This window comes from Coregonus lavaretus (genome assembly GCF_964263955.1).
Source record: "Coregonus lavaretus genome assembly, chromosome: 4".
Lineage (NCBI taxonomy): Eukaryota > Metazoa > Chordata > Actinopteri > Salmoniformes > Salmonidae > Coregonus > Coregonus lavaretus.
Window position 1 is genome coordinate 47,267,450 of NC_139991.1, and position 69,660 is coordinate 47,337,109.

General features: G+C 44.8%; 2 protein-coding genes across 4 annotated transcripts; one reads left to right on the plus strand and one right to left on the minus strand.

Annotated features, from left to right (window-relative positions):
• Window positions 1–2,812: 2,812 nt before the first annotated feature.
• On the minus strand, window positions 2,813–48,469 carry LOC311127962 (putative flavin-containing monoamine oxidase A). 3 transcript variants are annotated; one of them, XM_084159866.1, is made up of 12 exons: window positions 48,186–48,469; window positions 47,928–48,015; window positions 46,093–46,273; window positions 43,317–43,431; window positions 42,610–42,767; window positions 41,986–42,075; window positions 39,251–39,335; window positions 26,919–27,019; window positions 23,199–23,357; window positions 21,419–21,505; window positions 13,242–13,342; window positions 2,813–3,328 (listed from the first exon to the last, which is right to left on the minus strand). In XM_084159866.1, the coding sequence occupies exons 1-12, from the start codon at window positions 48,301–48,303 to the stop codon at window positions 2,995–2,997; spliced, it is 1,617 nt and encodes a 538-aa protein (XP_084015992.1). In that variant the 5' UTR covers window positions 48,304–48,469; the 3' UTR covers window positions 2,813–2,994. The 3 variants fall into 3 exon arrangements, with proteins under 3 accessions (XP_084015992.1, XP_084015994.1, XP_084015993.1); XM_084159868.1 differs by lacking the exon at window positions 41,986–42,075; XM_084159867.1 differs by lacking the exon at window positions 21,419–21,505.
• Window positions 48,470–50,628: 2,159 nt separating this feature from the next.
• vsig8a (V-set and immunoglobulin domain containing 8a) lies at window positions 50,629–59,308 on the plus strand. The gene is made up of 8 exons (XM_084159125.1): window positions 50,629–50,723; window positions 51,669–51,727; window positions 52,395–52,564; window positions 52,776–52,980; window positions 57,303–57,455; window positions 57,595–57,717; window positions 57,841–57,985; window positions 58,689–59,308. Exons 1-8 carry the CDS (start codon window positions 50,668–50,670, stop codon window positions 58,885–58,887), a joined length of 1,110 nt encoding a protein of 369 aa, XP_084015251.1. The 5' UTR covers window positions 50,629–50,667; the 3' UTR covers window positions 58,888–59,308.
• The last annotated feature ends 10,352 nt before the right edge of the window (window positions 59,309–69,660 follow it).

Below are 69,660 nucleotides of genomic sequence, written 5' to 3' on the forward strand. Positions count from 1 at the left end.
CCTGCCGCCCCACTAAGCTACCTGCCACCCAGTCACAATAAAGACACAGGCGTCCTTACTAACTCAGATGACGGAGAGCAAGGAAACCACTCAGGGATTTCACATTGAGGCCAATGGTGACTTTAAAACTGTTACAACATTGTAGTTACTCCACAATAATAATCGAATTGACAGAGTGAAAAGAAAGAAGCCTTTACATAATACAAAATATTCCAAAACATGCATGCTGTTTGCAACAAGGCACTAAAGTAATACTGAAAAATATGTGGCAAAGCAATTAACTTTTTGTCCTGAATGAAAAGTGTTATGTTGGGGGCAAATCCAATACAACACATTACAGAGTACCACTCTCCATATTTTCAAGCCAATACAACTCATTGCTGAGTACCACTCTTTATATTTTCAAGCATAGTGGTGACTGCATTATGGTATGGGTATGCTTGTAATCGTTAAGGACTGGGGAGTTTTTCAGGATAAAACATTTATGCAATGGAACAGCAGAGGCAAAATCTTACAGGAAAACCTGGTTCAGTCTGCTTTCCACCAAACACTGGGAGATTAATTCACCTTTCAGCAGGATAATAACCTAAAACACAAGGCCAAATCTACACTGGAGTGGCTTACCAAGAAGACAGTGAATGTTCCCGAGTGGCCGAGTTACAGTTTTGACTTAAATCTGCTTGAAAATCTATGGCAAGACGTGAAAATGGTTGTCTAGCAATGATCAATAACCAATTTGACTGAGCTTGAAGTATTTTTAAAAGGATAATGGGAAAATATTGCACAATCCAGGTGTGGAAAGCTGTTAGAGATTTACGCAGAAAGACTCACAGCTGTAATCACCGCCAAAGGTGATTCTAACATGTATTGACTCAGGGGGTTGAATACTGATGTAATGAAGATATACAGTGGGGGGAAAAAGTATTTAGTCAGCCACCAATTGTGCAAGTTCTCCCACTTAAAAAGATGAGAGAGGCCTGTAATTTTTATCATAGGTACACGTCAACTATGACAGACAAAATGAGAATTTTTTTTCCAGAAAATCACATTGTAGGATTTTTTATGAATTTATTTGCAAATTATGGTGGAAAATAAGTATTTGGTCAATAACAAAAGTTATATACCCTTTGTTGGCAATGACACAGGTCAAACGTTTTCTGTAAGTCTTCACAAGGTTTTCACACACTGTTGCTGGTATTTTGGCCCATTCCTCCATGCAGATCTCCTCTAGAGCAGTGATGTTTTGGGGCTGTCGCTGGGCAACACGGACTTTCAACTCCCTCCAAAGATTTTCTATGGGGTTGAGATCTGGAGACTGGCTAGGCCACTCCAGGACCTTGAAATGCTTCATACGAAGCCACTCCTTCGTTGCCCGGGCGGTGTGTTTGGGATCATTGTCATGCTGAAAGACCCAGCCACGTTTCATCTTCAATGCCCTTGCTGATGGAAGGAGGTTTTCACTCAAAATCTTACGATACATGGCCCCATTCATTCTTTCCTTTACACGGATCAGTCGTCCTGGTCCCTTTGCAGAAAAACAGCCCCAAAGAATGATGTTTCCACCCCCATGCTTCACAGTAGGTATGGTGTTCTTTGGATGCAACTCAGCATTCTTTGTCCTCCAAACACGACGAGTTGAGTTTTTACCAAAAAGTTATATTTTGGTTTCATCTGACCATATGACATTCTCCCAATCCTCTTCTGGATCATCCAAATGCACTCTAGCAAACTTCAGACGGGCCTGGACCTGTACTGGCTTAAGCAGGATTTGAGTCCCTGGCGGCGTAGTGTGTTACTGATGGTAGGCTTTGTTACTTTGGTCCCAGCTCTCTGCAGGTCATTCACTAGGTCCCACCGTGTGGTTCTGGGATTTTTGCTCACCGTTCTTGTGATCATTTTGACCCCACGGGGTGAGATCTTGCGTGGAGCCCCAGATCGAGGGAGATTATCAGTGGTCTTGTATGTCTTCCATTTCCTAATAATTGCTCCCACTGTTGATTTCTTCAAACCAAGCTGCTTACCTATTGCAGATTCAGTCTTCCCAGCCTGGTGCAGGTCTACAATTTTGTTTCTGGTGTCCTTTGACAGCTCTTTGGTCATGGCCATAGTGGAGTTTGGAGTGTGACTGTTTGAGGTTGTGGACAGGTGTCTTTTATACTGATAACAAGTTCAAACAGGTGCCATTAATACAGGTAACGAGTGGAGGACAGAGGAGCCTCTTAAAGAAGAAGTTACAGGTCTGTGAGAGCCAGAAATCTTGCTTGTTTGTAGGTGACCAAATACTTATTTTCCACCATAATTTGCAAATAAATTCATTAAAAATCCTACAATGTGATTTTCTGGATTTTTTCCCCTCAATTTGTCTGTCATAGTTGACGTGTACGTATGATGAAAATTACAGGGCTCTCTCATCTTTTTAAGTGGGAGAACTTGCACAATTGGTGGCTGACTAAATACTTTTTTCCCCCAGTGTATTAGTGTTTTACATATATTTTTTAGAAATGTTGTAATTTTTCTTCCAATTTCACATTACAGAGTATTTTGTGTAGATCGTTGACAAAAAAATGACAATTAAATCAATTTTAATCCCACTTTGTAACACAACAAAATGTGGAAAAAGTCAAGGGATATGAACACTTTCTGACTGCCCTGAATGGCTTAATACGACTGTAGGGAATGTTCATATATAAAAACCTTTACATATAATTTCATTTACTTACAGTACAATGCAGTCAAAACTAAAAGTTGTTTTTCTGTATAGTCCCCCCCCACCCCCCCCACCCCACCACCACCACCACCACCAACACCACCATATTATACCCATTATACCGTACAAGCAATACATTTCTTTAAATGAAAAATGTCCACTCGACAAACAGAGTGTTTACCGTACTGTATGTCACAGATAATTCAATCGTATTAAACATCTTTACATATCTGTGAACGGTGGCATTTCCCTCTCAAGTGGATGTTTTGTCAACACAACAGCATTTTTTACTGCCACAAAGCAAACCTCCGCAGCACTACCTGCCGAGCCTGTCCAATCCAGTCTCGGTGGAGCTGTGGCTGAGCCAATAGTACAGCAGTGGCCATGAGCGTTATGATGATCAGAGCCCTACGGAGATGGGATGTGGAAGGTATGGGTTGGCATGGTCCAGACTCATGGTTCTGGTTCTGGGCAGCCTGCACAGCCTCCTGCTCCTCTTGTGTCAGGCTGAAAGGGCACAGCTTGGCTAGGACCTCCAGGGCTGCCCTCTGACCTGACTGAATTGCCCCATCCATGTAGCCACACCACTGGGTGGCCGTCTCCGTGCCGGCCCAGTGGATCCTGAGAAGGAGAGTTCATTTTATTTGTTTATTTGGATCCCCATTGGCTTTTGCAGAAGCAGCAGCTATTCTTCCTGGGATCCACAAAAAAACACAAAACATGACAAGTAACAAAACACTGATACACTCACAGACGAGGACCGTCACACAAATGTAAAATACAACAATATACAAACAATACAACAAAAAAATGAAATAACAATACAAACACTACAACCCCCAAAAAATCATGTGTGTGTTAGAGTGTGTCTGTGTGTGTGTGTGTCCCCTCACAGTCCCTGCTGTTCCATTAGATTTTGTTGAATCTTTTTTGCTGTTGCTTGAGTAATTGGAGCTGGAAAGGAGTTCCATGTGTTGCCGTGAATTCGTTATGGACTTGGGGACTGTGAAGAGACCCCTAGTGGCATGTCTTGTGGGGTACAGTATGTATGTGTGTCTGAGATTAATGTTATTTGATTATGTAGACAATCTGGAATTTTCATCACAGTAATATTTGTCATAAAAACTAGAAGAGAAGCAGTTAATCTCTCGTCAACCCTCAATCAGGAAATACTGGCATGCAGTTAAAGCCATGTTGCTCTGTTTTGAGCCAGCTGCAGCTTTTCTAGGTTTTTCTTTGCTGCACTTGACCATATTACCAGACAGTAATCAAGATGGGACAAGACCAGAGCCTGAACAACTAGTACAGTTGATTTATTTAAATTTTTATAACAGACAATTTGACGAACTGACTTGTTGGAAAGGTGGCATCCTATGATGGTGCCACGTTGAAAGTCACTGAGCTCTTCAGTAAGGCCATTCTACTGCCAACGTTTGGCTATGGAGATTGCATGGCTGTGTGCTCGATTTCATACACCTGTCAGCAACGGGTGTGGCTGAAATAGCCAAATCCACTAATTTGAAGGGGTGTCCACATACTTTTGTATATATAGTGTAGCTACAATGCTAATAGTTGTGGATGTATTTAAGACCAGTTTATTATTAATCACCCATTCTGATACTGACTGTAACTCCTGATTTAGAATTGCAGTGAGCTCACTGGCTTTGGGTGCTGACATGTAGAGTATGGAATCATCCGCATTCACAGTTATCACTCCCTGCCAGCTGTCTTCACACTGAAATGTTTATCATGCTTATTTCATTGCCTGTCAATGCTAAATAGGAACAGATTTCAATGATGAGAGTACAATGTATTTGCTTCCTGACAAGCAGGGGTGATTATCTATGACATCAGAGTGAAAGATTATGAGAAATGACACCTGCACTAATAATTTGCTCCAAACAGGACAACATGAGTAGAGGCGCCGGAGAAGATGGCTGCCGTTTTACAGCCCTCTAACCAATTGTACTATTATGTGTGTTTTTCCGCGTTATTTGTAATTTATTGTGTACATAATGTTTCTGCCATTGTCTCTTATAACCAAAAAGAGCTTCTGGATATCAGGACAGCGATTACTCACCTCGTATTGGACGACTATTTTTTCTTCAACGAGGCGGCCACGAAGGATATCCTACAGACACCCGACAAGGCCCAAATCCCCGTCATTCGCATGAGAAAGAGACGGAGATATCGTGGACGTAGGTCGGGGTGCCTTGTAAGGATCCGACGGCGAGCAAGTAAACTGCCTCTCCCATCAATTCTATTAGCCAATCTTCAATCATTTGAGAATAAATTGGATGACCTAAGATTATGGTTATCCTACCAACGGGACAATCAAACTGTAATATCTTATGTTTCACCGAGTCGTGGCTGAACGACGACATGGACAACATACAGCTAGCGGGCTTTACGCTACATCGGCAGGATAGAACAGCTGACTCCGGTAAGACAAGGGGTGGCAGTCTGTGTATATTTGTAAACAACAGCTGGTGCACAAAATCAAATACTAAGGAAGTCTCAAGGTTTTTCTCGCCTGAGGTAGAGTATCTTATGATAAGCTGTAGACCACACTATTTACCAAGAGAGTTTTCATCTATATTTTTCATAGCTGTCTATTTACCACCACAAACCAATGCTGGCATTAAGATTGCACTGAATGAGCTGTATAAGGCCATAAGTCAACAGGAAAACGCTCATCCAGAGGCAGCGCTCCTAGTGGCCGGGGACTTTAATGAAAGGAAACTTAAATCCGTTCTACCTGATTTCTACCAGCATGTTAAATGTGCAACCAGAGGAAAAAAAACTCTAGACCACCTTTACTCCACACACAGAGACGCATACAAAGCTCTCCCTCGCCCTCCATTTGGCAAATCTGACCATAACGCTATCCTCCTGATTCCTGCTTATAAGCAAAAACTAAAGCAGGAAGCACCAGTGACTCGGTTAATAAAAAAAGTGGTCAGATGACGCAGATACTAACCTACAGGACTGTTTTGCTAGCACAGACTGGAACATGTTCCGGGATTCTTCAGATAGCATTGAGGAGTACATCACATCAGTCACTGGCTTCATCAATAAGTGCATCGATGATGTCGTCCCCACAGTGACCGTACGTACATACCCCAACCAGAAGCCATGGATTACAGGAAACATCCGCACTGAGCTAAAGGGTAGAGCTGCCGATTTCAAGGAGCGGGACTCTAACCCGGACGCTTATAAGAAATCCCGCTATGCCCTCCGACGAACCATCAAACAGGCAAAGAGTCAATACAGGACTAAGATTGAATCGGACTACACCGGCTCTGACGCTCGTCAGATGTGGCAGGGCTTGAAAACTATTACAGACTACAAAGGGAAGCACAGCCGCGAGCTGCCCAGTGACACAAGACTTCCAGACGAGCTAAACCACTTCTATGCTCGCTTCGAGGCAAGCAATATTGAAGCATGCATGAGAGCACCAGCTGTTCCAGATGACTATGTGATCACGCTCTCCGTAGCCGATGTGAGTAAGACTTTTAAGCAGGTCAACATTCACAAGGCCGCAGGGCCAGACGGATTACCAGGACGTGTACTCCGAGCATGTGCTGACCAACTGGCAAGTGTCTTCACTAACATTTTCAACATGTCCCTGACTGAGTCTGTAATACCAACATGTTTCAAGCAGACCACCATAGTCCCCGTGCCCAAGGACACTAAGATAACCTGCCTAAATGACTACCGACCCGTAGCACTGACGTCTGTAGCCATGAAGTGCTTTGAAAGGCTGGTCATGGCTCACATCAACACCATTATCCCAGAAACCCTAGACCCACTCCAATTTGCATACCGCCCCAACAGATCCACAGATGATGCAATCTCTATTGCACTCCACACTGCCCTTTCCCACCTGGACAAGAGGAACACCTACGTGAGAATGCTATTCATTGACTACAGCTCAGCATTCAACACCATAGTGCCCTCAAAGCTCATCACTAAGCTAAGGATCCTGGGACTAAACACCTCCCTCTGCAACTGGATCCTGGACTTCCTGACGGGCCACCCCCAGGTGGTAAGGGTAGGTAACAACACATCTGCCACACTGATCCTCAACACGGGGGCCCCTCAGGGGTGCGTGCTCAGTCCCCTCCTGTACTCCCTGTTCACCCATGACTGCATGGCCAGGCAAGACTCCAACACCATCATTAAGTTTGCCGACACAACAGTGGTAAGCCTGATCACCGACAACGATGAGACAGCCTATAGGGAGGAGGTCAGAGACCTGGCCGTGTGGTGCCAGGATAACAAATCAAATCAAATCAAATTGTATTGGCCACATGTGCTGAATACAACAGGTGCAGACATTACAGTGAAATGCTTACTTACAGCCCTTAACCAACAGTGCATTTATTTTTAACAAAAAATAAAAAATAAAACAACAACAAAAAAAGTGTTGAGAAAAAAAGAGCAGAAGTAAAATAAAATAACAGTAGGGAGGCTATATATACAGGGGGGTACCGGTGCAGAGTCCATGTGCGGGGCACCGGATAGTTGAGGTAGTTGAAGTAATATGTACATGTGGGTAGAGCTAAAGTGACTATGCATAAATAATTAACAGAGTAGCAGCAGCGTAAAAGGATGGGGTGGGGGGGGCAGTGCAAATAATATAATAATTTAATATGCCATTTAGCAGATGCTTTTATCCAAAGCGACTTACAGTCATGCGTGCATACATGTTTTTTTTGTGTATGGGGTCCCGGGGATCGAACCCACTACCTTGGCGTTACAAGCGCCGTGCTCTACCAGCTGAGCTACAGAGGACCACAGTAGTCCGGGTAGCCATGATTAGCTGTTCAGGAGTCTTATGGCTTGGGGGTAGAAGCTGTTGAGAAGTCTTTTGGACCTAGACTTGGCACTCCGGTACCGCTTGCCGTGCGGTAGCAGAGAGAACAGTCTATGACTAGGGTGGCTGGAGTCTTTGACAATTTTGAGGGCCTTCCTCTGACACCGCCTGGTATAGAGGTCCTGGATGGCAGGAAGCTTGGCCCCAGTGATGTACTGGGCCGTACGCACTACCCTCTGTAGTGCCTTGCGGTCGGAGGCCAAGCAGTTGCCATACCAGGCAGTGATGCAACCAGTCAGGATGCTCTTGATGGTGCAGCTGTAGAATTTTTTGAGGATCTGAGGACCCATGCCAAATCTTTTCAGTGTCCTGAGGGGGAATAGGCTTTGTTGTGCCCTCTTCACGACTGTCTTGGTGTGTTTGGACCAAAACTCTACAGCTGCACCATCGAGAGCATCCTGACTGGTTGCATCACCGCCTGGTATGGCAACTGTTCGGCCTCCAACCGCAAGGCACTACAGAGGGTAGTGCGTACGGCCCAGTACATCACTGGGGCCAAGCTTCCTGCCATCCAGGACCTCTATACCAGGCGGTGTCAGAGGAAGGCCCTCAAAATTGTCAAAGACTCCAGCCACCCTAGTCATAGACTGTTCTCTCTGCTACCGCACGGCAAGCGGTACCAGAGTGCCAAGTCTAGGTCCAAAAGACTTCTCAACAGCTTCTACCCCCAAGCCATAACACTCCTGAACAGCTAATTATGGCTACCCGGACTATTTGCACTGCCCCCCCACCCCATCTTTTTACGCTGCTGCTACTCTGTTAATAATTTACGCATAGTCACTTTAACTCTACCCACATGTACATATTACTTCAACTACCTCAACTAGCCGGTGCCCCCGCACATTGACTCTGCACCGGTACCTCCCTGTATATATAGCCTCCCTACTGTTATTTTATTTTACTTCTGCTCTTTTTTTCTCAACACTTTTTTGTTGTTGTTTTATTTTACTTTTTTATAAAAAATAAATGCACTGTTGGTTAAGGGCTGTAAATAAGAATGTCACTGTAATGTCTGCACCTGTTGTATTCGGCGCATGTGGCCAATACAATTTGATTTCATTTGATTTGAACATGGGTTCTTTACTTCTGATTGAGATATTAACACTTCACAAACAAAGGCATTTGGGAGTGTTTTTTTTTCTAAGCTCTAGAAGAAATGGAGTGTTGCAATATTAAACCCTTGTCAATTAAAGGGCACCTTACTCCAAACCTTTGCTAATAGAGAGTCTGTAGTAGAACACTCCGATCTAAAATGTAATTAGGTACTATTACACGACTCTGAAGAAAAAACACAAGACTTGCAGCTTTTTCACTGACTCTCAACATCTATAAATAAAAACAATGTCCAGATGTTCTAGCAGATATATTTTTTTGAAGGATTGTTTTTGGGATGAATGTGTTATTTCTCATGGTTAAAAGAGGCTGTTTTCTGTGCACAGTGTTTACTCTGCATGCATTATGGATGCGTAGGCTTACCTATGCCTACCTATGCCTGAACCCCTTGGGTCACTTTACCCACAGTGCCTTTCACCAACTGTATGGGTCTCTCTCTCTCTCTCTCTCTCTCTCTCTCTCTCTCTCTCTCTCTCTCTCTCTCTCTCTCTCTCTCTCTCTCTCTCTCTCTCTCTCTCTCTCTCTCTCTCTCTCTCTCTCTCTCTCTCTCTCTCTCTCTCTCTCTCTCTCTCTCTCTCTCTCCTCTCCTGTCTCTGCTGCAGGCGTTCTGGCGTGAGAAGGGTTTCTCGGGAGAGATAGTGGCACACAGTTATAATGAAGGGTAGAACAAGAGTTTGTCCAGCACAATAACAAACACCCACTGGTTAGGGTCTTACATTATTTAAAATCTCCCCTAATTATGCAGTGATCTTATAGCACCTTATGGGTCTGGATGAGAGATATGGGAGGTTTGGGTAATCCACAGATTCTGTTGGGTTCTATATGGGCATTCCTGCTTGCATATATGTGCTGGATGAATGCCAAGGTCAGATCATCTCCTTGAGGTTCCATTTCACATTATGGATAACGCTGCTGCAGCCCAGTGGTGACCTTACGTAATGAGCTTCCCATGGTCCCCACGGACTTAATGCCATTATAGAAATGCATTACCTGCTTGAACGTCTCAGTCTTCCTTTAGCCATCTCTCTCTCTCGCTTTAATTTTTCTTCATCCCTCTTTTTCTCTCTCCATCCCTTTCTCTCTCTGTCTTTTCCTTTCCCACATGAAAAAACACTATAGTATACTTAAGCAATAAGGCACGAGGCGGTTTATAATAGTAATAATTCTATAATAGCAATAATAGCAATAAGGCACCTCGGAGGTTTGTGGTATATGGCCAATATACCATGGCTAAGGGCTGTTCTTTTGCATAACACAAAGCGGAGTTGTGTTAGGCTTTGAAACAACATCCACAACAACCATGTTTTACACTGTTTCAATCTGCTGTTGAACTTCTTTCTTCAAATTGATCATCACAGTGAGGTGAGTTATAAAAGTACAATAAGCCTACTGTTTTGATGATAAGTGTTTGATGTGATTTTGAATTGCATTTGTATTGATGTCAGAGTGGTTATAGGGACAATAGAGCCCTAAGCACTAGGCGATTAGGACCTGATGGTAGTTAGCAAGTTCAGTACTACCAAAGCATGTCTAGAGTGCATAAAAGGAGGTTACCGCAACTCAACGGTCATATGGAATTGTACTGCGGTCATGACTCATGACTGCCATGTGGCAGTAATACAGTCACCACAACAGCCCTAGAAAGAAAAAGTGTATAATATAGTCTAAATACTATCTATAGTACAAATACTATAGTGTTCACTGTAGCGTTTTTGCAAACTTTACTCTAGTATTCACTGCAGTGTTTACTGTAGTATAGTGTAGTATTTACAGTTAACTATTGTATAAATACTGTAGTAAAAGAAAACTAGTATATAATATAGTAATCAATGTAGTGCTTTTGCCGATTGTAGTATACTGTAATATTTACTATAGTGTTTTTGTTTATTATGTTTGAAGTGGAGTCTTTTTCCTTGAGTGGAGAAATATTTTCCATAGCCTGTAGTCAGGTAGGTAGGTAGGTAGGTACAGTATGTAGGTAGGTAGGTCAGATAGTTCAGCGCTTCTGCTCTTTTCCATAACCTGTATGGAACACAATATACAGTGCATTCGGAAAGTACTCAGACCCCTTGACTTTTTCCATATTTTGTTACTTTACAGCCTTATTCTAAAATTGATTAAATTAAACATATGCCTAACTAATCTACACACAATACCCCATAATGACAAAGCAAAAACAGGTTTTTAGAATGTTTTTGGAAATGTATAAAAAACAAACAAAAAAATACCTTACTTACATAAGTATTCAGATTGTTTGCTATGAGACTTGAAATTGAACTCAGGTGCATCCTGTTTCCATTGATCATCCTTGAGATGTTTCTACAACTTGATTGGAGTCCACCTGTGGTAAATTCAATTGATTGGACATGTTTTGGAAAGGCACAAACCTGTCTATATAAGGTCTCACAGTTGACAGTGCATGTCAGAGAAAGAAACAAGCCATTGACGTCGAGGAATTGTCCGTAGAGCTCAGAGACAGAATTGTGTTGAGGCACAGATCTGGGGAAGGGTACCAAAAAATGTCTACAGCATTGAAGGTCCCCAAGAACACAATGGCCTCCATCATTCTTAAATGGAAGAAGTTTGGAACTAACAACACTCTTCTTAGAGCTGGCCGCCCAGCTAAACTGAGCAATCGGGGGAGAAGGGCCTTGGTCAGGGAGGTGACCAAGAACCCGATGGTCACTCTGACAGAGCTCCAGAGTTCCTCTGTGGTGATGGGAGAATCTTCCAAAAGGACAACCATCTCTGCAGCACTCCACCAATCAGGCCTTTATGGTAGAGAGTGGCCAGACGGAAGCCACTCCTCAGTAAAAGACACATGACAGCCTGCTTGGAGTTTGCCAAAAGGCACCTAAAGGACTCTCAGACCATGAGAAACAAGATTCTCTGGTCTGATGAAACCAAGATTGAACTCTTTGGCCTGAATGCCAAGCGTCACGTCTGGAGGAAACCTGGCACCATCCCTACGATGATGCATGGTGGTGGCAGCATCATGCTGTGGGGATGTTTTTCAGCAGCAGGGACTGGGAGACTAGTCAGGATCGAAGGAAAGATGAACGGGGCAAAGTACAGAGAGATCCTTGATGAAAACCTGCTCCAGAGCACTCAGGACCTCAGATTGGGGCAAAGGTTCACCTTCCAATAGGAAAACGACCCTAAGCACACAGCCAAGACAACGCAGGAGTGGCTTCGGGACAAGTCTCTGAATGTCCTTGAGTGGCCCAGCCAGAGCCCGCACTTGAACCCAATCGAACATCTCTGGAGAGACCTGAAAGAAACTGTGCAGTGACGCTCCCCATCCAACCTGGCAGAGCTTGAGAGGATCTGCAGAGGAGATTGGGAGAAACTCTCTAAATACAGGTGTGCCAACCTTGTAGCGTCATACCCAAGAAGACTCAAGGCTGTAATCGCTGCCAAAGGTTCTTCAAGAAAGTATGTAAATGTATATTTCTGTTTTCTTTATTTAGAATACATTTGCACAAAAAAACATTTTTTTGTTTTTGTTTTGTCATTACGGGGTATTGTGTGTACATTGATGAGGGGGGAAAAAAACAATTTAATCCATTTTAGAATAAGTCTGTAACGTAACAAAATGTGGAAAAAGTCAAGGGATCTGAATACTTTCCGAATGCACTGTATGGTCTATACTTGGCATGTAGGTTTCAATTACGGGTGGCACAAATTGCGATATGGGGTAGGGGAATGGGCAGGGTATACAGTATGCAAATTGAATACTGTGGTATTTAATATAGTTTAAAAAGTGTAGTGTTTTTGCGGACTGTAGTGTTTTTGCAGATAATACTGTAGTATTTAGTGTAGTATACTACAACATTCTATAATAAGTACTACACCTGATCGAGGGATACTACAATGTGTAGTATAGTATTCTACAGTATACTACAGTTTACTATAGAATTCTAAAGTAAATACTGTAGTATTCTATAGTAAACTGTAGTCTTTTTTCATGTGGGCTCTTTCTCTCTACATCTATCTTTCTCTCTCTCTCATCCCTCTTTCACTATCTCCCCCTCTCTTTCCCCCTCTTTTCATCCTTTTCTCTCTCATTCTCTCTTGTCCATGGATGAGCATCCGTTCAGCTGTGTGCATCTCCTAACAGGCCATTACAAATGGATCATTTGACCGTTTCCCAAGAAAGTGATGTCCCCTCCGACCCTGCGTCCATTTTCCTTGGGCCTCGACGAATGTAATCACTCATATTGTTCTCCTTTTTGTTAGTTGAGGTCGTTGCTCAGGGGTTAGCGGGTGCTGGTGCTGGTGCTGGTTTGTTATGGGGCCATATGGTGGTTACAGAGGCTGATTGTGTGTGTGTGTGTGTGTTCTGGTGGAAGGAAAGAGAACAGACAAGATGTGTGTGGTGAAGGAGTAGGGTGTAATAGCTTTCATTGGTAAATATAGACAGGGTAGATATGTCAGTGGTGTTACGTGCAGGTAGAATGATGCAGATGAAGAGGAGGGATGGAGGGAACTAGAGGGGAGGTTTAGAACAGTAGCAGTTTAGCAGTTAGCAGGGTTTATTACCTGCCACAGGGCCTGCGGAGGCTGTGGTGGTAATATGTCAGCATCCCTGGTGCCATGACATTAACAGGACACCCCCCGCTGTACTCCTCCAAGGCCCAGTCCTGACAACACACAGCAGAACACATCTAGAACACACAGTCCTGCAACACAACGCCACACAATACACACAGTAGAACACACAGCTAGAACATTCAGTCCTAGAGACAACAACACAACACACCTCTATTTACTACAACAACAGAAGTAGAGACACACAAACAAAGGCTTCTCTATTTACTACATGTACAGTACAACAGCTTTTATGTTCATGTGTTTACATTCATATCCACTTCGTGTTGAAATTAATCAATTACTGGAAACTAGGAATTCCTAAGAAAAGATAACGAGGTTTGTGCTTTTCTCTGTAACATTATGCTGCTTTTCACTGTAACATTATACTGCTTTTCTCTGTAACATTATGCTGATTTTCTCTGTAACATTATGCTGCTTTTCTCTGTAACATTATGTTGCTTTTCTCTGTAACATTATGCTGATTTTCTATGTAACATTGTTGCTTTTCACTGTAACATTATGCTGCTTTTCTCTGTAACATTATGCTGCTTTTCACTGTAACATTATGCTGCTTTTCTCTGTAACATTATACTGCTTTTCACTGTACATTATGCTGCTTTTCTCTGTAACATTATGCTGATTTTCTCTGTAACTGTTAGGTTGGGTGGGGGACTCAGGTGCAGAGACGGACACACGGACAAAGAGGGTGAATTAGGATGTAGTTTATTCAGCGTGTATTGGCAGAGAGAAGCAGTTCAGGGTGGAGTAGCTTCAGGCCGGGGTAGGAGCTGAGTGGGGTGGAGAGCCAGTAGTCCTGAGAGCTGGATGACGAGGATATCAGACAACAGAGGAGCAGGTTGCGGCGTGGGAATGGCAGGCAGGCAGGCAGCAGGAACAGACGGGATCACAGGTGGTGTAGGAACGAACTGGCGCTGGAGAGGTGTCCAGCCCGGGTAGATAACTGCTGGTTGATTGGTGACAATGAGCTGCAGCTGGATGTAACTGATCTTGTGAGAGAATGGCCACGCCCCCTGACCTAGATCCTCTGACTGGGCTGCACAGCAGGGGGAGACAGACACAACCAACACACACAGGGGAAAAAGGGAAAGGAAAACAAGCGGGGACAGGAACAACAGTGCCGGACCGTAACAGTACCCCCCCCTCAACGGGCGCCACCCGGCGACCCACCCGGCTTGTCCCTATGGAAATCAGCCACCAGCTGCGGATCCAGTATAAACCGTCGGGGAATCCAGGACCTCTCCTCGGGACCGTATCCCTCCCAGTCCACCAGGTACTGAAGCCCTCTTCCACGCCTCCGGACGTCCAGCAGTCTCCGCACCGTGTAGGCTGGATGGTCGTCAATAATACGCGGTGGCGGAGGGGGATCCACAGGCGGACACAAAGGGCTGGAGGAGACCAGCTTCAGCTGGGACACGTGAAATGTAGGATGGACTCTCATGGCCTGGGGAAGCTTCAACCGAACAGCCGAAGGGTTGATGATGGAGTCGATCTCGAAAGGACCCAAATACCGGGGCGACAGCTTACGGGAGTCAGTGCGCAGGGGGATGTTGCTGGAGGAGAGCCAGACTCGCTGACCAGGCTGGAACTGGGGAGCGACTACCCTGTGCCTGTCCGCCACTCTCTTGTTGCGCTCTGCTGTCCGTAGAAGGGCCTCACGGGTGTCCACCCACACCTTGCGGCAGCGACGAAGGTTATCCTGAACTGACGGGACGGTTAACTCCTTTTCCTGAGACGGGAACAATGGCGGTTGGTACCCCAAAGCCGCCTCAAATGGTGAAAGGCCGGTGGCATATGAGGTGAGGGAATTGTGGGCATATTCGACCCACGGGAGGTGTTTGGCCCAGGTGGACGGGTTCTGGGATGTCACACAGCGTAGAGCAGCCTCCAGGTCCTGATTGGTCCTCTCAGTCTGGCCATTGGACTGGGGATGGAAACCTGATGAGAGACTGACAGAGGCACCCAGAGCAGAACAAAACTCCTTCCATACCCGAGAAATGAACTGTGGACCTCTATCGGACACTATGTCCACAGGTATTCCATGGGGACGGAATACATGTAAGACAAAGAGGTCGGCTGTCTCACTGGCAGACGGTAATTTTGGTAATGCAACAAAATGGGCAGATTTAGAGAATCTGTCCACGATGGTGAGTATGGTGTCATTACCCTCAGACATAGGAAGTCCAGTGACGAAGTCCAAGGCCACGTGAGACCAAGGACGACTCGGGACTGGGAGAGGCCGCAGCAGGCCCGAAGGAGCCCGGTGGGAAGCCTTATTTTGGGCACAGATGGAACAGGCCGCCACGTACTCCCGGACGTCAGTCTCGACGGATGGCCACCAAAAGTGCCTCTTCAGTAGCGACAGTGTACGGTTCATACCAGGGTGGCAGGAGAAGCGCGAGGTGTGGACCCAGTTGAGCACTTGCGGCCGCACGGCTGCGGGAACATAGAGAAGGTCGGGGGGGCCATCGGCCGGTCCAGGTTCCGACTCTTGTGCCGATCGGACGAGGGACTCGATTTCCCAGTGAACAGCCGCCACCAAACAGGAAGCGGGCAGAACAGGTTCAGGATTGCTGGAGTCTTCATTGTCTGTAAACTGGCGAGAGAGAGCATCAGGCTTGACATTACGTGTGCCAGGACGATATGTTAAAATAAACTTGAACCTGCTGAAGAACAGAGCCCATCTGGCCTGACGGGAGTTTAGCCTCTTGGATGACTGGATGTAAGCCAGGTTCTTGTGGTCTGTCCAGACTATGAAGGGTTGCTCTGCTCCGTCTAGCCAGTGCCTCCACTCCTCCAACGCCAACTTGACAGCAAGCAACTCCCGGTTACCCACGTCGTAGTTCTTCTCAGCAGGGGTCAATCTCCTGGAGAAAAAGGCCACAGGATGGAGCTTCTGGTCCGTGGGGGAACGTTGTGACAGGACAGCCCCCACCCCCGAATCAGAGGCGTCCACTTCCACAATAAACTGCAAACTAGTGTCTGGATGAATAAGAACAGGTGAGGTGGTGAACAGTTCCTTCAATGTACTCACGGCTGACTCGGCCTCAGGCGTCCACAGGAATGGCACCTTTGGGGAGGTGAGCTTGGTCAGGGGGGCAACCACTCGGCTGAAACCCCTGATGAAGCGGCGGTAGAAGTTGGCGAAGCCCAGGAAGCGTTGTAGCTGCTTCCGAGACGTGGGTGTGGGCCACTCCACAACCGCTCTGATCTTGTCAGGGTCTGGTGACACTTGTCCCCGCTCGATAATAAAGCCCAAAAAGGGGACGGACTGCCGGTGGAACTCACATTTTTCTGCTTTCACATACAGTTTATTTTCCAGGAGGCGTTGGAGGACCAGACGGACGTGGGAGACGTGTTCATCCTGTGACTTAGAGAATATTAGAATGTCATCCAAATAGACAAACACAAAACGGTGTAGAAAATCCCTCAACACATCGTTAACCATGGCCTGAAACACTGCTGGGGCGTTGGTGTGACCGAATGGCATGACTAGGTATTCAAAGTGTCCGAGAGGGGTATTGAACCCAGTTTTCCATTCGTCTCCCTGCCTGATCCTAACGAGGTGGTAAGCGTTACGCAGGTCGAGTTTGGTAAACACGGTGGCACCATGAAGGGGTTCAAAGGCTGAGTTGATGAGAGGCAGGGGGTATGTATTTCTGACTGTGATGTTATTTAGTCCTCTGTAGTCAATGCAGGGTCGTAATGTTTTGTCCTTCTTCTCTACAAAAAAAAACCCAGCACCAACAGCGGAAGATGAGGGACGAATGATGCCAGAGGCTAGGGAGTCGCCTATGTAGGTTTCCATAGCTTCTCTCTCAGGACGGGACAGATTGAAAAGCCGACTGGACGGCAAAGGGGCTCCAGGCAGTAACTCAATAGCGCAATCGTATGGCCTATGAGGTGGTAGTGAAAGTGCCTTGGACTTACTGAATACCTCGGCCAGGTCCAAGTACTCCTCAGGGACTGAAGAGAGGTCTGGGGTTTTGACAGGGGAAGCAGGGGAACCTACCGAGGGCGGAATAGCCGACCCAAGGCAAGCAGAATGGCAGTGAGTGCTCCAACTGTGTATCTTGTGGTTTTGCCAGTCAATATGGGGGTTGTGAAGGCTAAGCCAAGGGAAACCGAGGATAAGGGGGGAGGCCGAGGAGGAAACTACTTTAAACTGGATGGTTTCTTTGTGATTGCCGGACAGCATGAGAGAAACGGGGACAGTTTGGTGGGTGATGTTGGCAAACTGACGGCCGTCTATAGCGGTTACTGTTATAGGCTTAGGCAGGGGCTTAACAGGGATCTCAGCCTGAGTGACCAGGTTAACGTCAAGGAAACTATCCTCAGCACCAGAGTCAATGAGAGCAGCTAATGGGAGGGACAGATTCCTGAACTGGACTGTAGCTGGGATAACTAGACGGGGTGCTGTGGGCATTGAGTCAGGTGTAGCACTCGCAAGTACGCCCACTTTTACCTGCAAGCTTTGTCTTTTGGGCGAACCGGACAGTTAATCAGGAAATGAGTGCGGTCCCCACAGTACATGCACTCACCAACCCGCATGCGCCGTTCCTTTTCGGCAGGGGACAGACGAGCACGGCCCAGCTGCATGGGCTCGTCTAGTTCCGTGGAGGGATCCGCTGAGGTGTGTGGGCGGTGTCCGAGGGGTGGTGTTGCTCGGGTTGCAGAAAGCGAGGAGGCCCCGCCTGCGGTGTGGACCCAACCGCCCCTCTCCTGTCTCCTCTCCCATAGCCTGTTGTCTATTCGTGTAGCAAGGGAAACGAGAACATGAAGGTTAGCAGGCTCTTCACGAACAGCTAGTTCATTCTTAATCGTGTCACTTAACCCGTTAACAAACGCTCCCTGAAGAGCTTCGTCATTCCACTTGGAATCGGCTGCCAAGGTCCAAAAATCAATGGCGTATTCAGCCACGCTACCCTTGCCCTGTCGTAGCTTCAACAGTCTCTTTGTGGCGGTCCCGGCATGGTCCGGGTGATCAAACACAACTTTCAATTGAGAGGAAAAATCGTCAAACGACAGGCTGGCAATCTGCTGAGTAGAACAAGCCGCTTCTGCCCAAATCAAAGCTTTGCCCCTCAGTAACCCCAGAGCGTAATGTACCTTTGATGATTCCGTGGAGAAAGACAGGGGCTTCTGTTGGAACACCAAGCGGCACTGAAGCAGGAAACCACGGCATTTGTTCAGGTCCCCGGTGAAAGGTTCGGGTGAGGTTGTAGGTGGTTCCCGAAGGGCAGGAGCGGAAGCCGAGCCAGGAGCCACTGGCGGAGGAGAAGCAGAGGGAGGAAGAGTAGTGAGTGTTACCAGGTTAGCTACCTGAGAGGTGAGATGAGATACTTGATCCAACCACCGCTGGTTGTTATCCAATAGAGACCGGATGAGTTGGTCGTGTTGTCCCAATAACATTCCCTGTGACTGGAGGGCGCGTTGTACGCCATCCCCCGTTGTTTCATGTGGCATCTCTGCTGAGTCCATGTTTGGCCAGTTCGTTCTGTTAGGTTGGGTGGGGGACTCAGGTGCAGAGACGGACACACGGACAAAGAGGGTGAATTAGGATGTAGTTTATTCAGCGTGTATTGGCAGAGAGAAGCAGTTCAGGGTGGAGTAGCTTCAGGCCGGGGTAGGAGCTGAGTGGGGTGGAGAGCCAGTAGTCCTGAGAGCTGGATGACGAGGATATCAGACAACAGAGGAGCAGGTTGCGGCGTGGGAATGGCAGGCAGGCAGGCAGCAGGAACAGACGGGATCACAGGTGGTGTAGGAACGAACTGGCGCTGGAGAGGTGTCCAGCCCGGGTAGATAACTGCTGGTTGATTGGTGACAATGAGCTGCAGCTGGATGTAACTGATCTTGTGAGAGAATGGCCACGCCCCCTGACCTAGATCCTCTGACTGGGCTGCACAGCAGGGGGAGACAGACACAACCAACACACACAGGGGAAAAAGGGAAAGGAAAACAAGCGGGGACAGGAACAACAGTGCCGGACCGTAACAGTAACATTATGCTGCTTTTCTCTGTAACATTATGCTGCTTTTCACTGTAACATTATGCTGATTTTCTCTGTAACATTATGCTGCTTTTCACTGTAACATTATGATGCTTTTCACTGTAACATTATGCTGATTTTCACTGTAACATTATGCTGCTTTTCTCTGTAACATTATGCTGCTTTTCACTGTAACATTATGCTGCTTTTCACTGTAACATTATGCTGCTTTTCACTGTAACATTATGCTGCTTTTCTCTGTAACATTATGCTGATTTTCTCTGTAACATTATGCTGATTTTCTCTGTAACATTATGTCTCAATGCACCATACCTCTTCTAGGTTGCCAATGTATGTCATATTCCCCAGTGCTTAATTTGTAAATCGGGAGGTCCTGGAAAACACATAGTGAGCGCGAGAGGGGGGGGGATATCCGGGGGCTCATGAGAAAAAAAGTGACAAACACAACGTAGCAGCGCAGCAGACCGAGTAAACAGCCAAGTAGCCTACTATCTATGGTGGTGAAACGGACAGCGCTCTCCAAGGTGCTGATTAATTCAAAGCAATTTAGACGTCAATGCAGAACACCCGCCATACGTAGGCTATAGCCTATAGTATGCCCACATACTCGAGTATAGCTATGAGGCTTACACAAGTCCGAATTTCTTATAAGCCAAAATGTCAAGACATCAATGTACAGCAACATTTTTAGACGTCACTGCAGAACACCTGGCATATGCACACATATTCAGCTGTGGTGCTTACAAGACCCAAATGTCATATAATTTTCAAGACATCAAAGTGGCAGTAGAACAAATATCACAATATCGGAATATAACTTCAAATAAAATAATTCAATGTAGGCTACAGCAGAACACACATCTGAGAATATATAGGCCCGCTGCCTATGTGAAAATATGAAGCGCATATTCATATTAACTTCACAGTACAGATTACGTTTGTAAAGGGAAAATATGTTTCTACCCCCCCTCCCCTGAGTCTGACTCGCTAGTAGGCCTACTAGCTAGTGGAGGTGCCGGAAGTGATGCTGAACTGGCGGGATTAGCAGCGCTGCTAGCTAAAGCATCGCCATCAGGAGCAGTTATCCCTCACTCCTCTTTTCCGGCACTGACAGTTTTCTGGCTCGTTTCGGGTTCGAATCACTATCTTTCTCTGGATTTTTGGACTTTAAAAACTTCATCAAACTCAATTGCCTTTTCTTATCAATCTTTTATTTGGCTTTCCCACATTTCAAATTCAGTAGTGAGATGAATAGCCTAGCTACGTGATGTGATTACATAGGGACCTCTTCACTAGCTGACCACCACTACCAAGACAAGACCTGTGCCAAGATCAGTTACTTACCCCACCTGCCTTTTCCGGCAGGATCCGGCTCAAATTAAGCACTAATAGTCCCACTGTGTTGTGTGTGAATCCATCTACCCACTCACTTCCTCTCTCAGTCTTCACTGTATCTCATACTTGTTGATATCCATCTCTCTATATTGTTTCTCCCTCCAGAGTCTTGTAACTAGTCAAGCAGGGAAAATCATCATCCCCCATGCCCTCCCTAGCCCTGGATTCCTCTGGGGCAATTCTTCCTCACCACTCAAAGCTTAAACGCATGAAAAGCCGACCAGGGAGCAGAATACTAACATATTGCCACAGACAACATCTGTCAGGCCAATGTGCTCGTTTGTCAATCTGGGTAGTGTGTTGTGTCAAGCGATCTGTGCGTTTTCTACTTCCCTACGAGACTGACTGGTCCCAGGGAAGCGATTGACCCTTGCACTTCATGCTGCTCAAATGTTCTTGCTGGAGAGATATTATGAGAAAAACCAGCGTGCAGTTATTAGCCAGGGACAGTAATAGCAGACAGAACAGTGTGCTTAGTGGAGAGGCTCCAGTTTACTGCTCATCCAACACAGTCCCAAGGTTTCCCAGTGTCTTTAAAGCATAGGTATTTCTAACTATATAAAGAATATTATACTAGGCATATTATTTAATACGAAGAGGTTTAGGGGGTTATGCTGCCACTGAGATCCGACATTCAAGTATGACAGTCCTATTCAGGCATGACATTCTATGACATTCTTATCTAGGCCAATTAGACACTTACTTTCTCCTCATAGTGGATGTAGCTAGCAGCCTCCTCTCCCAGGTATTTCACCAGGCTGAGGACGACAGCATCCCTCCTCTCGCTCAGCTGAACAGGAGGAGAAATTAGAGTCTTAATCCTGAAGCTTTGAATTCACATTCTCTCACCATGCATAGAAATATGCCTGGCCTGTTAAAATATGAATGCAGTTCCAAGAAGCCCGTTCAAGCTGTGGTCCGCTGGTGGACTATCGATGTGAATAACTCACATCTCTGGTTGAGTTATAGTAGGAGAGACGGGGTGTAGAGACCAGAGGGCCAGGCCACAAGCCCACGTTCAACACAGAGCAGAGTGACAGATGTTGCCAGAGCATAGTATTCCTCTAAAACTCAATTTCATGACATACAGTATAATGCATCATTATATATATATATAGGTTTAACCTGAGGGTTACGTCAGACAGTTAACATGTCTCCTCTGCTTCTTAACCCTGATTAATGTTTTTTATGACCATACGTTTTAGGAGCAACAGGTCATAATTCGGTCAGAGTCCATAATGAATGAACTAGTCTTTTACTACAGTATGAATGTTTACTATCTAAGAAATTAAAGATCAAGGCTCAAGTCCAACATTTATATGTTCATCAGATTTTTTTGGTTGAGAAAACATGATTAACGACATGGGAACCTATTGTGTATATTTTTTCTTGGACTGATTCTATTTGATTGGTTTGTATAATCCCACTGATATGCAGTTTAGTTTGTTAATCTGCTTATAATCACAGATGGACTGGGATGCAATCTGTTTTGTATTTTCTCTTTTCATAATACATCTTTGAAAGAATACCAATTTGAGTGTTTTGTTTGCTCGTTGATTGAAGGCATGATCACTCAAGGATAACACAAAAAGAAATAGATTGAGCCTTGCCTTTTGATACTTCACTTGAAAGCAGAGATGCAGCCAGGTGAAACACTTCAATTATCAAGGCTGAAAATAGGTAGCAGCTTGTATTTAGCCAAAACGTTTAAGTGAACACTTCAACACTACTGACATTTATTTTATGGATATGGAGCCACTCATGTTGGCCCATATACTGTAAAAGGATGAGAACACCACTTTAGACTTACCACACTCTGCCAGTAAGCACCCTTCTCAATACTCTTCAGCCAATGATATCGATTTACACCTTCTCTCTCTCCCCATGTTCTTTCTCTCTTTTCCTCTCCCCATGTCTCTCACCTGCTGCCATATGAAGCTGATAACACAGGACTGTGTGAAAGGGATAACTTTATCTGTCTATCTGCTTTTTCTATCACAAACAGTGTGGAAAGAGCTCCCTCACACACATTTACCAGTGGAGTGTAACAGTTTTTTTCTGTTAACTCTCATTCTCGATCATCTACCTGGTATGTATTTGGCAACAGGCAGTCTACAGTAAGGCGTTGTGTGTCCCTGTTTTGCCCTGTACTGTATCTCTGTAGCTGTAGGTGGTGTTATGTCACGAGCCGGATGTTTAATAAAATAATGAAGCCGTCGGGTAATGATCCAATAGATGCCTCTGGCTTCAACCAGGGGCCTCATTCACTAGGTTATTCACAGTTCAACAATATCCATTCTTTATAACATTATCTATGCTTCATAGAAACTCTGACCCCCCCAGGGCCGTGTTCAGGGAGAGTGTACTCTACGTATTGTCTATGCTGTCTTCCCTGTGTCTCCCTCATATGCCTCGCATCACTCCATCCATCCATCCATCCATCCATCCATCCATCCATCCATCCATATCTCCATCCTGGTTACCTCTCTGGAGCTCCAATCGTAGGCCTGCGCGCCAGAGATGAAGCCCACGAGAGCAGCACTTCCGCTGGGACTGGTGCCGTCGAAGGTGACGCTCAAGGGACACTCCGCAGAGGGCCGTGCCACTATCTCTCCCGAGAAACCCTTCTCACGCCAGAACGCCTGCAGCAGAGACAGAAAAGGAGAGAGAGAGAGAGAGAGAGAGAGAGAGAGAGAGAGAGAGAGAGAATGACAGTTGGATGAGCTAGATGCACTTACCACACACAGATCGCCACCGATGCACTAGCTAATCCTACAGTTGAGGTCTGCGGTTTCCAAAATTAGTGGGTTGTAAATGTGTTTTGCTTGTTTGGAATCAGAAGAGATTGTACAGTTTTAAATGACTGTGTAAAACCACACTGATGCTCATAGCAAAGTTCACACTTTATGACATCATAGAGCAAAACACAACAAAGCACATCACTGAATCTAATATTCATAATTCAAGTCAAGTCAATCTCTAGCCTTACTTTGGATGTTCAAATCTTGTCAGAGTGTTTTACCTTCAGTGTGGTTCTTTTTCCACATTTAAAATTTAAAATGGATTAAATTGAGATTTTGTTTTACACTGGCCTACACATAATAACCCACAATGTCAAAGTGGAATTGTGTTTTTCAAAATTGTTACAAATTAATTAAAAATGAAAAGCTGAAATGTCTTGAGTCAATCATTTTTCAACCCCTTTGTGATGGCAAGCCTAAATAAGTTCAGGAGTAAAGATTTGCTTAACAAGTAACATAAGTTGCATGGACATAATAAGTTGCATGCAATAATAGTGTTTACCATGATTTTTGAATGACTACCTCATCTTGGTAACCCACACATACAATTATCTGTGAGGTTACTCTATCGAGCAGTGCATTTCGAACACAGATTCAACCACAAAAACCAGGGAGGTTTTCCAATGCCTTGCAAATAAGGGCATCTATTGGTAGATTGGAGAAAAAAAAGGAATAAAAAAAAAGACACTGAAAATCCCTTTGAGCATGGTGAAGATATTAATTACACTTTGGATGGTGTATCAATACACTCAGTCACTAAAAATATATTGGCGTCCTTCCTAACTCAGTTGCCAGAAAGGAAAGAAACCGCTCAGGGATTTCACCGAGGCCAATGGTGACTTTAAATCAGTTACACAGTTTAATGGCTGTGATAGGAGAAACTGAGGATGGATCAACAACATTGTAGTTATTCCACAATACTAACCTAATTGACAGAGTGAAGAGAAGGACACCTATACAGAATAAAAATATTCCAAAACATGCATCCTGTCTGCGATAAGGCACTAAAGTAAAACAGCAAAAAAAACTTCATATCCTGAATAAAAAGTGTTATGTTTGGGGCAAATCCAACGCAACACATCACTGAGTACCACTCTTCATATTTTCAAGGATGGATGTGGCTGCATCATGCTATGGGTATGCTTTTCATCGGTAAGGACTAGGGAGTTTTTTAGGATAAAAATAAACAGAATAAGCACAGGAAAAATTCTAGAGGAAAGCTTGGTTCAGTTTGCTTTCCAACAGAGGCTGGGAGACAAATTCACCTTTCAGCAGGACAATAATCTAAAACACAAGGCCAAATACACATTTCAGTTGCTTACCAAGACAACATTGAATGTTCCTGAGTGGCCTAGTTACATTTTTGACTCAAATCTGCTTGAAAAGCTATGGCAAGACTTGAAAATGGCTGTCGAGCAATGATTAACAACCAATTTGACAGAGCTTGAATAATTTTTTTAAAGAATAATGTGCAAATATTGTACAATAGAGGTGTGCAAAGCTCTTAGAGACTCACCCAGAAAGACCCACAGCTGTAATCACTGCCAAAGGTGATTCTAACATGTACAGTATTGACTCAGGAGGTTGAATACTTATCTAATATAGATATATATATTTTTACAAATGTTATAATTTTTCTTCCACTTTGACATTACAGAGTATTTTGTGTAGATTGTTGACAAAAAGTGACAATTAAATCCATTTTAATCTCACTTTGAAACACACCAAAATGTGGAAAAAGTAAAGGGGTGTGAATACTTTCTGAAGGCACTGTAAAATGGATACTGACAATATAGTTATGTGCTGACCATACTGTTGATATTCCCTCTATGTTTACAGGTGCCCAAGAGATCCCACTGTGTATATTATTACTATATTATACAATGGGTGGTTCTAATCCTGAATGCTGATTGGTTAAAACCGCATTCCAGCTGGTGTCTATTCCACAACTTACCACCGGCTAAATCTATGACGCTAAAATGCCTATTTACTCTGTTCCATCTGACTGCGCAATCCACTGTCTCATCAGCCCAGCCAGGCAATTGATTAACTTGATCTCCACTATAAAAAGCATCTAGACATTGTCTCACATTTCTTTTAGACTAACATTTAGTTTTTAACAGCTGAGATTTGTATAAACCTTGCTGTCTGTCTCTCCAACATTTGCAACATTGTTTCAATATTCAAATTCGATCTCCAGCTGTCCCACAGTAATGAACGTGTCGGGAGTCAGGACGAGACAGACAGGCAGGCAGCATTTCTCAGCCAGTTGAAATCATTATTCAGCTGGCATAATATTTATGGATATATACAAATAAATGTAAATTGACAAAAGGTAAAACGAAACGAAGTGCAGCTAGTTTGCAGTCTTTCCAGCTTCAGTTTGAAGTGATTGTGTTAGCGGTGTTGTTGGCTTGCTCCTCTGAACAACAGTGTCCTGACGAGAGAGCACATTTTCTATGCCAGGCAAATCGTGCCTCATTAGCTCATTGTTACGGATGTATCAAAATAAATGTCACTAGAAAACAACTTAAACAAATGCAAAGGCAGCTACTGTTGTTATTCTGGCTGCACTGTTTGACGGGACAGTAAGTTAGCCGCAAGCAAGGGATAAGAACGACTGGGTCTCTGGCAACCGAACTGATAGAACAAACGACCAGCCGGCTTGGGTAGCAACCCTAAATTTGTGTCGGGACTATGTCTTGTGGAAGGATGAAATAGTATGAATAAATTCATCAAAATAAAGTTTTTAATGAAAATTATTTGAATATGTTGGTAAACCGTTGTATTCAAGTGATAATGCCCTTGAAGCCAGTGTTTGGAGGATATATTGGCACGATTTCGTCTCGGGCCTAACAACACCCGTGCCAATATATCTCTCCAAACACCGGCTTCTTGGGCATTATCACTTAATTATACTGTATGTCAGCATGTCAGTGGTCAAATTCCAAACTACCTCATAATATCAGCAGCACATGAAACATGGTAATGTATTTTGAATGCCTCATAAATTAGTCATTTGACACTCATAAAAGTACTATGTGTAGTGTGTGGCGAACCTCAGGGCTCTGCGTGCTTATTAATGTAATGTGACTAATGTACAGTATTGTGTCTCATACAGAGGCACACTTCATCATGTGGAGGGACAAATCATGTTCATATACAGTACAGGCTGAGAATATATTTTGAACATTATATGAGAAAAGGGTTAGTGTTATTATCAATGTGTGTCAAGTCTCTTATGAGCCAATGGTGTTAATAAATTGTGTTATTGACTGTGTGTGTGTGTGTCTGTGTGTGTGTGTGTGTGTGTGTGTGTGTGTGTGTGTGTGTGTGTGTGTGTGTGTGTGTGTGTGTGTGTGTGTATGTGTACGCATGTGCATGCACATGTGTGTTACTAACCATCTGGTAGGTGATGATAAACTTCATCAAGTGCCCAACAGGCATGTTCTGTGTGAGGTGTTCTCTCTGACTGGGTAGAGCAGGTTGGTAGTGGATCTTAGCTGGGGAGAAGGAGAAATATATTGAGATTGGGTTATCTCAGGAAAAATATATTGAGATTGGGTTATCTCAGGAGAAATATATTGAGATTGGGTTATCTCAGGAGAAATATATTGAGTTTGGGTTATCTCAGGAGAAAGGTGATGACTTGTCACTATGCCAGCTATAATGGACAACAGAAGGGAGAGAAAAGTGCTGAATCGAGAGGTTTGCCTCTCTGGGTTTTGATAGTGACTGACAATAATGGTGTAGAGAATTAAGGGACAAAGATAGAGCGAGAGATACAAAAGGAAAAGAGAATAAGAGAGTGAGAGTGAGAGGAGAGGAATACATAACACGCATCACTTTGGTTAACCCCTGTATTGATCAGAATGGGCTTTCGTTTTTGAATCATCGACCAGCACTCAGGTAAATTGAATTCAATACCCCAGTGACTGCCTGCATGGATCTCTCAGAAATGGCCCTGCACAGAAAATCCCTGCGATTAAACACTGCTGGGCTGTCGGTTTGCCTTAAAGCTGTGGTTGCAGTAACCAGTAACCTTATTTACATTTTAAGATCCAACTTGTATTATTCCTTTGTAAAGACAGATTGAATAACTTCATCAGTATTGTACTGTCAAGGCTAGGAACATTGAACGTCTGTCACACACTGAGGAGAAGGCAGTCAACGTTGGCTGCAGTGTGCCACAAAAGCTTGTGTAAGATGGGGACTACTGTTCTAGAGCTGTCAATGTCTGTCAGAAACTACAAATGAAGGCCCGTTCTGCTAACCAAACTAAATAATACAATTGAAAAGTGGGTTACACTTCCTCTGACATGAAAATGACAACAATGAAATAAAACCTGTGGTAAAGTGTTGTTATGTCAATTCATGACCATTCATTCACATCCAAGTATTCAGACCTCTTTCCTTTTTCCACATTTTGTAACAGCAAAATGGATCAAATTAATTTTATTTCTCATCAACACCCCATAATGACAAATCGGAAAAACAGGATTTAGAAATGTTGGCAAATGTAAATATAAAAAACATATATATATATATACCTTATTTACATAAGCATTCAGACCCTTTAATATGAGACTCGAAATTGAGCATCCTGTTTCCATTGATCATCCTTGAGATGTTTCTACAACTTGATTGGAGTCCACCTGTGGTAAATCCAATTGATTGGACATGATTTGGAAAGGCACACACCTGTCTATATAAGGTCCCACAGTTGACAGTGCATGTCAGAGCAAAAACCAAGCCATTAGGTCGAAGGAATTGTCCGTAGAGCTCCGAGACAGGATTGTCTTGAGGCACACATCTGGGGAAGGGTACCAATACATTTCTGCAGCATTGAAGGTCCCCAAGAACACAGTGGCCTCTATCATTCTTAAATGGAAGAAGTTTGGAACCACCAAGACTCTTCTTAGAGCTGGCTGCCTGGCCAAGCTGAGCAATCGGGGGAGAAGGGCCTTGGTCAGGGAGGTGACCGAGCTCCAGGGTTCCTCTATGGATATGGGAGAACCTTCCAGAAGGACAACCATCTCTGCAGCACTCCACCAATCAGGCCTTTATGGTAGAGTGGCCAGACAGAAGCCACTCCTCAGTAAAAGGCACATGAGAGCCCGCTTGGAGTTTGCCAAAAGGCACCTAAAGGACTCTCAGACCATGAGAAACAAGATTATTTGGTCTGATGAAACCAAGATTGAACTCTTTGGCCTGAATGCCAAGCATCACGTCTGGAGGAAACCATCAACCACCATCCCTACAGCGAAGCATGGTGGTGGCAGCATCATGCTGTAAGGATGTTTTTCAGTGGTAAGGACTGGGAGACTAGTCAGGATAGAGGGAAAGATTAATGGAGCAAAGTACAGAGATATCCTTGATGAAAACCTGCTCCAGAGCGCTCAGGACCTCAGACTGTGGCCTGGTTCACCTTCCAACAGGGCAACGACCCTAAACACACAGCCAAGACAACGCAGGAGTGGCTTCGGGACAAGTCTCTGAATGTCCTTGAGTGGCCCAGCCAGAGCCCGGATTTGAACCCAATCGAACATCTCTGGAGAGACCTGGAAATGGCTGTGCAGCAACGCACCCCATCCAACCTGACAGAGCTTGAGAGGATCTGCAGAGAAGAATGTGAGAAACTCCCCAAATACAGGTGTGCCAAGCTTGTGGCATCATACCCAAGAAGACTCGAGGCTGTAATCGCTGCCAAAGGTGCTTCAACAAAGTACTGAGTAAAGGGTCTGAATACTTATGTAAATGTGATATTTTAGTTGTTGTTTTTAACACATTTGCAAAGATTTCTAAAAACCTGTTTTTGCTTTGTCATTATGGGGTATTTTGTGTAGATGGATGAGGGAAAAAAACAATTTCATTAATTTTAGAATAAGGCTGTAACGTAACAAAATGTGGAAAAAGTCAAGGGGTCTGAATACATTCCGAATGCACTGTACTTGTTATGGTGCATATTGTTGAAGACAATTGATGCCTTGCATATCATGTGTCAGACTGTCCTACCATGAAACAAATAACTGGGACCATGGCTGAAATACTAATTCCGACATCATGCATCCTACTGTTTATTGACACCTGTCATTGTGAATCTGCATGTCCTGACACTTGTGCCATGATGCAAACCCACTGTCTATTTCACAACCAGACTACACTATATATACGAAAGTATGTAGACACCCCTTCAAATTAGTGGAATCGGCTATTTTAGCAACACCCATTGCAAACAGGTGTATAAAATTGAGCACACAGCCATGCCATCTCCAAAGACAAACATTGGCAGTAGAATGGCCTTACTGAAGAGCTCAGTGACTTTCAATGTGGCACAGTCATAGGATGCCACCTTTCCAACAAGTCAGTTCATCCAATTTCTGCCCTGCTAGAGCTGCCCCGGTCAACTGTAAGTGCTGTTATTGTGAAGTGGAAACGTACGTCTAGGAGCGACAACGGCTCAGCCGCAAAGTGGGAGGCCACACAAGCTCACAAAACGGGACTGCCGAGTGCTGAAGCGCGTAGAGCGTGTAAATCTTCTGTCCTCGGTTGCAACACTCATTACTGAGTTCCAAACTGCCTATGGAAGCAACATCAGCACAATAACTGTTCGTTGGGAGCTTCATGAAATGGGTTTCCATGGCCGAGCAGCCGCACACAAGCCTAAGATCACCATGCGCAATGCCAAGCGTCGGCTGGAGTGATGAATCACGCTTCACCATCTGGCAGTCCGACGGACAAATCTGGGTTTGGCGGATGCCAGGACAACGCTACCTGCCCGAATGCATAGTTTGGATGAGGAGGAATAATGGTCTAGGGCTGTTTTTCATGGTTCGGGCTAGGCCCATTAGTTCCAGTGAAGGGAAATCTTAATGCTACAGCATACAATGGCATTCTAGACGATTCTGTGCTTCCAACTTTGTGGCAACATGACAATGCCCCTGTGCAAAAAACGATGTCCATACAGAAATGGTTTGTCGAGATCGGTGTTGAAGAACTTGACTGGCCTGCACAGAGCCCTGACCTTAACCCCATTGAACACCTTTGGGATGAATTGGAATGCCGACTGCGAGTGCCCGACCTCACTAATGCTCTTGTGGCTGAATGGAAGAAAGTCCCTGCAGCAATGTTCCAACATCTAGTGGAAAGCCTTCCCAGAATAGTGGAGGCTGTTATAGCAGCAAAGGGGGGACCAACTCCATATTAATGCCCATGATTTTGGAATGAGATGTTCGACGAGCAGGTGTCCACATACTTTTGGTCATGTAGTGTATTTGGCTCAAAACATTCTCTAAGACCTAAACCTTAACTGGAGTTGTGCATACAGGGTTTGACCATTGAGCAAGTTGAGGAAGTTAAACTCTTAGGTATGACATTGGGCGGTCAATAATCATGGTTAAGTCAAATTTACAAAGTTGTTGTGAAGATGGGGAGGGGTATGTCTGTTATAAAAAAATAACAAAAAAGAATTCACACAAAAATCAACTGTACTAGTTGTTCAGGCTCTGGTCTTGTCCCATCTTGATTACTGTCCGGTAATATGGTTGTCACGCCCTGGCTCTGGGGACTCTTAAATGTTGAGCCAGGGTGTGGATTTTTCTATGTTTAGTTTTCTATGTTTTTTGTTCTAGATCGTTTAGATCTATGTTGGCCAGGGTGGTTCCCAATCAGAGGCAGCTGTAGCTCGTTGTCTCTGATTGGGGACCATACTTAGGCAGCCTGTTGGCACCAGTTAGTTTGTGGGATCTTGCTCCGTAAAGGTTTGTGTTGTTGTAACCTCAGGACTTCACGTATCGTTCGTTTTGTTGTTTTGTTCGTGTGATGTGTACTAAATAAAATGTACGCTTATCACGCAGCGCCTTGGTTCCACGAGTCATCAGTCAACGTTCGTGACAGAAGATCCCACCAAAAAAGGACCAAGCAGCGTGTCCAGGAACAGACAGCCTGGACTTGGGAGGAGATCCTGGACGGGAAGGGATCCTGGACTTGGGAAGAGATTCAGGCCGGAATAGATCGCCGTCCTTGGGAGGAGACTGTGGAGGCGCGCTACAGAGAGGAGCAGCGGCATCGCAGAGGGTACCGGCCGAGGAGGAAGTCCGAGAGACAGCCCCAAGAAGGGTGGTTGGCGGAGCCTAGAGTTAGAGCAGAGCCAACTCCCCGTACTCAGGCTAGGAAGCGTGAGACTGGGCAGGCTCCGTGTTATGCGGAGCCACGTACTGTGCCGCGAGTGTTCCGGCACAGTCCTGTACGTCCGGTGCTAGCACCTCGCACGTGTCGTGCTAAGATGGGCATGCAGCCAGGACGGGGTGTGCCGGCTCAACGCTCGTGGCCTCCAGTACACCTCCTCGGTCCCGTATATCCTGCGCCAGTGCCACGTGCTGTAGCGCCAGTACGAGTGCACAGCCCTGTATGTCCTGTGCTGATGCCTCACACATATTGTGTGGAAATAGGCATTCAGCCAGGACGGGTTGCGTCAGCTCTCCGCTCCAGACCTCCAGTCCGCCTCCACAGTCCGGCCCGGCCCGTTCCGGCTCCCCGCACCAAGCCAGTGGTGCGTGTTCCCAGTCCAGCCCGGCCTGTTCCTTCTCCCCGCACCAAGCCAGTGGTGCGTGTTCCCAGTCCAGCCCGGCCTGTTCCTGCTCCCCGCACCAAGCCAGTGGTGCATGTTCCCAGTCCAGCCCGGCCTGTTCCTGTCCCTCGCACCAAGCCAGTGGTGCGCTTTGCCAGCCCGGTCCGGCCTGTTCCTGTCCCTCGCACCAAGCCAGTGGTGCGCGTTGCCAGCCTGGTCCGGCCTGTTCCTGTCCCTCGCACCAAGCCAGTGGTGCGCATCGCCAGCCCGGTCCGGCCTGTTCCTGTCCCTCGCACCAAGCCATTGGTGCGCGTCGCCAGCCCGGTCCGGCCTGTTCCTGTCCCTCGCACCAAGCCAGTGGTGCGCGTCGCCAGCCCGGTCCGGCCTGTTCCTGTCCCTCGCACCAATCCAGTAGTGCGCGTCGCCAGCCCGGTCCGGCCTGTTCCTGCTCCCCGCACCAAGCCAGTGGTGTGCGTCGCCAGCCCGGTCCGGCCTGTTCCTGCTCCCCGCACCAAGCCAGTGGTGCGCGTCGCCAGCCCGGTCCGGCCTATTCCTGCTCCCCGCACCAAGCCAGTGGTGCGCGTCGCCAGCCCGGTCCGGCCCGTTCCTGCTCCCCGCGCCAAGCCAGTGGTGCGCGTCATCAGCCCGGTCCGGCCCGTTCCTGCTCCCCGCGCCAAGCCAGTGGTGCGTGTGTCCAGTCCGGCACGGCCCGTGCCTGTTCCACCGGTGCCTGGTCCGGCACCGGTCAGCTGCTCCACTCCAGAGTCAGAGCAATCCGCTCCACCGGGGTCCGGTCCAACTCCAGTCAGCGGATCCACTCCGGAGCCAGAGCAATCCGCTACACCGGTGTCCAGTCCAGCTCCGGCCAGCGGCTCCAGTCCGGAGCCGGTAAGGTTTGGTCCACCGTCGTCGGGTCCAGCTCCAGTCAGCGGGGCCAGACCAGACCAGGGGCGCAACGGAGGTGGAGAAAAGGTGGTGGTCACGCCCGGAGACGGATCCTTTGGGGGGGGGTACTGTCACGCCCTGGCTCTGGGGACTCTTAAATGTTGAGCCAGGGTGTGGATTTTTCTATGTTTTTTGTTCTAGATCGTTTAGATCTATGTTGGCCAGGGTGGTTCCCAATCAGAGGCAGCTGTAGCTCGTTGTCTCTGATTGGGGACCATACTTAGGCAGCCTGTTGGCACCAGTTAGTTTGTGGGATCTTGTTCCGTAAAGGTTTGTGTTGTTGTAACCTCAGGACTTCACGTATCGTTCGTTTTGTTGTTTTGTTCGTGTGTTGTGTACTAAATAAAATGTACGCTTATCACGCTGCGCCTTGGTTCCACGAGTCATCAGTCAACGTTCGTGACAATGGTCAAGTGCAGCAAAGAAAGACCTAGCAATGCTGCAGCTTGCTCAAAACAGAGCAACATGCCTTTAACTGCACATACAGAACTAACATCAACAACATGCATGCCAGTATTTCATGGTTGAGGGTTGATGAGAGATGAACTGCTTCTCTTCTAGTTTTTATGAGAAATATTACTGTGATGAAAATTCCAGAATGTCTGCATAATGAGATGTTCGACGAGCAGGTGTCCACATACTTTTGATCATGTAGTGTTCTGTGTCCCAAATGGCACCCTATTCCATATTTAGTGCACTACTTTTGACCAGGGGCCATAGGGCTCACTATATAGCGAATAGGGTGCCATTTGGGATGTAGACTATGAATAAAATTGTCATTCAACATAGAATGGTTATGAATGTGATGTCTGTACCTAGAAATTCCATGCAGGAAGAAAACACAGAGGCAAAAAAACATCAGGAGCACTGATAGCATTTTAGGTGAATAATGTTGAGCCAACAGCACCCAATCTATGTTACAAATGCAGGGAAAACTGCTCAATAAAATAAGCTCACAGGAGCCACAGTGCTTTTCCATGTCATAGTCTACAGAGCCATGTCAATGTGTGAAGTGTGATGTGACAGCCAAACGCCCTATAAATACAGTTGCCATTGAAAAGCAGCATTAGAGAAGGTGTGACATTTTCTAAATGGTGTTTTTAACCATACTTTTTGAACTAGCTGATGAACTTATTCAACCAGGTTATTCCTAAGGTATTGTATTTATGATGCATTTATGTATTTATGACTCACAAGTCCATGCTTCATTGGCAGATGCTGTAAAGACTGATAACTGTGGTTGAATGTACCATTGTAGCACCATGGTAATAACAATGACTTCAGTGTGGTTTGCTATACTGACACAATTGCAATACTCTATTATAAACACTGGACCCACTTCTTATACTGTTCTCCTGAGTGGCGCAGTGGTCTAAGGCACTGCATCGCAGTGCTAACTGTGCCACTAGAGATCCTGGTTCGAATCCAGGCTCTGTCGCAGCTGGCCGCGACCGGGAGACTCATGGGCGGCGCACAATTGGCCCAGCGTCGTCCAGGGTAGGGGAGGGAATGGCTGGCAGGGATGTAGCTCAGTTGATAGAGCATGGTGTTTGCAACGCCAGGGTTGTGGGTTCGATTCCCACGGGGGGCCAGTATAAAAATAAAAAAAATGTATTCACTAACTGTAAGTCACTCTGGATAAGAGCGTCTGCTAAATGACTAAAATGTAAATGTAAAATGTTATACTCAATCACATTCACAACAATTGCCACAGACCAACCAACAATCCAATGTCACTCAGAGGGTAGATGATAAAGCATCAGGGGACAGGAAGTGGGTCCAGTGTTTGCAATAGAGTATTGCACTGGGGCTTTATGGGTCAAGAGCCTGGACCTGTGATCATGTGACTGCAGGTTTACATCTACATTCAGGTATTGGAGGTGCTTTAGTCTTGATTTTATTACACAGCACTGTAATGTTCAAACCATGGCTGGCACGCTGGAGAGAAGGAGAGTGGACAACAGTCTTTAGTTCCAATCAGGCACTTAAAGGCATAATTTAACTAATCACCTTGCCACCTGAACTCAAGGGCACACTATAAAATGGGACAACAAGAGCTTGATTAGTTCAATCGGGTGTTTTACTGCCTTCAGGAGTTTTGAGCTGTAGCGAAATGCTTGTGCTTCTAGCTCTGACAGTGCAGTAATATCTAACAACTAATATCTAACAATTTCAAAACATATACCAAATACACACAAATCTAAGTAAGGAATGGAATTAAGAATATATACATATATGGACAAGCAATGACAGAAATGACAGAGCGGCATGGACTAAGATACAGTAGAATATTATAGAATACAGTATACATATGAGATGAGTAATGCAAGATATGTAAACATTATTAAAGTGACTAGTGTTCCATTTCTTAAAGTGGCCAGTGATTTCTATAGGCAGCAGCAGCCTCTAATGTGCTAGTGATGGCTATTTAACAGTCTGATGGCCTTGAGATAGAAGCTGTTTTTCAGTCTCTCGGTCCCAGCTTTGATGCACCTGTACTGACCTCGCCTTCTGGATGATAGCGGGGTGAACAGGCAGTGGCTCGGGTGGTAGATGTCCTTGATGATCTTTTTGGCCTTCCTGTGGCATCAGGTGCTGTAGGTGTCCTGGAGGGCGGGTAGTTTGCCCCCGGTAATGCATTCGGCAGACCACCCTCTGGACAGCCCTGCGGCTGCGGGCAGTGCAGTTGCCGTACCAGGCAGTGATACAGTCCGACAGGATGCTCTGAATTGTGCATCTGTAAAAGTTTGTGAGGGTTTTAGGTGCCAGGCCAAATTTCTTCAGCCTCCTGAGGTTGAAGAGGCTCTGTTGTGCCTTCTTCACCACACTGTCTGCATGGGTGGACCATTTCAGTTTGTCAGTGATGTGTACGCCTAGGAGCTTGAAGATTTTCACCTTCTCCACTGCGGTCCCGTTGATGTGGAAAGGGGGGTGCACCCTCTGCTGTTACCTGAAGTCCACGATCATCTCCTTTGTTTTGTTGACGTTGAGTGAGAGGTTATTTTCCTGGCACCACACTCCCAGAGCCCTCACCTCCTCCCTGTAGGCTGTCTCGTCATTGTTGGTAATCCAGCCAACTACTGTTGTGTCGTCTGCAAACTTGACGATTGAGTTGGAGGCATGCTTGGCCACGCAGTCATGGGTGAACAGGGAGTACAGGAGGGGGCTGAGCACGCACCCTTGAGGGTCCCAAGTGTTGAGGATCAGCGAAGTGTAGATGTTGTTTCCTACCTTCACCACCTGGGGGGGCGGCCCGTCATGAAGTCCAGGACCCAGTTGCACAGGGCGGGGTTCAGACCCAGGGCCTCGAGCTTAATGATGAGCTTTGAGGGTACTATGGTGTTGAATGCTGATCCAAGCGGATTCTTCTGAAATGGGTGACAGAATTTTCCTTCGGGTACATTTTGCTCGGATCGGTAGAGGCCTATCACTCTAATCCAACAGTGACAGTCGATCATTACTGACTGTCGTTCCAGTAGCACTGTCTGCCAGTCTAGACACACACCTCATCTTTACAAGGTAGTCTTCTGCTCCACTGGCTCCCTTACCCTGACTCATTGTGACTCCATTTTCCCTTAGCTAATATTCACTGCAGTCTGTTTTCACTCTGTCTCTACTCTCTCTCTCTCTCTCTTTCTCTCTCTCTCTCTCTCCTCTCCCTTATTCTCTCTCACTCTCTCACTTTCTCTCGCTCTCTCACTAATGTTTTTGTGATTTGAAAATCTTTTCCCCCTACCCTGATAACTGGCACATCTGTCTCTCCAGTTCCTCTTTTGACAGTGACCTGTGAAACAGATCTGAGATCTAACCGTAGCCTCCGGCAAGGGTGCTCAAGGATTTTACACAGCTCATTTTCTATCTCCAACTTTGTTGCTACATTCTCTCAGGGTCCAGAAGAAAAGTGATAAGAAACTGGAGATAAATACAGCACAAATGCAGTCAAGTACCAGTATGTACTTTTCTTAGAAACAAATATATGCAATGTAATAAACTGATAACCAAATCCGTTTTCAAAGGTTTAATCTTCCAGAGAGATTAATATCTACTGTATATTTTTTGAATCACTTCAACTTCGCAATAACTCCTACTTTCAGTGCAATACCTAATAAGTCAGGATTTAGTCTTATACACACAGTGTCTGAAAGCCTTTCAGCCTTCTGGATGAGGCTTGGGTCATAGTGGGCAAATCAATGCTAATGCATTGCTTACCTGTTTTCCTACAGTGTAAACAAGCCATATGAATTAGCTATGAGTGGCAGATCTGTCGGGTCCTGTGCCATTGCCCTAGCCTGCTGTCATTAAAAAAGCTCCTCTTGCAGAGGGGAGAAGATAGATGGCAATATCAGGCGCTGGGCCGCTTGGCTGCCAGTCAAGTCCAATTGCATCCATTTGAAATTCCAGTTTAGTCAGGTAGAACTATACTTAGAGGGAGATTGCCTATTGCCCAGAACCTAATTTCACCCATGTAGAGTACACCTTAATTCACCCACATCCACAACAGAAAATACATACAAACACACACACACACACACTCACGCACACACACACACACGAAGGAGCACACATACACACATACAAACAAATGTGCACACACATGCAGGCATGAAGACACACACGGCCAGGTGCACACATGCAAACACACTAATGCACGAACATACACACACACACATACACACACACACACAAACAGCTGCCATGCTCAAAGCGACCTAGCTACTACTTGTCAAACACATAATCACACACACACGCAGACTCAAATTTATATTCAAACAAAATGCTAATTTAGAACATGGACAGCTGTGTGTCTTGTAGAGTAGAACAGTCCTAGAAAAGAAGATCAAATTAACTCCATTGAGTCATACAGCAGGCATTTGCTAAGAGTGATAACAAGATAGTAGTTTTGAGGTTGACAACAACAAAACAACGGCTTGGCATGTGTAATACACTTTGGAACAAATAAAACATTTAGAGTATAAAAATGAATATGTAGCAATGTTCCGAAAAGCAAAGACACAGCCAAAACACTCATATCCTGGCGCCACAATCTCCTGCAGAGTGAACTACTATGCAGTCAAGCATAAATCATTGAGATGGCTGAGAAACAGGCAAAAAGGACAACTCCACTCATTATAAAAGATAGATGGATGGTGGAATAAATTGTAAAGCCGCCAATTCATGATGGATCAGAGAACACACAACTCCCAGACAGAGTGACAGAGAAGGGCTGTGTGTGTCTGCAAAGATGTGTTTGTGTGTGTGGTGTGTGTGTGTGTGTGTGTGTGTGTGTGTGTGTGTGTGTGTGTGTGTGTGTGTGTGTGTGTGTGTGTGTATGTGTGTGTGTGTGTGTGTGTGTGTGTGTGTGTGTGTGTGTGTGTGTGTGTGTGTGTGTGTGTGTGTGTGTGTGTGTGTGTGTGTGTGTGTGTGTGTGTGTGTGTGAGTGTGTGTGTGTGTGTGTGTAGCGGAATATGTCCATTATGAAGGAAACCATGAAAACATGTCTGAGTTTATTTGAGGGTTATGTACTATTCATCGTGGCTCTATACAGATACAAGGACTGTGTGTGAATGTGTGTGGGTGTACACGGGCACGAGTGTGTGAGTCGGCCTTACACAACGTCCTCACTCCTTCTTTAATCAGAAACTTGCTCCATGCCAAGGTGAGCTTTATGGCAAGGTCTATCCATACCCAGCTTCCTCTGACTGGAAATGCCAGGGCAGTTTCCAGGGCACCTGAATTTCAAAGTGAACGTGTCACACAAATGACTTTAAGCGCCACTCACTTCTTTTATTTATCCTTCACCCCTCTTTTTGGATGGACATCTAAATTACTGCACAGGCTCTGGTTTTAAGAGTCCCTGTCACCTGTCAGGGTGCCTCCACAGCAGCCACTGGCAACAGAGCCCGACAGATCCCTGCTGCATAATTCAAAGCTGTTCCCAGATCTGTCTCATTAAGTGTCCTGGCTGGGGTCCATGGCTCCAGCAGAGGGTTCTATGTGTTCTCTGGGTTCCTGGTAGCGGGCAGTGGGGCATGCCTCCATTCCTCCATCCCACCTTCCAGGTATGAGTTGTCAGAACCAGGGTCTTGTCATATCTGCATGGCTGCCCTGTTCAATACACCTTAGTGGCTAGCCTGTGAGTTGACGTGTCAGTGGGTATTTCATTAGAGGAGTGGTGAAGTGGGGCGACAGAGGTGGGACACACACACACACACACACTGACCTGCCAGGTGAGGAGGGCAGGTGACAATCACTGCTCTGCACAAGTAGGACTGGGTGGCTGTCATCACCTTGGCCTGCTCAGCATCCTATGGGAAAGACACACACATGCATGTACTGTACATGAACTCGCACACACACACACAGACAAATCAAATCACAAACACATCTACAGTATACAGTGCCTTGCAAAGGTATTCATCCCCGTTTGCGGTTTTCCTATTTTGTTGCATTACAACCTGTAATATAAATGGATTTTAATTTGGATTTCATGTACAGGACACAAAATAGTCCAAGTTTGTGAAGTGAAATGAAAAAAATAACTTTTATACAAAAATAAATAACGGAAAAGTGGTGCGTGCATATGTATTCACCCCCTTTGCTATGAAGCCCCTAAATAAGATATGGTGCAACCAATTACCTTCAGAAGTCACATAATTAGTTAAATAAAGTCCACCTCTGTGCAATCTAAGTGTCACATGACCTCAGTATATATACACCTGTTCTGAAAGGCCCCAGAGTCTGCAACACCACTAAGCAAGGGGCACCACCAAGCAAGCGGCACCATGAAGACCAAGGAGCTCTCCAAACAGGTCAGGGTCAAAGTTGTGGAGAAGTAAAGATCAGGGTTGGGTTATAAAAAAATATCTGAATCCCACGGAGCATCATTAAATCCATTATTAAAAAATTGAAAGAATATGGCACCACAACAAACCTGCCAAGAGAGGGCCGCCCATCAAAACTCACGGACCAGGCAAGGAGGGCATTAATCAGAGTGGCAAAAAGAGACCAAAGATAACCCTGAAGGAGCTGCAAAACTCCACAGCGGAGATTGGAGTATCTGTCCATAGGACCACTTTAAGCCGTACACTCCACAGAGCTGGGATTTACAGAAGAGTGGCCAGAAAAAAGCCATTGCTTAAAGAAAAAAATAAGCAAACACGTTTGGTGTTCGCCAAAAGGCATGTGGGAGACTCCCCAAACATATGGAAGAAGGTACTCTGGTTAGATGAGACTAAAATTGAGCTTTTTGGCCATCAAGGAAAACGCTATGTCTGGCGCAAACCCAACACCTCTCATCACCCTGAGAACACCATCCCCACTGTGAAGCATGGTGGTGGCAGCATCATGCTGTGGGGATGTTTTTCATCGGCAGGGACTGGGAAACTGGTCAGAATTGAAGGAATGATGGATGGCGCTAAATACAGGGAAATTCTTGAGGGAAACCTGTTTCAGTCTTCCAGAGATTTGAGACTGGGATGGAGGTTCACCTTCCAGCAGGACAATGACCCTAAGCATACTGCTAAAGCAACACTTGAGTGGTTTAAGAAACATTTAAATGTCTTGGAATGGCCTAGTCAAAGCCCAGACCTCAATCCAATTGAGAATCTGTGGTATGACTTAAAGATTGCTGTACACCAGCGGAACCCATCCAACTTGAAGGAGCTGGAGCAGTTTTGCCTTGAAGAATGGGCAAAACCCCAGTGGCTAGATGTGCCAAGTTTATAGAGACATACCCCAAGAGACTTGCAGCTGTAATTGCTGCAAAAGGTGGCTCTACAAAGTATTGGGGGGGGGGATGAATAGTTATGCACGCTCAAGTTTTCTGTTTTTTTGTCTTCTATCATATTTGTTTCACAATAAAAAATATTTTGCATCTTCAAAGTGGTAGGCATGTTGTGTAAATCAAATCATACAAACCCCCCAAAAATCGATTTTAATTCCAGGTTGTAAGGCAACAAAATAGGAAAAATGCCAAGGAGGGTGAATACTTTCGCAAGCCACTGTACAATGTACTATACAGCACACAGTAGCTGTGACAGACAGGCAGCATTAGTATTCCTCTCCAGTAGGCCGGACCAGACCAGGCAGCACTCTGGGGGCTATCTGCCCTTAGGAGCACATTGAGATGAGCAGCACAGAGATATGGAGGCACAGTGGATATTATAGATGACCCTGGAGGGCAGGGCCCCGGGGAGAAATATAATAGTGCCGTCCATTATGGATGACCAAAACTCTGGACACTCCGGGGAAGCCAATACGTTCTTATTAAGGGAGAATGCTATGGGGCCAACAGTGTTAAGCCGAGTGGTACCACGGTCATGCAGCACGGAGGACATGAAAGGAATCATTGGGTTGATTTAAAAGCCTCATTAGGTTGGTACATCAAAATTACATGGCTATTAGATGGTCCTTTATCTTGTAAATAATCGAGTAATTATTTGAGTAATTTTAACCTTTTAAATAATCATATTTTTCGAGAATGGCTTTTAGATGTTCCTTTTAACCTATCACGTAAGCACTTTATTATCCTTTTTATAGAGAGGGTCATTTCCTGTAAACTGTTGTGCCTTTCATCTACAGTAACTAGCCACATGCATTACCTTTGATCCACTTCCACCATGTACACAAACACTCAAAGGTCACAGAGAGTGTCTTCACTCAATAGGCTAACACACATCTACACTGATGCAATGCAATGCCAGTGCTCGGTGGTGCCTCTCAGTAGCATGAGAGAGAGAGGATTAGAGAGAGTAGAGAGAGTAGAGAGAGAGAGAGAGAGAGAGAGAGAGAGAGAGAGAGAGAGAGAGAGAGAGAGAGAGAGAGAGAGAGAGAGCGAGAGAGAGAGGAGCAGAACAGACAGAGGCCCACAGGAGATGGCTTGTTCCCTGTCTGAAGTGACTGTTATCTCAGGGTCACACCTCGTCATTCCCTGAGTGAGCTGTTACTGTACGCTACCTGCCATATGGCCGTCACAGCCTGGCCCAGCCGGACACTCTCCCTCCCAATCTGCTGGGCTAAACGCTCTGACAGCTGCTGGGTTCCCCCCTGTGGACACAGAGCAGCCTTACAGTCCAATGTCAGTGCAGTGACAAGAAGTGTAGACCATCAGTGAGCTGAGTTTAATTAGGTAGGTGGTAAGCAAGCAATATCCAGATCCAAGTGCAACAAAAATCTGATGCAGTTTCTCTCTGTTTATCTATCTATCCAGTATCACTTTTTCTCTTTCCCTTTCTGTATCTCTCTATACTGTACATGGCTCTCCCCTAAATCTCTCTAGCTCTCTTTTCAATATCTCGTTCTCCAAGACCCAACAAAACAGGAGAATTCTCCTGTCTTTCCATAGAGAGCAACGGAAGTGACTTCTACGACTCCTATGTCATTGGTGAGCTGCAATTCCCCAATTCCCCAATTCCCAACACACTCTACTCCTCTCCCTAACCCACTCTGTGAGGGTCAAAAGACCATAGGCTCGACTCGGGTCGCCCCCACCATCAGCGGTCCCCTACTCTACCCCCTGTGGAGGCAGAGAGAGGGTTAGAGAGAGGGTTAGAGAGAGGGTTAGAGCCCATCCCAGGTCACCTTGACCCTGAACTCCTGCGCTGAGCCTGGGGTGCTCTCCAGCAGGCACAGGACGCCTCCAGCTGCTGCAGCATACATGAGGAAGTAGAGGAAGGACATTTGATTTGGCTCCATGCCAAACAAAACCCGGCTGCACACACCCATCTCCTCCTTCATCTCTGGAGACAGAGAGAGAGAGAGAGAGAGAGAGAGAGAGAGAGAGAGAGAGAGAGAGAGAGAGAGAGAGAGAGAGAGAGAGAGAGAGACCAAACAAATATATATTTGTATTATTTATTTAATTTTTGACCTGACTATACATAATAGATGGTTCTTCTAAGATATATGTGGCCATCCATCAGCCAAGCCCTCTGGCTGTGCCTGAGGCAGGATGCACATCACCCAGGAACACTTGAGAGCGTCCTCTAGGTACGGTAGGGGAAAATCAAATCCATTCATTTTCTAGCAGTGCAAACGTACAGTGGAACACCCAATTCTGGATAACTCTGAATCTGTAATAAACTCAATTATAAACTCTTCGACCTGATTTTTCATTTGTTCTCGTGGTATCTTGACCGTATCCCAGCTCTGCTGTTGTCTATACCCACACTATTATAACACAATTAAAATATACAAATCAACAACAAGTCTTTGGTTTACATGCCCTTGGTGTTGTTTTGATGTCAAATTCTTAGTGATTGGGGTGAGGTGTGAGAGGTGGTGCTGCTCACCTTCTGTCCAGGCATGTTTCTCTATGTAGGAGTGTAGGGTCATACTGTCCAACTCCTGGGCATTGGGGGTCTTCATGGGGTCCTCCACTGACACTGTGGCAATCAACCTGTCAATCTGACACACAGCACATACAGTGAGGGAAAAAAGTATTTGATCCCCTGCTGATTTTGTACCTTTGCCCACTGACAAAGAAATGATCAGTCTATAATTTTAATGGTAGGTTTATTTGAACAGTGAGAGACTAACAACAAAATAATCCAGAAAGACGCAAGTCAAAAATTTTATAAATGTATTTGCATTTTAATGAGGGAAATAAGTATTTGACCCCCTCTCAATCAGAAAGATTTCTGGCTCCCAGGTGTCTTTTATACAGGTAACGAGCTGAGATTAGGAGCACACTCTTAAAGGGAGTGCTCCTAATCTCAGTTTGTTACCTGTATAAAAGACACCTGTCCACAGAAGCAATCAATCAATCAGATTCCAAACTCTCCACCATGGCCAAGACCAAAGAGCTCTCCAAGGATGTCAGGGACAAGATTGTAGACCTACACAAGGCTGGAATGGGCTACAAGACCATCGCCAAGCAGCTTGGTGAGAAGGTGACAACAGTTGGTGCGATTATTCACAAATGGAAGAAACACAAAATAACTGTCAATCTCCCTTAGCCTGGGGCTCCATGCAAAATCTCAACTCGTGGAGTTGCAATGATCATGAGAACCGTGAGGAATCAGCCCAGAACTACACGGGAGGATCTTGTCAATGATCTCAAGGCAGCTGGGACCATAGTCTCCAAGAAAACAATTGGTAACACACTACGCCGTGAAGGACTGAAATCCTGCAGCGACCGCAAGGTCCCCCTGCACAAGAAAGCACATATACAGCGCCGTCTGAAGTTTGCCAATGAACATCTGAATGATTCAGAGGAGAACTGGGTGAAAGTGTTGTGGTCAGATGAGACCAAAATCGAGCTCATTGGCATCAACTTAACTCGCCGTGTTTGGAGGAGGAGGAATGCTGCCTATGACCCCAAGAACACCATTCCCACCGTCAAACATGGAGGTGGAAACATTATGCTTTGGGGGTGTTTTTCTGCTAAGGGGACAGGACAACTTCACCGCATCAAAGGGACGATGGACGGGGCCATGTACCGTCAAATCTTGGGTGAGAACCTCCTTCCCTCAGCCAGGGCATTGAAAATGGGTCATGGATGGGTATTCCAGCATGACAATGACCCAAAACACACGGCCAAGGCAACAAAGGAGTGGCTCAAGAAGAAGCACATTAAGGTCCTGGAGTGGCCTAGCCAGTCTCCAGACCTCAATCCCATAGAAAATCTGTGGAGGGAGCTGAAGGTTCGAGTTGCCAAACGTCAGCCTCGGACCTTAATGACTTGGAGAAGATCTGCAAAGAGGAGTGGAACAAAATCCCTCCTGAGATGTGTGCAAACCTGGTGGCCAACTACAAGAAACGTCTGACCTCTGTGATTGCCAACAAGGGTTTTGCCACCAAGTACTAAGTCATGTTTTGCAGAGGGATCAAATACTTATTTCCCTCATTAAAATACAAATCAATTTATAACATTTTTTACATGCATTTTTCTGGATTTTTTTGTTGTTATTCTGTCTCTCACTGTTCAAATAAACCTACCATTAAAATGATAGACTGATCATGTCAGTCAGTGGGCAAACATACAAAATCAGCAGGGGATCAAATACTTTTTTCCCTTACTGTACATGTATGCATACACATGAATGATCTAAACCACTGGGGAGTCAGGCCCAGCCAGTTTTTCCCCACAAAACGGCATTATTACAGACAGAAATACTCCTCAGTTTCATCAGCTGTCCGGGTGGCTGGTCTCAGACAATTCCGCAGGTGAAGAAGACGGATGTGGAGGTCCTGGGCTGGCGTGGTTACATTCTGGTCTGCGGTTGTGAGGCCGGTTAGACGTACTGTCAAATTCTCTAAAGCGACGTTGGAGGCGGCTTATGGTAGAGAAATGCACATTCAGTTCTCTGGCAACATCTCTGGTGGACATTCCTGCAGTCAGCATGCCAATGGCACGCTCCCTCAAAACTTGAGACATCAGGCCTCCCGAGTGGCGCAGTGGTCTAAGGCACTGCATCGCAGTGCTAGCTGTGCCACTAGAGATCCTGGTTCGAGTCCAGGCTCTGTCGCAGCCGACCAGGAGACCCATGGGGCGGCGTCGTCCAGGGTAGGGGAGGGTTTGGCCGGCAGGGATGTTCTTGTCCCATCGCGCACTAGCGACTCCTGTTGGTGTGGCTGGCTTCCGGGTTAAGCGGGCACCGTGTCGAGAAGCAGTGCGGCTCAGTTGGGTTGTGTTTCGGAGGACGCGCCACTCTCGACCTTCGCCTCTCCCGTGTCCGTATGGGAGTTGCAGCGATGGGACAAGACTGTAACTACCAATTGGATACCACGAAAAAGGGGGTAAAATACCCCCCCCCCAAAAAAAAAAAAAAAAATACTTCAGACATCTGTGGCATTGTGCTGTGTGACAAAACTGCTAGTAGCCTTTTATTGTCCCCAGCACAAGGTGCACCTGTGTAATGATCACGCTGTTTAACCTGCTTCTTGATATGCTACACCTGTCAGGTGGATGGATTATCTTGGCAAAGGAGAAATGCTCACTAACAGGGATTTAAACACATTTGCTCACAAAATTTTAGATAAATAATGTGCGTTAGAACACCTTGTGGCTTGGTTGTGACCTGTAACATTGGGGAGAATAATGTCCAGACGAGTTAGGTCCCCTACCTGCCGCAAGAGCTGTGACAGGTCCAGTAGCACCAGTGGAGAGAGGGCAGGGATACTGGTGCTGCTGGTGCAAACCTTGGCATGAGGACCTCCAACGTGGTGCACCTTCTTGCCTGTGGTGTATTGTGTGTAGACCTCCAGGCCAAACTCCTGAATGAGGTCCATGACGTATGTCTGAGTGCTGAGGTAAGAGGGACAACAACAGTTAGATTAGCAAAGTGATAATTGTTTTACTTTGATCTTACCAGCAAGGTCAACCGAGACTAAATCTAAATCAATCCACTGGGCAAAGAAGTTAATTCAAGGTCTATTCCACGTTGGTTCAATGTAATTTCATTAAAATGACGTGGAAGGTTTTGGGATTCAACCAGTGTGTGCCCAGTGGGAAGATTCATTGTCCATTATTTCATCAATAATGTTTCAGTTAATTGATTAATTTCCTGATTTGAATGTGCTGAAAATAAATCAATGATGAAATGGAGGCACATTATTTATCTGACCTGAGGCTCAGTAGTGTGATGCTGGTATGCATCCTCCCTCTTTTATCACAGTCCACTAAAGTCACTAAACTCCTGAGAGTGACACAAATGATCACTTTCTTTGCCATTAATAAATAATAGTCTGTTCCATGTTCTGACTGCATCCCTCTACTACCGTAGCTCTAAGAGGTTTCCCGTGATCGCACATAGACCTGTCCTTTTTGAAACACCTGACAGACTCCACAATGACAACCACCTTAGCTGCCTGGGTGCAGCAGTGGCCTCTACCAGTCTTCGCTCCAGGTCGATAGAAATCTATATAATCGTTCTAAGCCTGTGTCTAAGTGCGTTCCAGTAAGTCGATTTGTAGTGATTTCTGTCCTGGATGAAGCCCACTATTATTCTCCTGTAGTAATCATGCCTCCTTTTTGGGCCGTATTGATAGCAGCTTTTATGATTTCCTCAAAGCTCTCTTGCTTTGCAGTACTCTCGGAATACAGATATGTTCAGTTCTGTTCGTTCCCTCCAATAGATTGGGAATGTGACTGTGTGAGAGGGAATTTCAGGGGCCTTTTTCATAGGCTTATACAGTATAATGGAATATCAATGACTGAAATGTAATGTACTACTTGGCACTTCCGCTTGGCATCCTTATAAATGTAAACTATGTATGAACTTTGTTTCTTTCCAAAGGTAAGCAGAAATCAGTCAGTCCATTTTCAAGGTAGTGCAAAAAGGCACATTAATTCCCTTCATAATGCCACTGCTCTGCTTGGCTGGATGACAAATTACCATTGATAAATTGTTCTTCATTACTTCACCATTCATCATTTAGACAATATTGTTGTGATTAAGCTGCATGATGACAGGGTTGGTTACTTTCTAAATGTAATCCGTTACAGTTACTAGTTACCTGTCCAAAATTGTAATCAGTAATGTAATTTTGGGATTACCCAAACTCAGGTGGAACAAACTTTTTCAATGCTGAATTAAATGTCAATGAGAAAACAGAAAGGTCTCAATCATGTATTTTAGGGTTATGGTTAGGGGAAGGGTTAGCTAACATGCTAAGTAGTTGCAAAGTTGCTAAAAAGTAGTAAGTAGTTGCAAAGTTGCTAATTAATTAAAGTTGTCCGTGATGAGATTTGAACACACAACCTTTGGGTTCATAGATGTTCGTGTTATACGCCTCCCCATCCACCCCGACAAACCACTTTAGTTTCGTTTTTGAATTAAGTAACTTTCTGTCTTATGTAACCATACCAAACATAAAATCCCATACTAATTTGAATGTCCCGGATTTCCGTGTACTATGTTACATCTAGTCTATGAGACCAGGCTGTTCCAAGAACCTACCTGCCAACCCACTGGCCTCCCATATCCCAGCGATCAATGCCGCCGGCGGCAGGTAATTCCTGGGTAACAGTTCGTCCTCCTACCCGGTCTGGAAAAAATACATACCCCGTCAATTTGATTAAATGTTCATCTTTATAATAGTGTTGCCTTCTAATTCCGTTTCGAATTGTTAAAATATTTCAGAATCTTGGACTGTAATTTCTGCGGAGAACGTTGATTGTTTCGCTGCATAATGAATGCCAAACAGTTTTTACAAACCTTTTCCTTCCAGAATTAATATTCTAAGTTTGCCATTTCTCTTCCGCAGAGTCTGAGCAGCACTCAGTCCTGACAGCCCAGCGCCAACAATAACAACATCCCACGTTTCTTCAGTCATGACTGCAAAACTCTGAAAACTTGGACTATTCTAACTAATCTGTTGGCTAAATGTGTCGTACTGAAGACTGTAACGGCTTTATCAAACGTTTACATCAGATAAGTCGTTTACATAATCAAGCCATAAACAGTCTTGTGGAAGACTTCGGGACTGGAAGAAAAAACGCAACAGCATATAGCCTAGTTGGCAACACTCCCTGCATGCATGATTTAGCAAAACTCTGGGTGGAAGGTCATGATGGCTACCGATTAGCTCCATATTGTAGGCTATAGTTTATTGTGCAGTTATTGCCTGTTGCCCCAGGCTTCTATGCACATATCTTATTTATTCTCAATATTATTTTCATTTTAACACACTGAATTCGACAGTCACAGTCTAGTCTTTGACCTGCAGTATATCTCAACCATTATAGATACATCATCGCCCGTCTTCTTTTAGTAACACATTACTTCAACCCTCCATAATGCCTACATAAGGCGGTCATAAGGATGGCTTAACACATGTCATGATATTAATGATTTAACACAAACGTTTCTAAGGCAGCAATCTGACTACCAGTCTCGCATACTGTAACATGATCATGGGATTAGTAGTGTGATATACAGTGAGAAAACAACATTCTCTGGTCTGATGAAACCAAGATTGAACTCTTTGGCCTGAATGCCAAGCGTCATGTCTGGAGGAAACCTGGCACCATCCCTACGGTGAAGCATGGTGGTTGCAGCATCATGCTGTGGGGATGTTTTTCAGCGGCAGGGACTGGGAGACTGGTCAGGATCGAGGGAAATATGAACAGAGCAAAGTACAGAGAGATCCTTGATGAAAACCTGCTCCAGAGCGCTCAGGACCTCAGACTGGGGCGAAGGTTCACCTTCCAACAGGACAACGACCCTAAGCACACAGCCAAGACAACGCAGGAGTGGCTTCGGGACAAGTCTCTGAATGTCCTTGAGTGGCCTAGCCAGAGCCCAGACTTGAACCCGATCGAACATCTCTGGAGAGACAAGAAAATAGCTGTGCTGCAACGCTCCCCATCCAACCTGAAAGAGCTTGAGAGGATCTGCAGAGAAGAATGGGAGAAACTCCCCAAATACAGGTGTGCCAAGCTTGTCGTGTCATACCCAGAAAGACTCTAGGCTGTAATCGCTACCAAAGGTGCTTCAACAAAAAGTACTGAGTAAAGGGTCTGAATACTTATGTAAATGTTATATTTCAGTATTTGTTTTTTAAATAAATGTGTAAAAATGTCTAAAAACCTGTTTTTGCTTAGTCATTATGGGGTATTGTGTGTAGATTCATGAGGGAAAACATTTATTTAATCAATTTTTGAATAAAGCTGTAATGTAACAAAAGTGAAGGGGTCTGAATACTTTCCGAATGCACTGTAAGCTACTAAAGTGAGCCCTTCTCCTGTTAACCAGTTTCAATGATGTCTGGAACCCCATGAGAGAGTGATGCATTGCAACTTCAAATATATCATTCAGTTTCCCATGAATAACTAATAACCTGCCTGCATCCTTCTGCTACTATGGGTGTAACTCTACAGTAAGACTAAGGTTTTCTCATGATCACACACAGACGGTCCTCTTTGAACCAGCTGACAGACTCCACAATGACAACCACTATTTAACCCTGTTCCCTATAACTTCTCCAGTTCTGTTTTGAGATTAACCGATTTATATATTCAGCTCCTTTTTTTATAGTCATATTCTTTAATGTACATCATGTTTCATCTGTCTTCATCTGGGATGGGATACTGCATGTCCAGGAAATTAAAGTCACAAATAATGTTAATGTCATGCAGTTGGTAATGTTACAGGAATATTTCTGGACAAACAAGGAAAACCTTATGGTAAATTGTAGCATCTGCTGAGAGTGCTGGCATAATTTAAGGGTTGACTGGGGATTATGTTAGAGGCAATTCATATTAACTGGTCTATTTGTTTTTGAGGAAATACGCAATTCACAGTCACACATGAGGATCTGTGGACTGCATCTCTAAAACATGTTCTGTGTATCCTGGAATAACCAGATGAATAACCAGTTTGTTGTCACCTGAGACCTGGCTGTTTGGATCACATTACCATGGCCTCCTAGCTCTTTGTTTGAAACCGGAGCTTATCCACAGATGGGAGGCGATAAGGTGAACAAAACATTTGACAAACATCGAAAAAATGTCAAACGTGTGGATTCAGGTTTAAGGTTTTCTTTGGGAAAAGAAAAAAAATGTTTTGATAGAAGACCTGTCCAATGAGATGAGCCTATGCTAATGAGATGGAGGAGGAATACAGGCATGAGTAGCTGTGTCAGAGGGATAGAGAGGAAGAAAGAGCAGAAGAAACAGAGAGAAGAGCACCTGTCGACATGCTTTGTCCATTAATTGGAATGGTTCTACATTTGGATGAGCGACCTTCATTCAGGTGAATTGTGTTCATTGTCATGTTGATTTCCCCTTTGTGCTATTGTGAGCTTTTTATTTTTTGGGCTACCTTGTATTGTTTTCAACCCTTGTTATAAAATCAAATCACATTTTATTTGTGACATCCTTTGGAAACAACAGGTGTAGATTAACAGTGTGTGAAAACAGCAGCGTGAAAACAATGTTATAGTCTATGTGGCATCAAATGATACAGTTGAAAAATAAATACATTATTTTGGAACTACTGTGTGCTTTAACCAAAGGGAACATCTGGTTTTAAAACGTTTTGATAAACTTGTCAGTATGAAAATGTATGCACTCACTAACTGTAAGTCGCTCTGGATAAGAGCGTCTGCTAAATGACTAAAATGTAAAATGTAAAACAATTGGTATTTCATAAAATACCCTATCCAAGAAGAAATAGCTTATCAAAGCATTTTACTTTATTTTGTTAATATCAGGACATTATCTTTTTGTCTCTAAATATACTTTTAAATACCAGTAGGTTGAATAGAATTTAGGTATATCAGATGTAGCTGTATAGCTGATGTTTTAGCGTGATGCAGGTCACAAATATGTCGCCATATGTTCAGTGTACCTGCACTTCTTAATATGTTGTCTATTACACAGTTCAAGTCTATTACACAGTTCAAGTCTGTTACACAGTTCAAGTCAGGACCGTTAGGCAGGAGACAATATAAAGGACACAGTCTACAAAACATGTTTTCAATAATTTTCTCTTTAAACCAGGTTCATTTAGCAATGAAGGTGTGTTTTTACAAATTGTCCCTTCACAAACACAGGATGCTCAGAATACCATGTCATGTGCTCATGTAGTTTTCAAGCAGGGCACCACAGAGAGCTATATGTATTTTCAAAGCATTGCTGTATGTGCTTGTCTGTTCAATGATGCCATGGTTCAAAATGTCTATCCATGCCTTCCTAGCTCTCACCCATGGTCTTCCATGATCGGGATATGTGCAATCACAGTTTTTCTCAATGCAGGTGAGGAAGTCCACCCTACACACGAACACACATGCACACACACCCACATGCACACACACACGCACACGCCCTTTCAGGACCTTCTTTCCTTGTTGTTTACAGCAATCTGTAAAGCAAGGAAATCATTAATTTCTATTACTAACCTATCCCTGAACTCAACACACAGACTCAGGATTTGGATGTATCACTGGAAACTAGATTGTTACAGACTGAATAGAACAGTCTATTTATTCATAACATTGTTCATCACTTGAGTAATGGTCTCCAGGTGTGTTGCCATGGTAGATACTGCCAGTTCACCCTGTTAACAAGAAGGCTTCTGTCTCTCTCCTGAGGGTGTACTAGTGTCCTGTATATGTTGTTGAGTTTGATTGCATCTCTCAGTTACTTCATTTCAATATGCTCGTCTAACACACAATAACAAACATCTCATATTGTAACTATAGGAGTCAAGGATACAGCATCAATGTTTTTTTCACCATTTAAGAAACTACATTCAGGGAGATGTAGATTATAAAGAAGAAACGGAATACTAAATATCTCTCCTATGTTTTCTAAGCAGTAGGCCTACAGTAGTAATTAGTATTAGAAGGTCAAATTCAATAGACTTGAGAACTTGTCACTAGAAGTGAAAGGCTTTACAGTGACAGTATTTGAATGGCCCTAGGTGGCAGCATGGGGATGCGGCTGACTTCCACTGGTCCCCAGACCATCCAGAGGGCCCAAGGGGAGCGAATGACCCTGGGGTGTACATACTCACCTGAGCCCTCGGACACTGGAGAGCTGGATATTGAGTGGTCAGTGGTCAGCCCAGATACCACCCAAAATGACCAACTGGTAAGTGGCACTGAAGTTACCAAGTTATTCTAGGTGAGATCTCAGATTGTTATATAAAGCAATCAAAAGACATGCTGTTAGATAAAGTAGCTGGTTCAAGGACAGAACCCATTCCATTTCTTCCATCTGCTCACCTCTAGTTGCTAAACTATATCAAACCAATATTTTTTTTTTACCCTGTTCTGATTTTCAAATGTTGGGACTTCTTCAGCTGTTGTCCTATGCAGGTGGGAATAAGTACATCCATGGTGACCCTGGTCTAACTAAGGGGCTGGACTTTGCTGCTGGCGACCCTTCCCTGGGTGATGCGTCCCTCTCTATCACTTCCCTGTCACCAGCCCATTCTGCCACCTACCAGTGTAAAGTCAAGAAGTCACCGGGAGTGGACATGCGGAAAGTGTCCCTGGTCGTGATGGGTGAGACAGGCATTACATTTCAACCTTGGGCTAACATGTCAACATGCTGCATTATTTAAGCCTGGGTGGCTTGGTTTTAGCTGGTTGTGACGACTTGAATATCTTAAGGTGAATAAGTTCATGAAAATGTGGTTGGTTTTCTCCTCATGAGAATGTCACTATCAAGTTTCAGGAGAAGACCCAGACAGTGTCGAAGAAACAAAACGTTATTACAAAAACAGGGCGTAGGCAAATGACAGGTCAAGAGCAGGCAGAGGTCAGTAATCCAGATCAGAGTCCAAAAGGTACAAAACGGCAGGCAGTCTCAGGGTCAGGGCAGGCAGAGATCAAAAATCCAGGGTGTTATGACAAGGTACAGAACGGCAGGCAGGCTCAGGGCAGGCAGAATTGTCAAAACTGGGAAACAGGAACTTGAAAAAGACAGGCGCAAGAAGAAAACCACTGGTAGGCTTGATCAAACAAAATTAACTGGCAACAGACAAACAGAGAACACAGGTATAAATACACTGGGGATAATGGGGAAGATGGGCGACACCTGGAGGGGGGTGGAGACAATCACAAAGACAGGTGAAACAGATCAGGGTGTGACAGTCACCACTCCACATTTTCATTTGTTATTTTGACCTCATGAACCTCCAACTGTACTTCTGAACAACCTTCAAGGTACAGCAAGACCTTCAAAATGGGTATTTCTAAAGTGCTTTCACAATTACAAGTATCACCTTGGCAATTTTATGGACTATTGAGTAGCACAATGTCAGTTGGAACTAAAATGTCCCCACAGTTACTCCAGGTTTAAGTCAGTTCCATTTCGCTATGCTTCGCCGTTCTCTATCTCAACCGAAGTTTTGCTCTCCTTTTCTTCTTTTACCTTTTGTCTTTTACCTTTTGTGTGCTTTTTTCACTCTGGGACACTTTTTAATTATTTATTTCTGTCTTTCTTTCACTGCCTATCTTCCTCCCTGCGTGTAACAGGGTGGTATTGTGTGTGGTGGTAAAATAAGCTTTGGTGATAAGAAAATGCAGTACTACAACCTGAATAGAAACACTAACAAAACTGTGGCCTTGCTTTCAAACAATGGAAACAAAGCTTACCTCTTTTTTTGAAATACTAAGAGGACCGTTATTAGCATGTTTTAACCACTCCTATGTAAATGGTAGATTATCTGACACTCAAGAAGAAGGTCTGATCTCATTATTACTGAAACAGGATACAAGTGGAAAATATAAAGATCCAGTCCATTTACAAAATTGGAGGCCCCTTACACTTCAGTGTTGTGATGCAAAAATCCTAGCAAAATGTATAGCGCATAGAATTAAAAAGGTATTGTCGGATATTATTCATTCTAATCAGACAGGTTTTTTACATGGAAGATACATTGGAGACAATATAAGGCAAGTATTGGAAACAATAGAACACTATGGAAAATATGGGAAACCAGGCCTGCTATTCATAGCAGACTTCGAAAAGGCATTTGATAAAGTTCGACTGGAATTCATATATAAATGCCTGGAGCATTTCAATTTTGGAGAATCTCTTATAAAATGGGTCAAAATCATGTATAGTAACCCTAGGTGTAAAATAGTAAATAATGGCTATTTCTCAGAAAGTTTCAAACTGTCAAGAGGAGTGAAACAAGGTTGTCCACTATCGGCATATCTATTTATTGTGGCCATCGAGATGTTAGCTATTAAAATCAGATCCAATAATAATATCAGAGGATTAGAAATACAGGGCTTAAAAACAAAGGTGTCATTGTACGCAGATGATTCATGTTTTCTTTTAGATCCACAACTAGAATCCCTCCACAGCCTCATAGAGGATCTAGATACATTTTCTAACCTCTCTGGATTAAAACCAAATTATGACAAATGTACTATATTACGTATTGGATCACTAAAAAATACAATTTTTACATTACCATGTAGTTTACCAATAAAATGGTCTGATGGTGATGTGGATATACTTGGAATACATATCCCAAAGGAAATAAATGATCTCACTTCAATAAATTTTAATAGAAAGTTAGCAAAAATAGATAAGATCTTACTACCATGGAAAGGAAAATACCTGTCAATTTGTGGAAAAATCACCCTGATTAACTCTTTAGTATTATCCCAGTTTACCTATTTGCTTATGGTCTTGCCTACGCCTAGCAAACAGTTTTTTAAATTATATGAGAAAAAAATATTCAATTTTATTTGGAACGGCAAGCCAGACAAAATTAAAAGAGCATATTTATATAATGAATATGAATTCGGAGGACAGAAATTATTAAATATTAAAGCATTAGACCTATCACTAAAATCTTCAGTCATCCAAAAGTTATACTTAAATCCGAACTGGTTCTCAAGCAAATTAGTAAGATTGTCTCACCCACTGTTCAAGAAAGGCCTTTTTCCCTTTATTCAGATTACAACCTCTCACTTTCAGTTATTTGAAAAGGAAATAATCTCCCAAATGTCACTATTTCTAAAACAAGCCATAGAAAGTTGGTTACAATTTCAATTTAATCCTCCAGAAACGACAGAACAAATAATGCAACAAATATTGTGGTTAAATTCAAATATACTAATTGACAAAAAACCTATATTTATTGACAGAATGTTTAAAAAAGGTATAATCTTCGTAAATGATATCATCGGTAGGACTGGTGGAGTTATGTCGCACATGCAGCTAATAAAAACATATGGAAATGTCTGCTCTACCCAAAATTACAACCAAATAATTGCAGCCTTACCGCAAAAGTGGAAGAGGAAAGTTGAAGGGGGAGAAAGTAAGGAACTTGTCTGTCGGCCTTGCATTAAAGAACATAATTGGTTAAGGAAAACTGTGATAAATAAAAAAGTATATCAGTTTCACTTAAGGACCAAAGGATTGACAGCAGTCCCATATAGATTGCAAAATAGTTGGGAAGAGATCTTTGACGTACCGATCCCATGGCATAGTGTTTATGAACTGACACGCAAAACGACACCGGATTCAAAAATTAGAATCTTTCAATTTAAATTATTATATAAAATTCTTGCTACCAATAGAATGTTATTTATATGGGGGATACAATCTTCCCAGCTCTGCAGATTTTGCTGTGAAGAGATAGAATCATTAGATCATTTGTTTTGGTTCTGTCCATTTGTAGCTTGTTTTTGGACACAGGTCCAGGAATGGCTAAAGGATTGCAATATTTACCTGGAACTAACCTTGCAGATAGCATTACTGGGTGATCTGAAAAGTCATAGTCAATCAATCAATAATATAATAATACTTTTAGCAAAAATGTTTATTTTTAATTCACAATCTGTAGAAGCAATGAGAATAGAAAGGTTCAGAACTTTTGTAAAACATCACAGTATGGTTGAAATATATATGGCAAATAGAAATCCTATATGGATGGTGTTAAGAGATAGATGGGAGGTATTGAATAGAGTTGAAGGATGGGACTAATAACAAATAACAACAAATAATAACAAAGATAGCTAATAATGTAAGCATACTGTGTCCATAATAAGTATATAGGTTGTATGTTGGGAGCTTTTGGGAAAGAGCACAGTTAGAAAGATATGGCATTTAGAAGCAAACCGGATGGACATCATGAAAATGATCGGAGAGGTTGAGAGTAGAAGAAGTTCAGGAGCAAAAAAATAAATAGATATGTATGTGTATGTATGTATATATATATATATATATATATATATATATATATATATATATATGTATATATATATGTATGTATATATATATATATATATATATGTATGTGTGTGTGTATGTGTATGTATGTATATATATATATATATATAGATATAGAATTATTGTAAAATTAACTCTGTCCATAAGGTGTAGATAGTAAGTATAGACCGGAAGTAGAGGCCTGGGCGTTGTTGTTCACTAATTTACTCCAAGTAGGGAAAGGATGGTGGGGTTGAAAAGTAATAAAGGGGAATATATATATATAAAAAATAAAAAAAACATGGGGGATTGGAAGTGATGCAGACAATTACATTGATAGAAGATACAATCTATCTGCAATATTAAGCTGATCCATCCCCCCGAAAAAAAATAAAAAAAATAAAAAAATAAAATAAAAAAACAAAGCTTACCTCAGACAGTGTCAGAGACCTGTCATTCTCTACCCTGACAATCAAAGGTGTCCTTGGCTTTATTTAATAAATACAAAGTAGTTACCGTAAATGTAATATTCCAGATTTGTCTCTTTTCTAATGTTAAGGTAGAAATAAGCCCTGTCCTCTTTAATTTATTCAGTTTTTTAAAAACTGTGATGGAGTGGAAATTTGTGTAATTATTATTCCTTTGTCGTCAGTGCGTCCTTCGGTGCCTAAATGCTGGGTGGACGGTGGGGAGGCAGTGGGGGAGACTGTCTCCCTGCACTGCAAGTCATCCCAGGGGTCCTCTCCCCTCAACTACGCATGGAAGACAGAAAGAGGAGGTCCCATCCCACCCTCAGCCACACAGAGTAAGTCTGACCTTTACTGGTTTCATGGTGAATTACAGCATTAGAGCACATTTTAACAGAAACGTTATTTAAGCTGACTGGGCATGCAGTGAAAAATACATGTTTTCATTGCTGCTCTTCATACTTTGTGATCCATCAGACCGTGTGACGGGGGAGTTGTTGATCAGAAATCACTCTGAGAGCTTTGTGGGGATCTACATCTGTGAGGTGACCAATGCTGTGGGGGACGAGAGGTGCAGAATCAATCTGACAGCTAACAAACGTAGGTACACACTCAGTCACTCATTCAGTCAATCCCTCACTCAGTCATTCACTCACATTTAAAGCACAAAAAAGGCAAAAAAATTCCTTCACCTGGTGCTTGTTCCATCTGTTCCATCCCTAGCCCCTAACAGAGCAGGCGTGATAGTGGGTACTGTGGTGGGTTGTCTACTGCTCATCATCATTCTGGCGATACTCATCTGCCTCCTCATCTACAAGTGTGATGCAAGGTTCACACACGATGAGAAGGAAGTGTCCAACGATATCAGGTACTAGAGAATGTACTGTATTCACACTAAGACTGTAGATCAGGGATGGGCAACTTTGATGGGGGTGGGGGCCACAAAAATTCTGAACTCATCATGAGAGGCCGCAGTGGCTCGCAGGTCTGCATACCCACATCCATACCCGCTCATGGAGTCAGAACCGGCCCCGCTGCAATTCTACAGATTTTGCCATCGGTGGAGAGAATATTTTGCAATTTTATAAATCATTTCATACAATTCTACTCATTAGTGTGAATATAGTACAGAGAGAAAAATGAGCAGTTTTACAGCACATTTCCTGTAATTCTACACATTTTGCTATAGGGTGGAGGGAAATGTTTGCAGTCTTTGATATTATATCTGTGACTAACAAAAACTTCAAGTTAGCTGACTAGAGCAACTTACCAATCACAAAATGTTTTGCTGACATGGGATAACTGAGTGACTGTCAGGTGACTGACATAAGAGAAAAACTGCTGATGCACAATCAAATTTCGAAATCGCACCTTGTGTATTCTACTGTTGTAAGTCTTAACAGTAAGTTAAGACCCCGACTGAGTTCCTAAAATTATATACAGTATATCTTTTTTTTATGCAGGCCCAATTCCGCCCGCCAGTTGCCCATCCTTGCTGTAGATGGTTCTGTGGCCATACTGCTGTTTCCTCTTGCCCTCTCACCCCCCTGAACCTATTCTTCTTCCCCCAGGGAGGACGTCACAGCCCCAGAGAGCCGACCACACAGCCGAGGCACCAGCCGGGGCACAAGCCTCCACCCTGGGGTAGCCTACAGCCAGGTGGGCATGCAACAGACGGGGCACTCGCACCGAGAACACACACACATCCCATCCACCAGCACTGGATACACACCTGTAAAATATGACAGCAGATACGGCTACGCTGTATGATTGGAGAGAAAGTGGAGGGGTCGAAAACTTTTAAATGATGACAATCGTGTTTTGCAGGCTGAAATGAGGTACATTCCCTATTGTGACTTTGAAAGGCATATCATCAGTGGGTTTAATCATATATAAAAAAAGATTTCCTGAAAGACCATGATAATTAATTTGAAATTAATACTGTTGATAGATGTTGCTTTGGCATTGGAGTGAGATAATAAGGGAATACAGCAAAGGAAGCAGAATACACAGTTCTTTATTCTCCAAATTAGTTTCTAAGTCATATCAAAGCCACAGTGTAAGTTTTCCACTAATTTCAATTTTCATGTAATAAAATATACCATTTGATTTAGCAGAATATTATAATACCTTAATGGGATTGGTATGACTTTACCTTATCATAAATAAAAAACCAAGTACCTATCACTCCAATTGCTCAATTTTCATATTGCACTACTTTTGTGTGTCACGATCGTTGATGAACGAGAAGGACCAAGGCGCAGCGTGATAAGCATACATGTTTATTTAAACAAATAAACACACGACAAAACAACAAACGAAACGTGAAGTCCAATGTAGCACAAACATACCATAACTGGAACAAGATCCCACAACCCACTAGTGCCAATAGGCTACCTAAGTATGGGCCCCAATCAGAGACAACGAGCTACCGCTGCCTCTGATTGGGAACCACACCGGCCAACATAGATCAACACATACTAGATCTAAACATAGACAATCAACATAGCACAACACGACACAGAAAATACAAACCCTGACTCAACAAATACGAGTCCCTAGAGTCAGGGCGTGACAGTACCCCCCCCCCCCCAAAGGTGCGGACTCCGACCGCGCCACATAAACATAACAGGGTAGGGGCCGGGTGGGCATTCCGCCTCGGAGGCGGATCCGGCTCCGGGTGTGACCACCACTTACTCTCCACCTCCCTGTTGCGCCCCTGGTCTGGTCTGGACCTCGGCGCGCTGCTTCCCCTCTCCTTCCTCCCACGAGGTACCAAGCCCTGTCTGGACCCTGGTGTGGGAGACCCTGAACCTGGAGAGGGGCTGACGTCTGGGTCTGGACTGGAACCGCTGACTGGAGCTGGACCCGACGACGGTGGATCGAACTGCTCTGGCTCCGGAGTGGAGCCGCTGACCGGAGCTGGATCAGGCACCGGTGGAGCGGACTGCTCTGGCACCGGTGGAACAGGCACGGGCCGTGCCGGACTGGACACACGCACCACTGGCTTGGTGCGAGGGGCAGGAACAGGCCGGGCCGGGCTGGCGAAGCGCACCACTGGCTTGGTGCGAGGGACAGGAACAGGCCGAACCGTACTGGGAACACGCACCACTGGCTTAGTGCGGGGAGCAGGAACGGGCCGTACCGGACTGGCGACATGCACCACTGGCTTGGTGCGGGGAGCAGGAACAGGCCGGGCTGGCGACGCGCACCACTGGCTTGGTGCGAGGTGCAGGAACAGGCCGGGCCGGGCTGGCGACGCGCACCACTGTCTTGGTGCGAGGGGCAGGAACAGGCCGGGCCGGGCTGCCGACACGCACCACTGGTTTGGTGCGAGGGGCAGGAACGGGCCGGGCCGGGCCGGGCTAGCGACGCACACCACTGGCTTAGTGCGAGGGACAGGAACAGGCCGGACCGGGCTGGCGACGCGCACCACTGGCTTGGTGCGAGGGACAGGAACAGGCAGGACCGTACTGGGAACACACACCACTGGCTTAGTGCGGGGAGCAGGAACGGGTCGGGCCGTACTGGGAACACGCACCACTGGCTTAGTGCGGGGAGCAGGAACGGGCCGGACCGGACTGGCGACACGCACCACTTGCTTGGTGCGAGGAGCGGAACTGGGTTCCTTTATAAACCCCTGCTCCTTCTGCTGCCTAACCAGCTCCTCTCGCCGTGCCTCTACACCTTCCTTCTCCCTTTTTGCCTCCTGTAGCACCTCCCTCTGACCAAATAACTCCAGCTCCCTCTGAACCAATAGCCCCCGTAACCTGGTGGCCTCCTCTCCTAACCTCCAGATCCGCCCTGTCGCGGCCTCCTGCTGCCTCGTCGTCCACACCGTGTGCCCCCACAAAAAAAATTATTGGGGTTGCCTCTCGGGTCTCCGTCGTCGGCACGGTTGGTGCAGTTTCTCCTCTCCTGCCTGGGCATCCTCCTTCATCGCCTTCCGGTAGCGGACGGCCTCCTCCTCCGTAATTCTCCCCCAACCGAGGAGGACATCTACTAAAGTAACCTCCTGTTTAATTCCTGGCGTTTGGTCCTCGTTTGGTGGGATCTTCTGTCACGATCGTTGATGAACGAGAAGGACCAAGGCGCAGCGTGATAAGCATACATGTTTATTTAAACGAATAAACACACGACAAAACAACAAACGAAACGTGAAGTCCAATGTAGCACACAAACATACCATAACTGGAACAAGATCCCACAACCCACTAGTGCCAATAGGCTACCTAAGTATGGTCCCCAATTAGAGACAACGAGCTACAGCTGCCTCTGATTGGGAACCACACACATACTAGATCTAAACATAGACAATCAACATAGCACAACACGACACAGAAAATACACACCCTGACTCAACAAATACGAGTCCCTAGAGTCAGGGCGTGACATTGTGCACTCGTTTTACAATATATTTAAAAGGTTTACATTTTGTCCTTGTAGTAGGACTTCACTATGTGTATGTTTCATTTAAATAAATATCTCAAATCTGTACTGTAATCAGTTACCGAAGCTTCTAAGGGATTCACACTGCATTACAAGGGAGTGTAAATCACAACTTTATTAGCCATTCATGGTCATCATTACATAAGCTATGTGAAAGAGTTTACAGAGGCTTATTACCACCTGAAGACGTGGGGCAGACTAGTCTTACGTAGCCAACCCAGATCAGTGGCATTGCCAGTGACCCAGATGTTCGATGCTGACAGCTGCTCCCCAGTTGTTGTGTCATCAGATGGAGCCTATAAGACATCACATTTCCCTCTAATTTCAAATGTTTATTGGTGATTTCTATTGGTCGCGTACACAGGTGTTCATTTGTACACTCAGTGTGTGTATAGACAGTATGGACTGTATAGGAAAGGTGTGTACAGCAGTAGTTATATAGGATGAGCCTGGACTAGAATACGGCATTGATTTGCACTTTTCGCACCAAAGTACGTTCATCTCTAGGAGACAGAACGCATCTCTTTCCTGAGCGGTATGACGGCTGCGTGGTCCCATGGTGTTTATACTTGCATACTATTGTTTGTACAGATGAACGTGGTACAGAGTTCGTACTGCTTGGTGACCTAAATTGGGATATGCTTAATACCCCGGCCATCCTACAATCCAAACTAGATGCCCTCAACCTCACGCAAATTATCAACGAACCTACCAGGTACAACCCTAAATCCGTAAACATGGGTACCCTCATAGATATCATCCTGACTAACATACCCTCTAAATACACCTCAGCTGTCTTCAACCAGGATCTCAGCGATCACTGCCTTATTGCCTGCGTCCGTAACAGGTCCGCGGTCAAACGACCACCCCTCATCACTGTCAAACGCTCCCTAAAACACTTTAGCGAGCAGGCCTTCCTAATTGACCTGGCCCAGGTATCCTGGATGGATATAGATCTCATTCCGTCAGTAGAGGATGCCTGGTTGTTCCTTAAAAGTAATTTCCTCTCAATCTTAAATAAACATGCCCCATTCAAAAAATACAGAACTAAGAACCGATATAGCCCCTGGTTCTCCTCAGACTTGACTGCCCTTGACCAGCACAAAAACATCCTGTGGCGTACTGCATTAGCATCAAATAGCCCCCGCGATATGCAACTTTTCAGGGAAGTTAGGAACCAATATACACAAGCAGTCAGGAAAGCAAAGGCTAACTTTTTCAAACAGAAATTTGCATCCTGTAGCACTAACTCCAAAAAGTTTGGGGACACTGTAAAGTCCATGGAGAATAAGAGCACTTCCTCCCAGTTGCCCACTGCACTGAGGCTAGGAAACACTATCACCACCGATAAATCTACAATAATCGAGAATTTCAACAAGCATTTTGCTACAGCTGGCCATGCTTTCCATCTGGCTACCACTACCCCGGCCACCAACTCTGCACCCTCCGCTGCAACTTGCCCATGCCCCCCCCCCCCTCCCCCGCTTCTCCTTCACACAAATTCAGACAGCTGATGTTTTGAAAGCGCTGCAAAATCTGGACCCCTACAAATCAGCTGGGCTAGACAATCTGGACCCTTTCTTTCTAAAACTAGCCGCCGAAATTGTCGCAACCCCTATTACTAGTCTGTTCAACCTCTCTTTCATAACGTCTGAGATCCCCAGAGATTGGAAAGCTGCCGCGGTCATCCCCCTCTTCAAAGGGGGTGACACTCTAGATCCAAACTGCTACAGACCTATATCCATCCTGCCCTGCCTTTCGAAAGTATTTGAAAGCCAAGTTAACAAACAGATCACCGACCATTTTGAATACCACCGTACCTTCTCCGCTATGCAATCCGGTTTCCGAGCTGGTCATGGGTGCACTTCAGCCACGCTCAAGGTCCTAAACGATATTATAACCGCGATTGATAATAGACAGTACTGTGCAGCCGTCTTCATCGACCTGGCCAAGGCTTTCGACTCTGTCAACCACCGCATTCTTATTGGCAGACTAAATAGCCTTGGTTTCTCAAATGACTGCCTCGCCTGGTTCACCAACTACTTCTCAGATAGAGTTCAGTGTGTCAAATCGGAGGGCCTGTTGTCTGGACCTATGGCAGTCTATGGGGGTGCCACAGGGTTCAATTCTTGGGCCGACACTTTTCTCCGTGTATATCAATGATGTCGCTCTTGCTGCTGGTGACTCTCAGATCCACCTCTACGCAGACGACACCATTTTGTATACATCTGGCCCTTCATTGGACACTGTGTTAACAAACCTCCAAACGAGCTTCAATGCCATACAACACTCCTTCAGTAGCCTCCAACTGCTCTTAAACACTAGTAAAACTAAATGCATGCTTTTCAATCGAACGCTGCTGGCACCCGCCCACCCGACTAGAATCACCACTCTCGACGGGTCTGACCTAGAGTATGTGGACAACTACAAATACATAGGTGTCTGGTTAGACTGTAAACTCTCCTTCCAGACTCACATAAAGAATCTCCAATCCAAAGTTAAATCTAGAATCGGCTTCCTATTTCGCAACAAAGCCTCCTTCACTCATGCTGCCAAACATGCCCTCGTAAAACTGACTATCCTACCGATCCTTGACTTCGGCGATGTCATTTACAAAATAGCCTCCAACACTCTACTCAGCAAATTGGATGTAGTCTATCACAGTGCCATCCGTTTTGTCTCCAAAGCCCCATACACTACCCACCACTGTGACCTGTACGCTCTTGTTGGCTGGTCCTCACTACATGTTCGTCGTCAAACCCACTGGCTCCAGGCCATCTATAAATCACTGCTAGGCAAATCCCCGCCTTATCTTAGCTCATTGGTCACCATAGCAGTACCCACCCGTAGTCTGCGCTCCAGCAGGTATATCTCACTGGTCATTCCCAAAGCCAACACCTCCTTTGGCCGCCATTCCTTCCAGTTCTCTGCTGCCAATGACTGGAACGAATTGCAAAAATCTCTGAAGCTGGAGACTCTTATCTCCCTCACTAACTTTAAGCATCAGTTGTCAGAGCACCTTACCGATCACTGCACCTGTACACAGCCCATCTGAAATTAGCCCACCCAACTACCTCATCCCTATATTGTTATTTATTTTGCTCTTTTGCACCCCAGTATCTCTATTTGCACATAATCTCTTGCACATCTAGCATTCCAGTGTTAATACTATTGTAATTATTTTGCACTATAGCCTATTTATTGCCTTACCTCCATAACTTGCTACATTTGCACACACTGTATATATATTTTCTGTTGTATTTTTGACTTTATGTTTTTTACCCCATATGTAACTCTGTGTTGTTTTTATTGCACTGCTTTGCTTTATCTTGGCCAGGTCGCAGTTGTAAATGAGAACCTGTTCTCAACTGGCTTACCTGGTTAAATAAAGGTAAAAAAGGCGTTTGGAAATTGCTCCTAAGGATTAACCAGACTTGTGGAGGTCTACAATTGAGGTCTTGGCTGATTTCTTTTGATTTTCCCATGATGTCAAGCAAAGAGGCACTGAGTTTGAAGGTAGGCCTTGAAATACATCCACAGGTACTCCTCCAATTGACTCAAATTATGTCAATTAGCCTATCAGAAGCTTCTAAAGCCATGACATCATTTTCTGGAATTTTCCAAGCTGTTTAAAGGCCCAGTCAACTTAGTGTATGTAAACTTCTGACCCACTGGAATTGTGATATAGTGAATTATAAGTGAAATAATCTGTCTGTAAACAATTGTTGGAAATATTACTTGTGTCATGCACAAAGTAGATGTCCTAACAGACTTGCCAAAACTATAGTTTGTTAACAAGAAATTTGTGGAGTGGTTGAAAACCGAGTTTTAATGACTCCAACCTAAGTGTATGTAAACTTCCGACTTCAACTGTACATAGGGCAGCAGTCTCTAAGGTGCAGGGTAGAGTACCAGGTGGTAGTCGACTAGTAACAGTAACTAAGTTCAGGGCAGGGTATTGGGTGGAGGCCGGCTAGTGGTGACTATTTAAGTCTGATGGCCTGGAGATAGAAGTTGTTTTTCAGTCCCAGCTTTGGCTGAACAGGGAGTGCAGGAGGGGGCTAAGCACGCACCCTTGTGGGGCCCCTGTGTTGAGGATCAGCGTGGCGGAGGTGTTGTTGCCTACCTTCACCACCTGGGGTCTGCCCGTCAGGACGTCCAGGATCCAGTTGCACAGGGCGGGGTTCAGACCCAGGGCCCTGAGTTTATTGATGAGCTTGGAGGGCACTATGGTGTTGAAGACTGAGCTATAGTCAATGAACAGCATTCTTACATAAGTATTCCTCTTGTCCAGATGGGATAGGGCAGTGTGCAGTGAGATGGCAATTGCGTCATCACATGCGCCGAATACAACAAGTGTAGACCTTACAGTGAAATGCGTCCTTACAAGCCCTTAAACAACAATGCAGTTTTATGAAAAATAAGTGTTAAGGAAAAAATAGATAAAATAAAAAATAATTAAAGAGCAGCAGTAAAATAAAATAACTGTAGGGAGGCTATATACAGGGGGTAACGGTACAGAGTCAACATGCGGGGACACAGGTTTGCGTCTGTTTGATTTGACTGACAGCTAGAACATGCACATACACTTTTCCAACGCCAGCCATTACAGTAGGCCTGCGTATAGGTTGACAATGTGAGTGCAGCTCTAGAACTACACTGTGAAGCGTGCCTTCCTCTGACACCGCCTGGTATAGAGGTCCTGGATGACAGAAAGCTTGGCCCCAGGGATGTACTGGGCCGTACGCACTACCCTCGGAGGCCGAGCAGTTGCCATACCAGGCAGTGATGCAACCAGTCAGGATGCTCTCGATGGTGCAGCTGTTTAACCTTTTGAGGATCTGAGGACCCATGCCAAATCTTTTCAGTCTCCTTAGGGGGAATAGGTTTTGTCGTGCCCTTTTCACGACTGTCTTGGTGTGCTTGGACCATGTTAGTTTGTTGGTGATGTGGACACCAAAGAACTTGAAGCTCTCAACCTGCTCCACTACAGCCCCGTCAATGAGAATGGGGGCGTGCTCGGTCCTCTTCTTTTTCCTGTAGTCCACAATCATCTCCTTTGTCTTGATCACGTTGAGGGAGAGGTTGTTGTCCTGGCACCACACGGCCAGGTCTCTGACCTCCTCCCTTTAGGCTGTCTCGTCGTTGTCAGTGATCAGGCCTACCACTGTTGTGTCAACAGCAAACTTAATGATGGTGTTGGAGTCGTGCCTGGCCATGCAGTCAGGAGTGAACAGGGAGTACAGGAGGGGACTGAGCACGCACCCATGAGGGGCCCCCGTGTTGAGGATCAGCGTGGCCGATGTGTTGTTACCTACCCTTACCACCTGGGGGCGGCCCGTCAGGAAGTCCAGGATGCAGTTGCAGAGTGAGGTGTTTAGTCCCTAGGTCCTTAGCTTAGTGATTAACTTTGAGGGCACTATGGTGTTGAACGCTGAGCTGTAGTCCAGGTGTGAATGGGCAGTTTGGAGCGCAATAGAGATTGCATCATCTGTGGATCTGTTGGGGCGATATGCAAATTAAAGTGGGTCTAGGGTTTCTGGGATAATGGTGTTGATGTGAGCCATGACCAGCCTTTCAAAGCACTTCACGGCTACAGACGTGAGTGCTACAGGTCGGTAGTCATTTAGGCAGGTTACCTTTGTGTTCTTGGGCATAGGGACTATGGTGGTCCGCTTGAAACATGTTGGTATTACAGATTCCAGACAGGGAGAGGTTGAAAATGTCAGTGAAGACATACAGTGGGGAAAAAAAGTATTTAGTCAGCCACCAATTGTGCAAGTTCTCCCACTTAAAAAGATGAGAGAGGCCTGTAATTTTCATCATAGGTACACGTCAACTATGACAGACAAAATGAGGAAAAAAAATCCAGAAAATCACATTGTAGGATTTTGAATGAATTTATTTGCAAATTATGGTGGAAAATAAGTATTTGGTCAATAACAAAAGTTTCTCAATACTTTGTTATATACCCTTTGTTGGCAATGACACAGGTCAAACGTTTTCTGTAAGTCTTCACAAGGTTTTCACACACTGTTGCTGGTATTTTGGCCCATTCCTCCATGCAGATCTCCTCTAGAGCAGTGATGTTTTGGGGCTGTCGCTGGGCAACACGGACTTTCAACTCCCTCCAAAGATTTTCTATGGGGTTGAGATCTGGAGACTGGCTAGGCCACTCCAGGACATTGAAATGCTTCTTACGAAGCCACTCCTTCGTTGCCCGGGCGGTGTGTTTGGGATCATTGTCATGCTGAAAGACCCAGCCACGTTTCATCTTCAATGCCCTTGCTGATGGAAGGAGGTTTTCACTCAAAATCTCACGATACATGGCCCCATTCATTCTTTCCTTTACACGGATCAGTCGTCCTGGTCCCTTTGCAGAAAAACAGCCCCAAAGCATGATGTTTCCACCCCCATGCTTCACAGTAGGTATGGTGTTCTTTGGATGCAACTCAGCATTATTTGTCCTCCAAACACGACGAGTTGAGTTTTTACCAAAAAGTTATATTTTGGTTTCATCTGACCATATGACATTCTCCCAATCCTCTTCTGGATCATCCAAATGCACTCTAGCAAACTTCAGACGGGCCTGGACATGTACTGGCTTAAGCAGGGGGACACGTCTAGCACTGCAGGATTTGAGTCCCTGGCGGCGTAGTGTGTTACTGATGGTAGGCTTTGTTACTTTGGTCCCAGCTCTCTGCAGATCATTCACTCGGTCCCCCCGTGTGGTTCTGGGATTTTTGCTCACCGTTCTTGTGATCATTTTGACCCCACGGGGTGAGATCTTGCGTGGAGCCCCAGATCGAGGGAGATTATCAGTGGTCTTGTATGTCTTCCATTTCCTAATAATTGCTCCCACAGTTGATTTCTTCAAACCAAGCTGCTTACCTATTGCAGATTCAGTCTTCCCAGCCTGGTGCAGGTCTACAATTTTGTTTCTGGTGTCCTTTGACAGCTCTTTGGTCTTGGCCATAGTGGAGTTTGGAGTGTGACTGTTTGAGGTTGTGGACAGGTGTCTTTTATACTGATAACAAGTTCAAACAGGTGCCATTAATACAGGTAACGAGTGGAGGACAGAGGAGCCTCTTAAAGAAGAAGTTACAGGTCTGTGAGAGCCAGAAATCTTGCTTGTTTGTAGGTGACCAAATACTTATTTTCCACCATAATTTGCAAATAAATTCATTAAAAATCCTACAATGTGATTTTCTGGATTTTTTTCTTCTCAATTTGTCTGTCATAGTTGACGTGTACCTATGATGAAAATTACAGGCCTCTCTCATCTTTTTAAGTGGGAGAACATGCACAATTGGTGGCTGACCAAATACTTTTTTTCCCCACTGTACATCGGCTACGGAGAGCGTGATCACAAGGCTGATGCTCTCATGCATGTTTCAGTGTTACTTGCCTCGAACCGAGTATAGAAGTAATTCAACTAATCTGGTAGGCTCGTGTCACGGTGCAGCTTGCGGCTGTGCTTCCCTTTGTAGTCTAATAGTTTGCAAGCCCTGCCACATCCGATGAGCGTCGGAGCCGGTGTAGTACAATTCGATCTTAGTCCTGTATTGACGCTTTGCCTGTTTGATGGTTCGTCGGAGGGCATAGCGGGATTTCTTATAAGCTTCTGGGTTAGAGTCCCTCTCCTTGAAAGCGGCAGCTCTACCCTTTAGCTCAGTGCGGATGTTGCCTGTAATCCATGGCTTCTGGTTGGGGTATGTATGACGTCATCGATGCACTTATTGATGAAGCCAGTGACTGATGTGGTGTACTCCTCAATGCCATCGGAAGAATCCCGGAACATATTCCAGTCTGTGCTAGAAAAACAGTCCTGTAGCTTAGCATCTGCTATATCTGACCACTTTTTTATTGACCAAGTCGCTGGTGCTTCTTGCTTTTAGTTTTTGCTTGTAAGCAGGAATCAGGAGGATATAATTATGGTCAGATTTTCCAAATGGAGGGTGAGGGAGAGCTTTGTACGCGTCTCTGTGTGGAGTAAAGGTGGTCTAGAGTTTTTTTCCCCTCTGGTTGCACATTTAACACGCTGGTAGAAATGAGGTAAAACAGATTTAAGTTTCCCTGCATTAAAGTCCCTGG

What these genes read in the sequence shown, in the direction of transcription:
- LOC311127962 (XM_084159866.1), bottom strand. Translation starts at nt 48,303, where the DNA reads ATGACTGAAGAAACGTGGGATGTTGTTATTGTTGGCGCTGGGCTGTCA. An exon ending in TGTCACAGCTCTTGCGGCAG is followed by an intron (nt 43,432 to 46,092) that starts GTAGGGGACCTA and finishes GCTGTGTGTCAG; the next exon opens with ATTGACAGGTTGATTGCCAC. An exon ending in GAAACATGCCTGGACAGAAG is followed by an intron (nt 42,768 to 43,316) that starts GTGAGCAGCACC and finishes CTCTGTCTCCAG; the next exon opens with AGATGAAGGAGGAGATGGGT.
- vsig8a (XM_084159125.1), top strand. Translation starts at nt 50,668, where the DNA reads ATGCTTTGTCCATTAATTGGAATGGTTCTACATTTGGATGAGCGACCT. An exon ending in AGTGTCCCTGGTCGTGATGG is followed by an intron (nt 52,981 to 57,302) that starts GTGAGACAGGCA and finishes CTTTGTCGTCAG; the next exon opens with TGCGTCCTTCGGTGCCTAAA. An exon ending in CCCACCCTCAGCCACACAGA is followed by an intron (nt 57,456 to 57,594) that starts GTAAGTCTGACC and finishes GTGATCCATCAG; the next exon opens with ACCGTGTGACGGGGGAGTTG.